The 70,874-nt window shown below is 40.5% G+C and overlaps 5 protein-coding genes across 7 annotated transcripts in view; 1 reads left to right on the top strand and 4 right to left on the bottom strand.

Annotated features, from left to right (window-relative positions):
- crtac1a (cartilage acidic protein 1a) overlaps positions 1-1,232 on the bottom strand; it is a 6,176-nt gene extending 4,944 nt beyond the window's left edge. Inside the window, exons 1-3 of one of the 2 annotated variants that reach the window (XM_036134849.1) lie at positions 1,087-1,232; positions 249-454; positions 1-148 (exon numbers count right to left, since the gene is read on the bottom strand). The exon at positions 1-148 is cut by the window's left edge and continues 49 nt beyond it. In XM_036134849.1, the coding sequence (XP_035990742.1) occupies positions 1-148; positions 249-445 (345 nt within the window). In that variant the 5' untranslated portion in view covers positions 446-454; positions 1,087-1,232. The remainder of the gene's footprint in view (positions 149-248; positions 455-1,086) is intronic. The other variant, XM_036134848.1, reaches the window with a different exon arrangement.
- A 2,856-nt stretch (positions 1,233-4,088) lies between these two features.
- On the top strand, positions 4,089-9,452 carry r3hcc1l (R3H domain and coiled-coil containing 1-like). The gene is made up of 7 exons (XM_036134841.1): positions 4,089-4,198; positions 4,511-4,964; positions 6,633-6,820; positions 7,396-7,466; positions 7,955-8,050; positions 8,454-8,594; positions 9,366-9,452. The coding sequence occupies exons 2-7, from the start codon at positions 4,527-4,529 to the stop codon at positions 9,416-9,418; spliced, it is 987 nt and encodes a 328-aa protein (XP_035990734.1). The 5' UTR covers positions 4,089-4,198; positions 4,511-4,526; the 3' UTR covers positions 9,419-9,452.
- A 10,582-nt stretch (positions 9,453-20,034) lies between these two features.
- On the bottom strand, positions 20,035-50,632 carry LOC105920058 (lysyl oxidase homolog 4). Its single transcript, XM_036134828.1, has 15 exons — positions 50,528-50,632; positions 49,396-49,668; positions 46,283-46,953; positions 45,368-45,579; positions 36,085-36,123; positions 35,777-35,984; positions 33,554-33,734; positions 30,545-30,699; positions 30,283-30,450; positions 29,595-29,757; positions 27,250-27,493; positions 24,986-25,101; positions 23,854-23,990; positions 20,447-20,558; positions 20,035-20,330 (listed from the first exon to the last, which is right to left on the bottom strand). The coding sequence occupies exons 2-15, from the start codon at positions 49,661-49,663 to the stop codon at positions 20,260-20,262; spliced, it is 2,745 nt and encodes a 914-aa protein (XP_035990721.1). The 5' UTR covers positions 49,664-49,668; positions 50,528-50,632; the 3' UTR covers positions 20,035-20,259.
- Positions 50,633-52,061: 1,429 nt separating this feature from the next.
- tekt4 (tektin 4) lies at positions 52,062-55,790 on the bottom strand. Its single transcript, XM_012855573.3, is given in 8 exon segments — positions 52,062-53,224; positions 53,304-53,458; positions 53,530-53,665; positions 53,749-53,835; positions 53,910-53,953; positions 53,955-54,054; positions 54,162-54,232; positions 55,025-55,790. Coding segments are annotated over 8 exon segments (1,335 nt in total). The 5' UTR covers positions 55,553-55,790; the 3' UTR covers positions 52,062-53,010.
- A 7,053-nt stretch (positions 55,791-62,843) lies between these two features.
- Positions 62,844-65,481, bottom strand: LOC118562445 (CMRF35-like molecule 8). 2 transcript variants are annotated; one of them, XR_004930621.1, is made up of 5 exons: positions 65,388-65,481; positions 64,774-65,242; positions 63,795-63,896; positions 63,656-63,720; positions 62,844-63,572 (listed from the first exon to the last, which is right to left on the bottom strand). XR_004930621.1 is itself a non-coding variant. In XM_036134861.1 (2 exons), the coding sequence occupies exons 1-2, from the start codon at positions 65,470-65,472 to the stop codon at positions 64,920-64,922; spliced, it is 408 nt and encodes a 135-aa protein (XP_035990754.1). In that variant the 5' UTR covers positions 65,473-65,475; the 3' UTR covers positions 64,620-64,919. The 2 variants fall into 2 exon arrangements, 1 of the variants encoding a protein (XP_035990754.1); XM_036134861.1 differs by lacking the exons at positions 62,844-63,572; positions 63,656-63,720; positions 63,795-63,896 and having other exon boundaries at positions 64,620-65,242; positions 65,388-65,475.
- Positions 65,482-70,874: the final 5,393 nt, after the last annotated feature.

Genomic DNA, 70,874 nt, shown 5'->3' with positions numbered 1-70,874 from the left:
TCCGTCCACATCACAGGCAGTCACTCCAATAGCATTCCCTGCCCTGTCCCTAAGGGCATAGTATGGGGAGTTTCTGTCGTCGATGGCGATGTTTACCAACTTACTTTGGGTGCGGTCATACTTCAGCACCAGATTCGGACCGTTGTATCTGAGAGAGAGAGAACATATCGGGTGTTTTTTTTTTTTTTTTAACCTACACATGTCATCCTCCCATCCGCACGTCAATCTTAACAAATATTACCACTCACCCTGCAACCACCACTTCTAGGTCACCATCACCGTCCACGTCGGTCACAGCCATGCCGTAGTTGAGCTGTGTGGGATTGTGCACACTGTCGGGTGGCAGCATGGTCTGTGTTACGACCTGGAGCATAGGCTCAGAGTTCTGGCCATCGGACCGATGCCACAGTGTGACCAGGATGAGCAGCAATCCTGAACCCAACATGACCAAAACCTGTTGGGAAGAAAGAACAAAGGTGGTTCATGCTGCTCATGAGGATGCTTTTATCATTGGGATAAATTAAAGCACAGTTATCTTATGAAGTGCCCTGTAAACGTATTCACACACAACTGACGTTTAGCACATTTTGCCATGTCACTATGTCTTATCTACTTTAGCTGTATTTTATGTGATATGTACAAAATAAAAAGTACAAATTGTAAAAGAACGAAAAGCATCAAAGAAATTAAATAAAAATGTTTTGCACATAGTAAATCCAAAAAGTGTATTGTGCATTTCCATTCAGCCCCCTTAATGCTGATCTCCTTTATATTAAATCCAGCGCAACCATTATACTTTTGCAAAACACTGCACTTCTCATATGTTTACAACATTCCAGAAAAAAATTGACATGCATCTAAAAAAAAAAAACAGCAACAGCATGTTTGCAACTTCCGCATGAGTGTTATAGGGTGACATTAAGGCCTGGTTACACATACCATGTTGTGCGTTTCTGTTCATTTCTAAAGCAATTGCAATAATATCAGAAATTCTGTTCTAAATTGTGCTCTAAATTCACGTTTCTTCAAGAGGAATACGTTCCCACAGTCGCCAGCAAATACTCCACATCCACAATACTCTCTTACCGTGTCAGCAGAAGCTCTGAAGCGACCCCCTGCAGTGCACAGACCAGTGTTTTGTGCAATGAGCTCAGCGTTGTATCTTATACAATTCGTGCATTAAGCATTTATGAAACAGCTTGTGTAATGTTTGGAAATTTGACCAATGAGCAAGCGCGTTTGTTAATCATGAAGATTTTGTCCAATCGCTAGTCCCGTATTTACGTGGGCGCGTCGCTGAGTCCCTGGGTGCGTTCCATAACAGTCAGCCGGGGGATTGTCTGGTTGTAAGCGACGACGAAGCGGGGTGAAAGGATTGGCACGCATGCGCTCGTCGGCTACTTTATTAGGCACACATTTTCTATAGCTTTTTAAAAAAACAACAACACAAACAGCATATTCTCCAATGTCTTTGGAGCAACTAGATGCATCCAGCCATCTAGATATGATAAAGACGACTTGCTGAAGTTCAAAGCGAGTATAGAGCATAAATGTCTTGAAGTTTTCAATGGTCAGGAGAAATTAAGCAGACCTCCCTTGGCAAAAAGTAGCTTACTTGTAGTTAATTTTATTAATAATACCTAAGTATAAATATCAGTTTAAGTCTTAGAATTCATGTAGGCCTCCTCTAAGACTATAGTCTTAGACTTCTGTTTATACTTTTCAGTATAAGTCAAGTATACTTTAACTATACTATTGTTAAATATATGAAATATAGTTTATAAAAAGTAAACATCAAGTACACTGCCTAATTTTAAGTATGAAATAAGTATACTCATAGTCGTAGAACACTTTTTGCTAAGGGCTGTTACAGATGATAAAAGGCAACAGTAGCTCAAACAGGTAATCTTTGCTATCAAGGTTTGCACACAGTACCACCTCTGAATACCACACAACACATTAAACCTTGACGTAGATGGGGTACATCAGAAGATCACATCAAGTAACATTCCTGTCAGCTAAAAACAGGAAAGTGTGGCTACAATTCACAAGGGCTTGCTAAGATTTCGACAAAAAAAGATTAGAAAAATATTAATGCATAGATCCGTCCTGCATGTATCAATGTTTCAGGCTTGCATGTGGTGGTGTAACAGTGTGAGGATATTTATTTGGCCCAGTTTGGGATCTTTAAGGCCAAAGGAGCATTGTTGAAATGCCACAGCCTTTCTGAGTAGCGTTGCTGAGCATGCTCATGACCAGACCGCTTTTCTGATCGCTACTTCTTGCAGGATACTGCCCCAGGTCACGGAACCCAAATCATGTCAAACTGGTTTTTTGAACATGGCAATGAGTTCAGTGTACTGCGGTGAATTCAGCGGAGACCACGGGAAGAAAGGTTCTGGCTCTTTAAAGTGTCTAAACAAAGAAAAAGAACTGGAATCCTGCTAAAAAGCCCCCGGTGAAGTGCCTGGTAGAACGCCCAGTACTGAAGCTGTAAACATCCCTCTGCCTTTTAGATTAAATATGTTAAAATATAGTTTTGTTTTCAAGAGTCTTTTCAGGCTGTCAGACTTGGCCTCCACCTGTCCAGCACCATCACACTCAGTAAAGGCTCCCCACAAGGATGTGTTCTGAGTCCCCTCCTTTCACGCTCTACACATCCGACTGCGCTCAGACCCATCTCTCAAACACCATCATAAAGTTTGTGGAAGACACCACCGTGGTCAGACTGATCTCAGGGGGGATGAGTCTGATTGTAGAGATGAGGTGCACAGACTGACAGTGTGGTGTTCAGTTAACAACCTTCGACTGAACACCACAAAAACAAAATAACTCATTCTGGACTTCAGGAGGGACAGAACAGACCTGGGCCCACTCTACATCCGTGGGGACTGTGCCCAAAGGATCCACTTCATGAGATTCCTGGGCGTGCAGATATCTGATGACCTCTCCTGGACTGCATATACCACGGCAGCTGAAGAAGGCTCAGCTGCATCTCCACTTCCTGAGAGTGCTCAGGAGGAAGAGCCTGCAGAGGAGGGTGCTGGTGACCTTCTACAGAGCCACAAAAGAGAGCATCCTGGGGTACTGCATCACAGCGTGGCACACAGGGTGCTCAGCAGGAGACATGAGAGTGTTGGAGAGGGTTATGAGCGCAGCCCAGAAGATCACTGGACGCTCTCTGCCCAGCCTGGAGGACATTGCTAACTCAGCAGAGCTGGAAATATCATCAAGGACTCCTCCCACTGCAGTAACCACCTGTTTAACCTGTTACCGTTGAGCCGACAGTACAGACCACATAAAACCAGGACAAATAGACTCAGGGACAGCTTCCTTCTGAGAGCTATCACTGTAGCAAATAAACACAGAGTAAAATTAACCTGTTTTTTCTGAATTCATACATATCTTGATCATATTGATATTGTGAAATAAATTAAGCAATTTCGGTGCAATTAACCAAATACACAAATTAACTGCTTCATATCATGTTTACAATCTTGACTGCACCTGAAACTCACTCATGTTGCTACTGTGTATATGTTATTGTTTCTTTTCCTTTTTGTTTTTTGCCTTTTTTTTGGTCTTTTATATGATGCTATATTGCTTTTTTTATGCTTGTTTCAATTTGCATCAAAGGGAGTTGTGCTCAAATGTCGTTGTACCCTGTACAATGACAATAAAGGCAATTCTGTTCTCCTTAAAACATTTTTTTGCTTGGAATGCAAAAAATAAATAAATAAATAAATAAAATAAAAATAAAAACAAGCAAACACACAAAAAAGACAACGATATATAATCATTTTCCTCAGACAGATGCTTTTTGAACAGTGTGACTGAAAAAAAATAAACAAACCCATAACAGAATATCTGGGGTATTCTCTTGTATAGTTTGAAATGTGTGTATCCTACCACGTTTGTTTCAGCTGTGATTTTTTTATATAAATATAAATTTTGTTTTTAGGGGTTAATATTACCAAAGACATTGTCCTGTTAAGACAGTTTTCTGATAAGCTAACCCGTGTTGTACCAAAGCTACTCCCCTTTAATATTGCTCCCATACTTTAAGGTTGGTTTAGGTCAAGGCATAATGCGTATGGGTGAAGGGACGTGAGAACTACCTCTCCCATGATGCCTTGCGCTCAATGGTGTTGTCGTAATAGAACGCGACAAAATCTATTGCTAAACAAACCAAACACGGGTAAGCTTAATGCGCAAATGTATTTCTAGTTTGAATGATTTGAAGCCGGTTTATAAATATTGATAGTTGTTAAAAAACGTTTTAGCTGTGCTGTTAATAAATAGGTTTAAATTGCTTAGCGAAGGGATATGTTCACTTAGCGAGATTAGCTAAATGTCTCGACTAAGGTGTCCGAAGCTTGTCTTAGACGGTGTTTTGTTTTAAATGACACATATTTAAACACTAATAACTGTTTTACGGTTATTTTTTAAATCAATTTGTATTGAATTGGTTGCCGCAAAGGTGTAACTCTCCGTTTCCTGCCGTATCAAGGTGATTTAATTTAAACATGGAGGTGGAAAAGCCAAAAGAAGAGGAGCCAAAGGAAGACTGCGCTCCAACCCAGCCGACATCTGCAGCTCCCTGTCCGTCTAAGAAGCCGGGCCAGGCTCTGTACGTCCCCAAACAGCGCCGCCAGGCCGCTAAAGACAAAACTCAGACTCAAGGTGAGGATAAACCAAAACCCAAACCTCGATATACAGACAAGGCACGAAAGAACGCCAAAAACAGGAAGGACAAGGCCAACAGCAGCACCCCTGTTGGAGATGGAGACGTGAAGGAGGAGAGGCTACAGGAGCCGGAGCTGGAGGTCAATGGCCAGGGAGAGGCTGAAGCTTCCTCCCAGCAGGAAGCTGCATCCGCTCAGGATGAGAAAGAGGAAGAAGAGAGCTGGGAAACTTTGTTCAACGATGAGGGAGACTGTTTAGATCCACATCTGCTGGAGGAGGTGAGAGACTTGTGTGTCTTTTAGCGTATTTGAATCCTAATCAGCATTCTTGAACTGAGCATTTTCAGGATGGAATGACATACAGAATCCATTATTTATAAAGAAACAAGCGGGTGATCATTGCTGAAATTATCTTAGTATTTCTCTATTCAGAACAGGGTCAGAATTACACATACAGCCCCAAAGATGTACTTGCACACGCCTAATGTTTAGGTAAGTGTTCCTTAAAGAGTTGCACCTCGACCAGATAATGATCTTTTTGCTTGATATTCCACCACTGTTCCTGTGAGAAATAAATGTTCAATAGGGTTGAACTCATCGCAAAACCAAATTTGAAACTTGGTTAAACAGTTCAGAAAATACTCAGTTCAGAAAAGGCTCACGTCCGTTACACCCCGGAAACTACTAGTACGCCGGGGCCAATATCCACAGTGAAACCAGTTTAACATCAGGTTGGACTGATGGGGTGCAAACTAAGAGAGAAAGAACCTCGTGCTCCATTGTTGACAAGGTCAAGCTCTACGGAAATAAGCTGCTGCCCGCAATGACAAGCCGAAACTGGGTTTGTTCCTTGTATGGACTAACTAGCAACGGACGTAACAAAGGCAACCACAACGTTAGTATTCTTGTTAACTAGCTTAATATGATGTGTTGGGATGTCTTAACTGGTCACCATTTGGGTAACATCGCCTTGCAACTTACATGGTTTGTTTGCTGGTTTGCTGAACATGTTTCTGACACACACCACCACGTCTCCCTTTAGTGATCCACCGCATGCAGGTGCTTTCATGTGTACGTTCATGGTGCGTTTAGTGACTGCTCTGGAGAACACACTACCACGTATGTTAACAGATTAAACGTAATGGCTGGAAAAACGTGTGGAGAGGACACAGGGACTGTTACGCTCGGGGCGACGGGAGCAATAAGTGTGTTTGTGGAACTCAGGGTGAGGCCTTCAAGAGCACGCTTATCAACTGTTGAGCATGGTGGTGAATGCATCACGCTGAGGGTATTTTTTTAAGTCCAGAGGTGCTGCTGCATTCTACAGTGAGGGTCAAATAAGGAAATGGATTATACTTAAATTCTTTAGCTTCATGTCAGATCAGCAGCTAGGTTGTTGAAACTCAACTGGCACAGCGATCCCAAACACACATCTAAACAGGCTTTAGAGTAAATAAGCCTGACACAAGTTAAGCTACTGGACTGGGCTTTTGTAGACTGCTTGAAAGACACGTCAAGGATAGGAAACCAACTCGACTTCACTCTACCATTACTAACAAGAGAGGTCAACCAACCAGTTAGTCGTGGGCTACAAGCATATAGTTTATATGTGCCTGGGGAGGCACGTTTATTATTTCTGGAGGTGTATGTGTATATTCGATCCTGCATACAAATGTATGTGTATATATATATATATATATATATATATATATATATATATATATATATATATATATATATATGCTGTTGTGCAATCATTACTTACTGAAAAACCAACAGTTTAAATAAATCGTCAGAGGCCTCAATCCTGTTTGATGAAAACTACAAACGTAAACTAAGTTTTCTTCAGAGCTTTACGTGTTCAGCTGAACTTCAGCGTCACACACGAGATGCACAACCCAACTTTCTCCTTTCATTCATGTCTTTCTCCGTCTCTCGGTGCTCCAGCTGAGTGTGGCGGAGGGCAGAAAGAAGAAGTCCATACAGGAACGTAGATTCGATTACTACAACATGGAGATGGACGACGATGAAGAGATTGACCTCACAGACGACGAACTTTCTCATATTGTGGAAATCTACGACTTCCCCCCAGAGTTTAAGACGGAAGACCTTCTCAAGTTATTTCAGTGCTACCAGTATGTATGCATCCGTCTGATCTGTCCAGCTTTTATGGAACAATCGGTTAATGATTTGATATCTGCTCTCTGTTTAAATCAAATAAATTATTCTGTTGTCCTGATTTTCCTTAATTCATTTTTGATGCTGTACTTGAATCTGGTTAAGTTTCACAAAGGTGCCACGGCAAAAAGTTTTGTGCTTTTATCCAATGTTAATTTAAGGAATCTCATTCAGTAAACTTTTTCATTTACTTTAGACTTTATTTAAGCTAATCTTAGGTACTTTGGGGTTATTTTTGCTGTTAACTGCTTTGGAAAGTCAAACTTCTGAGGGAGCAAGTTACCTAGCCAGTGAAATTACTCCAAACCTTTGGCTTGTTATTGCTACTATAAGTTGGCAACATTGCAGTCGAAAAGTGTTGATACATTCTTCAAGTATGAACCATGCCCAAAACATCTAACCTGATCTAATTGGACTTAAACTGCCTCCAGAGTAGAAATGGCTAGAGTGAGAACCCTCTTTTATTGACTGTCGTTATGTTTTATGAAATAATCAGTACTGGATTCATGCAGTTGTTGGCTGTACTTTTCAGACAGAGAGGATTTGACATCAAGTGGATCGACGACGCACATGCCCTGGCTCTCTTCTCCAGCCCAATAGCAGGTCAGTGGAGCGCTGCCTCACTTTTAGCTCAGTTACTGGATGGTAGCCGGTCATTTCCTTCCTACCACATTAGTTTTGGCCATTTAACGCCCAACGTTTTGGGTGCAAAGCAAGAGTCATCTGCCACTGGATGTTTTGCACCAACCATGCATCAATCTATGCTGTTCTTGGAGACGTGTCATACCAATGATTTAAAGTTATCTACTATTATTTACTTATAGTCTGCTAGAAATATGTTAATATTGGTCCAAGCTTAAGTGCACATACACACAAAATGGTTTGTTTGGGGCTACAAAGAAAGGGAGGTTGGGAGAAAACAGTCATGGGTGGCATTAACACACCAACAACACACCAGTAAGTGTATCAATAATATAGTTGAAGCACATTTCCTATTTCCAGTGTTTTAAGTTGATCTTTTTAAAAAAAAAATTTAAACAAGTCTGTGTGTTGTTTTCTTACCAAATGTATTTAATTTTTTTGTCTTTTAGCCCGAGAAGCTCTAAGATCCAAAAACCCACTAATGAAGTTGAGACCGCTTTCCAAATCCTCCAACGCCACAAAGGCTAAGGCCCGCAACTGCTCAGGTACATGACTCCCTCTGTAGTATTTTGAGACCAGTGATGAATTTTATCCAGTAAAATTACAATCTCTAATTCATTTTTATTAATAAAACAAAAAACCCTTAAAGAAAAACACAGCATTTAGGTCAATAAACACAGATTTGAATGAGTTTGTGTAACGTTATGTCAAGTGGAGTTGACATTTATCAAATAGATTGTGCTAAAGACACGTTAAGGTGACGTGCACCCTTCCTCCAGAAAATGTAGTTTTTCTTTTTTTTTTTTTAAGCTTGAGGAAAATAAAACTGACGAGTCTCTGCCAGAGCTGAGAATCACAAAGGAAACATTTCCATCCAAACGGCTTTTTATCAACATATAAGTCCCGAGTACCTAAAACGTTTTCACACATTGTTCTTGTTATTTTCAGACTACCTCCTTCCTGCTAAAGAGCGGCCTCAAACTAGTGCAGCGCTGGCTCGGAAGCTCGTTATCGGCGCCCTCGGTGTGAAAAGCAACATAACGAAGGAGCAGCGAGAGGCAGAGAGGCAGAAACTCCAGCAGGCAAAAGGTACACAGACTCAGTTTATCTTTCTATTATTGTGTTGAGGTTTGCAATCAAATCTTTTATTTCTACTAGTATCCTAAATATACATCTTAAAGCTCCTGTTTCTGGCAAAATGTGTTTTGCGACATGTATTTAGGCAGAAGGTCCATTTAAGGCTTGAAATAAGAATTTGATTTAAGCACGGAGCTGCAAGGTGTATGTGCCTGCACTGGAGGGTGTCTGCCACAAGAGGGAGCTGTTTGCACATCTTAACAGAGCAAGGGGGAAAGTTGCAAACTGATGCCAAGACAAATCCATCAGTTTGCCGTGCACATCACTGCTGGTCTATAATCAGCACAGCAGCCATTTTCCTTCATGGAGGGAACATAAGTATATAGGCACAGAAAACCACAACTGCAGCCCAACCAGCAGTCAGTCCAGGAAGCAGAGGTCCGGGCTGCAGCAAACTAAAAAAAGCCTCTTTGTTCTCAGCATAGGCACACCGCCATGCTTTTTTATTTAAGATCTGTAAATGCACAGTAAATGTGAGGACAGAACTGCATCATGTGTTAAACAGTATGTTCTGGGAAGTGATGCCACATATAAAAAAAAACAACAAAAAAACCCCAGCTCACAGCTGGTTCCTCAGCCTGCCGCTGCTCCTCACACCCGTACTTTTGGTTAAACACTGTTATAAATTTAGATCAATGAATCACCTCCAGGGAGTTTTTATTTTCTATAGATGTATCCACGTCTTCTTGTGTGAAACATGTCCGTGTGTGATCTACCTTTCAGAACAAAAGCGTCTGGCAGCCAAACAAAAGGAAGACGCTTGGGAGGGAAATTGAATCAACGTAGATTTTAAAAAAGAATAAAAAAAAATCCTTTTGAAAACTACTTGAACTTGAACTTCGGCTCAGTTTTTTTTTTATTTTTAATTTTTTTTTTTAAACCCGTCATGATTGAGGCAACCAACAGGACTCGCATTCATCTGAATCCCTGGGACGCATGAAACTGTCAGAAATGTTTTCTGTTCTGATCCAAAGCTTTAATGTTTGGCTTTAAAAGCATTCATTTTAATGGTTTAAAGACATTAACTGTTCATTTGATGAAGACAACATCAAACTTTATACCAGCTAAGTGGGTAAAGTACTCGCTTTCACTCTAAATTATAACTGTTCACCAGTAACGGCTTACATTTTTAATCTCATACAAGTCTTAGATCAATCACTGCCAAACACAAGCGTCACTGTTAAAACCTTGAGTTAAAGCATCATGTGTCGTGTATAATTTTTATTTGTGCTGTTCTAGTTTTGTAAAGAGGCTGTCCTGTTTGTTTAAGCCCAACTTACTGTTTAAATTCATTTATAAATTTTATTCCAAGTATTAAACATGTGTTGTGTAGATTGTCTATGTATAAAGATCAGTATGGGGAAATACGAGACTTAATAATCCCATTGCCCTTCTCTGTAAACTTGAATAAATGATTTTTTTTTCATGTTTATTCTGACAGAAGTGTTTTTAGTAGTATGAGTTGTTGCTTAAACAAGTGATAATAAAGCACAGTCCCTGCTCAGGTCTTTTTTGGATGTTTTATTTCTTTCTGGCTGAGAAAATTTACCTTTTTTAAAAGTAAAACATGTGGAATGGGAGAAGGAAAGGATACATGCTTTTCAACATTTCTTTCACAAATCAAAACCTGAGTGATGTGGTTTGTAATAAGATTCAGCCCCGTTGAGTCAATATTTTGTTGAATCTCGTTTCTTTGCAATTATAGCTGCCAATATTTTGAGGGAATGTCTCTACCATTTTTCCACATTTAGAGGCTGACATTTTTACCTTTTATTCTTTTTGATTGGATGGAGAGTCTTGGTGGACATCAGTTTTAAAGTCTTGTCACAGTTTCCCAAAATAGATTTAATTCTGGATTTTGACATTAAGGACTTTGATCTAAACCATTGCACTGTACCTCTGGTTGTATGTTTAAGGTTGTTTTCCTGCTGGAAGGCAAACCTCTGCCCCGGTCTAACTTCTATTATAGCCTCCAACAGGTTTTCTTCCAGTATTACCATATTTAGCTCAAAGCATTCCCACAGCATGCTGCTGCCACCACAACGTTTCAGCAAAGGGATATAGTGTGTTCAGAGGGCGATGTGCAGTGTCCTCCAGAATTACCAAGGACCTCATGGCTACTTCGATTAACGCGCTCCTCTCCTTGCCTATCTGTTTGATGCTGTTTGTTCACAAATGTTCCGTAACAAATCTCTGAGGCCTTCAGAGAAGAACTAGATTCATACTGAGATGTAACTTCATGCAGGTGGACTGTGTTGACTAATAAGGGAACATCTGAAGGGAGTTGGTTGCACTGGATTTTATTTATGGGCAGCGTATAAATGGACCTGTCTCATTTTAGATTACAATTACTACTTCCTGTTTTTCTATCGTATTAAATCCCATAAAACACACTGATGTTGTGGTTACAGTGTGACAGAATATGCAAACATTAAAAGGGGTTTAGATACTTTTGTAAAGGACTATGTAGCTCCTTATTTATTCCTGGAAAGTTTTGGTCTAGACATCTCTTTCTCGAAAGAGTCAGACCTTATCTAACACGACATTCACAGATTCAGCCCTCTAATTCAGGCTTAGCTCTCTTAAGTAGGCTTCCGCTTGCGTACACACACACACACACGTACCTCATGTACAGGAGCGTGTCCAGCAGCTGCAGACAGACACCTCCTCTGCGGCTTCACCCAGCTGACCACAGACCATGTGACACTGCAGCTCACTCACTTCCAGCGCCAGAAATCACGCCATGTTTGACCAGCAGACGTGTATTAAGAGCTGCAGATTTGTCGTTTAATATCAGGACATATATATATATATATATATATAATTTTTATTTATTTTTTCCCCGGTACCGCTGGGCTGTATTTTACAGTTAGCTGACAGGAAAGGGGGTTGAAAGAGAGAGGAAAGACATGCGGGAATGTCCACGGGCCACGACTCGGACACAGGACGGCCACATCGAGGAGTGTACCCTGCCACGCCGCCACACCCCTCATGGTGCCATTAAACCATTGAAACTATATTTAAAGTTAACTTCAGCTGACCCTTAGTGGGAATTTTCTTTATGGAACAGTGGCAAGAATTATTATTATTATTTTTTTTAATAAAAAGCCATAAGAAGTCATGTTTCCAGTTTCTCACAATTTTAAACAGTGAACAAAATGCAGGGAGTGAACAGAAGATCTAGATAAAGACGTTCGATGTGACCAGCATTAGCCTTCAAGACAGCATCAATTCATCCAGGTAGACTTGCACACATTTTTCAAGGAACTCAGCTGACGGATTGTTCCAAATATCTTGGAGAACTAACCACAGCTCTTCTGAGGATGTAGGCTTCCTCACATCCTCCTGTCTCTTCATGTGATATTGACATCAGGGCTCTGTAGGGGCCATGCCATCACTTCCAGGACTACTTCTTTACGTTGAAGAAGGCTCTTTATGACCTTGGTTGTTTGGGGCCCAATCATTTACCGCCCAGATGGTATTGAATGGTATCTGCCTGTATTTTTCAGCGTTGAAGACATCATTGATTCTGACCAAATCTTCAATTGCATTTGCAGAAAGGCAGCCTCAGACTTGCACCTCCGCCATTCTTCACCGTCTCCTGCAGAAACTTATCATTGCACCTGTTTCTGGCCCTTCAGTAAACAAACTGCCTTCTGCTACAACCAATGATGTAAAGTTTTGACTCCTCATTCCGTAGCACCTGCAGCCATTTTGCTGCACCCCGTTCCCATGTTTTCGTGCATAGTTGAGTCACTTGGTCTAGTTTCTAAGCCGTTGTGGGAGATGTTTGACTGTATCGTGCCCAAAAAGTGCCCATCAAGCCCATAAAACTTGTGGGAAGAGCTTCAGGAAGCATGGGGAGGGACATTTCCTCAGGCCACCTCAACAAGCTGAACTAGACTGCCAAAGATGTACAAGGATGTAATCGCTGCAAATCGAAGATTCTTTGATGAAAGCAAAGTTTGAAGGACAAAATAAATGTATAATTACTATTTACTACTATTGAGCAGTAGTGTATATTATGTAAAGTAGAAAACTAACACTGTGAGTACACTATCTACCATGGTGAAACATTGTGGTGGAGGGATCATGTTGTGGTTATGTTTTTCTTCTGCAGATACAGGACGAGAAGGTGAGGAGTGATGTGAAAATAAATTTAAAACCTGTCAGAGGCTGCAAATGGCTTGAGTGGGAAAGATATACAGTATCTCTAAAATGGCAACTACAATTGAATACAAATACCTTTATTGTCCCACAATGGGGAAAGTCAGGCATGACATTTGCAAAATCACATAGACAGAAGACACCAGATTTACACGCTAGATTAAATAATATGTATAGAAAGCTAATTTAAAGTTAAGCTGTAAAGCAGAAGAGAAATAACTTATCAAAATGGGGGAAAATACTTTGCAATTATTAATGGGTAATACAATGTATTCAGGTAAAAATTAAATGTTCAAGTTGAAATACAGTAGAAGGTCAGCAGCCAATTTACAGAACAATGTGAGCAAACTGTGAATTGTGTGTGATTGTACAAAGAAACGCTCCCAGAGAAGCTAAAAAGTGTTGCTCAGATGCTACTGTCCATGTGAACAGTGTAAATGATTCTTGATCAGATCAAGAACCTGTGAAACCATTAGCATGTGGTAAACTTTGAGTTTGTTGGGAGCAGCAGTATTATGAAGTATCCTCCTACCTATAACTATACTAAATATACAGTCAGCTATAATAGCATGGTCTATATCACAGCATTACCATATTTTACACCTGGCCTAAACCTGAAACCAACTGAAAATCTGTCAAGACTTAAAACCTAATGTTTACCAATGCTCTCCCTCCAGTCTGACTGACTGTTTGCTATATACTTAGAAAAATAGCCATAAATAAAACTTATTTTTTGTTTAAATCTACTAGAAATATACTCCGAAACACTTGCAACTATAAGCGCCTTACAATGAGGGTTCTTCAAATATTAACACAGGGGGCTGAATATAAACCTACACCTCACACCGTTCACACTTTTTTGTAAATTCTGTGACAGTGACATTTGTGATTTTGTGATAAAATGTGAAAACGTTCAGGGAAGATGAATCCATTTGGAAAGGGCTGTGACTGGAACCACATCAGCTGAACATGTGGTGATAAACCGAACCTTTGTTGGTCTCAGTGGACGCAATGCCCTCTCATTTATAACATGTCTAACCCTCCAGTGGGAACTTTTTTTGTTATGTTTATGTATTTGGCATATACCTTTATCCAAAGTCACTTACGAATGAGAATGTAACAGTGCATTTAATATCAAAGATAACAATAAGCTATTTAAAGGAAATAGACCTGAATTAACCTTTGTCTGGTTAAGAAAAATACTTTTTTTTTACCCAATGTATTATGTGTAAAAGACATGATTTGATAATAATTGACTGATTGTGCAACCGAGTGAGTCCAGGCTTTTTTCATAGGAACAAGCAGCAAACTGGGGACGGCCCGGGACGACTTTTCTCTGTCAGTGGCACAACGAGGTGCGGAGCTGTTGCTAAGCAGCAGCTCCTCCAGTGCGTGCCGTGCTGTTCTGTATATAAACAGAACAGCACGGCACGCATGTAAGTGTTGATTATTCAAATAAGAAAATATAATTTAACCAAGACTTGCCATTCATGGCAAAGAAAACAAAGAAAAGTACCTCGACGAAGCCTAGTGTCCTCCGGAGGATTGTGGACGACCCGGAGGCCTGTGTTTGGTCTTGTGCATGTTGAAGGTTTCTCATTGGGGAAGAAAGCAGTTGAGGGCGGGGCTTATAGTCCAAACTAAACTGTTCTCCTCACTTGTGGTTTGAATTTGTTCTTAAGCAACTGTACCAGGTTCTGTCAGAGGTGACGGTGTAGAACTCTTTGGGCACATAGCGGGAAGTGCACAAAGAGATGATGTGGCAGGGAAGTACAGGGTAGGCGTTAGCTGGGCCCAGCTCTTCGGAGAGCATCTCCTACCCTAGGACGGGTTAATGAAGACAGACAGGGTTCTGAGAGTGGTAGGTATGTCATTCTGCCATTACAGAACCACACATGAAAAATGTCTGGATCGTCTTGAGCGCGGTGTGGAATTTGCTTAATTTCTGCGCAGATTTTCAGTCGACCTCTGTTTGTTGTCCCTGTGGCTTAGCGACATACATAGAGCATGTAGCTGTTTTTTTTTTGTGTGTGTTTCAGCTATCATCGTGTGAGATCCGAGCCCTGCCCACAATGTCATGCTTTTTATTGCGGCTTCACAAGGAGGTGATGTACCACAGAGCGGCGGGCTGGGAGACTCATACACAATCATTAGATTAACAACACAAACCACTACTGAGCAAGTGGTGGGCACAAGTGAAAGCTCTGCTCTATGCATAGAAACGTGTTTCACAAAGCAAATGAAACGAGACAGGGTCTAAATAAAGGAGTAATCTCATGTGCCAGCACAGTAAATGACCCCCAGAAGAAGGGTAATGTTGTGTAACCTAGCAGCAAACACTCAGAAAGTATACCTTACGTCATCTGACTTGCTTTTTAACATTTTAATCCAGTAGAACAGTGGAGCATTACATCTACAATCATGGAAGAACCCACAGAAGGTGTGGACAAAAATCATGTCTTTTGGGAAAAAAAAAAGTTGTCTGGACAGATGAGTCTACAACTGGTTTATCTGGCCATCAGGACCGATGCCGTGTTTGACGTGAACCAGGCACAATATTAAAGGAAAAGAAACCTAAGTTCAATTGTTGCCCTAAGATATACACAGAAACTGACTTTGAATATATCTGTCAACAGAACTTTGTGTTTGCACAGATGTAAACTAACTTCATATTACTTTAAATTGAACTGATAATATTTTAATTAGTTAACAACCTGTTATCTTGAGATTGTCCAAAATGAAATAACCATAAAGTTGTTCGAGTTGTTCCTTATGTAAGTTTTTTTGATTGCTAAGGTTAAATTTCCCAGTAGAGCACAAATTTCCCTTTGCTGGGAACCTCTAAGTGCAGTTCTCGGACCTTGAATCTAAACTTTATTCTCATTATGAATTGTTCTGTAGGTCTCAGAGGTTTGTTAAGATAACAACAAAACTGTGTGACACAACACCAAGTGGTGACAACTAATGCTGCTCGTTCTGTGATTTCCTTCAGGAAAAGGACAACGTTTATTGACTACTCCGTATTAAGTCTAGCATGTTATAAATTTAACCTGAGTCTCGCAAGCTGTATATCGCTCCGCCTAGCTTCACTCACATACATCTGGGACCTCTCCATAGGAATTGCCTTTATTGAAGGCTGGGCCTTATCAAAAATCCTTGCATATGATTGGATAAGCCACTTGTCTGTCATCTTTATCGACGTGCTATTTCAACCACTCACACCGAAGCCATAGCCTCGTGAGACCATCCTGATCTCGCAAGCTTTCAAGGTTTCACTCGCAGATCAGTCTGGCTACTCTCCGTTAAAGAAAATTTGGAGCCGTTCACCAAACGAACGTCCAATCAGCGTTGGCTTTGAGGCGGGTTGAGGTGTGACGCAACGAGAAGATCGACAGTTCAGTCTAAAGAACATGGCGGCTTCAGCCGATGAAACTAGCGTTAGCGTGGCTATCGAGCAAGTTTTATCGGAATTACAGAGTATTTCTTTGCTGAGCTAACGAGCCTTTACCTGCAGCAGCAAGAGTAGCTTGGCTTGTGGTTGTGTTTTCGTCGTCGCTCTGTTACGAGCGACGATGAAGTATGTTGACGAGTACGTCATATGCTTCGTTGATCTGATTGGTTTATTTGGCCCGTCTATCACCAACATAGGCCAATCAGCTAACCAGTATTTTCGCCCCTTCCCAAAATTACTTCAACGGAAGGTTTCCAGATGGATATGCGAAGCAAATCTATCTGGCGGCGTCAGGTTACCGAAGCCAACACGTGATGCTGTGAGAGCGACACGTTTTATTGACAGTGAGCTGACAGGAAGAGGGGGGAAGACATGCGGCAAAGCGCGGCAGGTCGGAGTCGATCCCGGGCCGACCGCGTTGAGGACTAAAGGCCTCCTAATATGGTTTGCGCTAACCGCTCAAAACAAAACTTGCCAAATCCGGTCGGTGAAGGGGGAAAACTTCGTTTCCACCAACAAAAGCCTTCAGAGCTGTTCTCTGATGTTTTTTTAATGAAACAATATTAGGTAGATTGGACAACACGGAAGAAATAGCAGCATCAATGTTAACGCTTGCTTCCTCGATGCGAGCCGCCATTGCTGTTGGAATCTCACGGTCGCTTCTCCACTACGTCACATCTATGAAACTCCAGCCCTGCGTCCTGATTGGCTAGACAATAAAATTGGTTGGAGAAATCACTTTCTATGGGAGATGTATGTGAGTAAAGCTAGGCGGAGCGACATACATCTGGCGAGAGTCAGGTTATTATAAATTACCTGTCTCCTGGAAAGGAAAAGGTTTTAAAAAGATGTAAGAATCTTCTTTTTCCGAACAACTATCTAATGTAGAGACGTGGCAAAAACTCTGACTTGCTTGTGCTGCTGAGAGCTGAGTTAGTGACGACAAAATAAATTGAGAGAGAAATGAGACAAACCCCAGTCAATCACCTCTGACTTCTGGTTGCTTTGTTCATTATTCTTGTTCTTTAATCTTTTAGCAAGATACATTTTTTGATTTGTCTCCTAATTTCAAAGTGATTAGCTGCCTCCAACTCTTTTGCTCAGGTGAAAACAGTGCCTCCCTGCAGAGACAACCTGGATGCTCAGGATCCCCAGAGGTTTGATCATTTATTTTAGCTCCCTGGGGGTCCTGCAGTCTGTTTAGGTTCTGCGCTATAGTATCCCTCATCATTTGATCCTCGTTTTTGTCATCTATCTGGTTAGCTATGTTTTTTATTATCTTAGCAGTTCTGTTAGATGTTTTTTTTTTCTGCTTGTATTTCTCTAGCTTAGTTCTGTTCAGTGTTTATGTTGTTAGTTCATTCTTTTACTGTTAGATTCAGCTCCTGTTTTGAAAGCTTCTGTTCCTTATTAGTTCTTTAGTTCTGTTAGATCTGTTCCTTTTTAGTTTATTTAGACATTTCCCCCATGCCTGGCCATTTTCCCTGTTAGACATAGTTCTCCCTCTGCCCCTGCCAGTCCTCTGCCATCCTTTCTTTCTTTTAATTCAATCTCACTTTCCTTACCTGTGGAATTAGCACAACCTGCCACTGCTCCCATTTCAAACATTTAGGTTAAATATTTCTCAGGTATAGAAAACCTGAACCTTCCTTTTTCAACCCTTTATTAATTATCATTAAGTAGTTAGAATCCGTAGTTCTTTGGTAATAAATTAATCATCATGTTAGTGTGATTACTAATCATTTATTTGTTTGCGATAAGATACAATATAATCACTCACTTTAAATCATAAGTTTTGATATTGTGATCCTAACAATAAATATATTTTCAGATCAGCAAACAGATTTAAATTGGAGGCAACCGGACTTTTGCTCAGTTCATTTTGAGCGCAATCCTCAGATTTAAGCCTGTTGCTGATGTGATGACCCGGATAACTGAAACTTTGCACAGGCATGTTTTCATAACATTTTCCTTTAATTCCTTTCATGAAATTAAGGCTCCCTGAAAAACAACACACTAACTATTAGGAAGGAAGCTAAACCAGTCGGAATGATTTTAGTAACATGTATTTTGAAGAGACAGTTACACTCAAGCTTAATCAGTCATGTTAAATGGATGGTAGCCTCATATAACTAGAACATTTGCTATGTCACAGAACACAGAACCCAACCAATGCTGTTTTTTTTTTTTTTTTTTTACTAATTTGTAAATCATTGTACCACCGTCACTTTTTAAGAGACCAGTTTGTTTGTTTACAGTAAAAGTTAGTCATGGATGGATGCATAGATGGTTGGATGGTTAGATGGATAAATTTAACCATGGATGTAAACCATGTGTTGAACAAGGTTCAAGGAGTTCCTCCTGAAGACATCCCAAGCATGTTAAGTAATGAAGGAATGTCGTTTTCTGATGTCTAAGTCTTCAGTGGCAGGAGTTGGTCCTGCAACCGATGAGTTGCCAGATCGACTCTCACACTCCGGCCGTTGCATTTGTGTGGTTGGACAATTCAATTCAATTTTATTTATATAGCGCCAATTCATGAAACATGTCATCTCAAGGCACTTTACAAAGTCAAAATCAATCATATTATACAGATTGGTCAAAAACGTCCTATATAAAGGATCCAGTTGATTGCTTCAAAGTCCCGACAAGCAGCATTCACTCCTGGAGAAGCGTAGAGCCACAGGGAGAGTCGTCTGCATTGTCCATGGCTTTGCAGCAATCCCTCATACTGAGCAAGCAACAAGACAATGGACATTTGCCGATTATATGGCAGCCCCACTTCTGTAAGTCTGCCCCAGGAAAGCTCTGGCTACAGATGTAGCTCACCACTGTCAGCGTGTGAATGACTGAATGTAATGTGAAGCGCTTTGGGGTACTCAGACTGTATAAAGTACTACACAAGTATAGGCCATTTACAATGCAGGACTGGTTAGTTGGATAAATGGTTGTTTAAATAGGTGGATGGAGATGTTAAATGTATCTGAAAAAAGAAACCTGTTCTAAAAGTAATGTAGATTAAAAAAGAAAAGCGAGCAGTTTTATGGTTAATGGTTCTGACTGATTTTAAATCGAGCTCAATGTTAAGGTCTGACGAGAACAACTCTTCTGAGGCCCAATTTAAAAAAAAAATCTTTTGGCCGACAGTCACAGGTTCTGTCCATAAATAACCAGTGCTGAAATGATCAGACATTTTGTAAATCTGACTTTTATTCTTTCACTACTGTTACCAAGTACTCTGAAGTGCGACGCGATGGTACAACCAGGTCTCATGTTGTTCCCTTGTGTTTAACAAAGAAAGATCAAACAAAATGGAAGTATTTGTCATAATAAAATTAACAATACAAACAAGTTTCAACTTTAAAGTACATTAAAATTCTGCATAAATTAAAGACCTGAAGAACAATAGTTGAGAGAGGTAATATACGACTGTACATGACAATACATTTGCAATACATTACAGTATTTATTTAAAACAGAAGCAAAATAGCACCATGAGATGAAATAAAATCTAAGTGAAAATGAAAATACAGAGAAACACACAGCTCTGATAGTAAATCCTGGATGTTGTCCTGTGGACAGTGAATGTACTCGATGCACAACAAAGGTTCTCCTCATGTGCCTTCATGTCTTTACTTTTAACTGTGGTTATGATTTTTTTTAAAAAAGGCATCAACATTTGTTAAAACAAGAGATGTTTTTAAAGTTGTAAACTGTTTTTTTTTTATCACAAATCATGGTCCAGCTTTTGTCTCCTTTTTCGTTTCCTTTCTCTTTCTACATTTGTTCTTTATTCCTATTTAATTTTCAAACAAATACAAAACCTTCTCACAACGTTCTACCACAGGATCCTAAAAAGCAATTTCTGTCCTTTCCTTCCTCTCACTTTCTCCACTCTGCCTCTGCTCTTTTTTTATTTACTGTCGTTCACTCTTCATCGCCTGACATCTGAGGGCCGGAGAAGAGTCGTACAGTTGTTAAATCTACGCGCTCCCTAGTTCACAAGTTGTTGTTGGAAAGTTGACGCTGGTGGTCGAATAAGTCCTCCTCTTCGGCGCTGTAGGCATCAGCTGGTGAGAAAATAATGAAATAAGGGTTGTAAGAGGAAACAAAGGCATCAAAAGATCGCTGCACATTTTCTGACGGTCGAGGTTTTTTTTTTTTTACGTGTGACCTGCTGCATTACCTGCATGGCAGCGGAAGAGGTAAACTCGTGCTCCGTCGTACTTGCACCTGCAGCGCATCACATTGTTTTGGAAATCAGACTCGGTCATATCCATGGTCGGGTTCACCTCAACCTGCGCATGAGAAAGAGAGAGAAACAAGATGCCGGATGATGGATAAATATCACGGCTGCGGTCATGACGCATTATGACCGCTGGATGTATCTGAGTAGAAAATACATCCAAAATAATTGCAAAATAATTCATAAGCTCTTGAACTGTTGTCTGATAAACCAACATAAAGTGGTGCATGATTGTGAAGTGGAAAGAGACTGACACTTGGTTTTCAAAGTGTTTTTACTCATGAGCATTTAAAGAGCGTGGTATCTATATGTATTCAGCGCCCTGAGTCAGCACGTTGTAGCCGCCCCTGTTTCATTTACAGCTGCAAGTCTTTTTGGGAATGTCCCTACCAGCTTTCTAGAAACTGAAGACACTGGACACATCAGTTTTTCTGTGAACATCAGTTTTCAAGTCTTCATATTCTCATATGACCGTAGGTCTGGACGTCATTCAGGACTGCGTTGTTTTAGCTCCATATGGCTTCCCATCAACTCTGACCCGCGTCCCTGTCCCTGCTGAAGAAGATCCACATCGTGATGCTGCTGTTATTGTGCTTCCCAGTGAGGGTGGTGTGTTCAGGCTGATTTACAATGTTGGTTTTCCACCGCACAGAGTGTTCAACACAATTACAATTTTAAAGATTAGACCCGTCAGACCCATAAAGGAACCTTTATCCACAGGTTTGCTGTATCCCTCACATTGCCTGGGACAACTTTTCCTTCCTGCTTGTCGCTTCTCCAGAAATGACACATTAGTTGAGTAATAGTTGTTTTTAGAGCAGCTTAGTCTAAACCGCTGGACAACCAGAGCAGCAACCAGATGCTCCTCCAGAGTTACCCCCTCTGCCTCTTGGCTGCTTCTCTAATTAATGCTGTCCTTCCCAGTTTAGGTGGACTGCCAAGTTTTGGCTTATTTGTAGTTTTTCTACTCTATTCATTGTCAGATGATGTCTCTGTGATGTTTAAAGCTTAGGATATTGTTTTAAACTTGTTCACAACTTTCTGGCTGACCTGTCAGCGCTTTTTTCCTTGGTCGCCATGATGCTTCATATCGTCCTCTAACAAACCATTGAGGCTTTTATAGAACAGCGGGATTAAATGAAAATTAAATCACAGACAAATGAAATCTACTAATTAGGTGATTTCATTCATGTGTATCAGAATAAAGGGCAAACAAGTCACAGTTTTAAGACCTGGTTTTACACATCACAAACTTCCACTAATTTGTGTTGATCTAAAACATAAAAGCACACTAAAAGACTTTAAAGTTTATGTTTGTTATGTGAAAAAAAAAGAAATTTTTTTGCATGGCACTGCAGATTGCTGGTGAAGCCTGGGGACCGTGCGGTTGATGGCTGTGTGAAACTATCTCTGTTCTGGCATCAGGGGTTTCCTCAAGGCTCCCCTGGTCACATGGAAAAACATTTAATCCCTTAGACCAAAAAAAAAAAAAAAAGCTGTACATGATGTCCTTTTTTACAAACCGAAGGAAAAGATTTTGGAAAGAGCTCTCTACCACAGGATTATTGTTTTCTGCTTTTCTATATGGCATCTGATGTATAAACTCAGACGATGAATGACATCACTTTCCACTGTTATCTCACAGAGGAAAAAAAGTTGAAAAAAATAAAAGCACCCGAGATGCAGATGACGGTTTAGACTTTGCAGCCTATCATTAGACTGCAGCCACGGTTGGTTGCCATGGCGGCTTGTTTTCCACCCTGTCTGTCTGCCTCCCATATATAAGAAAAGCGCACAAATGAATTTTCCTGATGCACACATCAAACAGATAATCTGACCACATATTCATTAAAGCGGCCCTGTTTTATTTTTATATATATTTTTTTTTACGTAGCGTTAAAACTGTGCGGTTTTATTTATATTTGGTGCCTCAGATTCAGGGTTAAACATATTCCTAACTGCTGTTCTTTATGAACCTTTAGGCGACATCTCGGGTCATGAACTTCGATCTATGTGCATATGCTGCAAGCTGAGACCGGCGAGTGATATCATACTTTATAGCCTCTGCGTAAAACACATCGACTTTGTGGCAGCTTCTTAAAAGGCTCTTGTAATAATGCGAAACAAAGGGCCCACTAGCCGTTTTACGGGATGATGAAAGGCCCGTCACCGTTGTGTAAAAGACCGCGAGGTTATACCGCTGATCCTTTTGGATTCGGGCGCAATCAGAGGCGGCGGAGCTGAGGTGGACGTGACTCATCAGCGTAAATGTATGGTGCTTAAAGTGGCTCCCTGGTAAAGACACAGAAACACCCAGCTGCATGACAGACGAGCCGGGGCCCAGGCCCTCTCTCACGTCTCTCACGTCTCGCAAAATTACGAGGAGCTTATCTACAGCCAGGCCGCAATCACCGCCACGGCAACGTCGCCGGGTCACGACGCTGTGGCAAACTCTGCGATATACCGTACATCTCACAGACGCCCTGGAACTACATGTACAAACCTGATGTAAACACTTTGATTTCAATGCAAGCAGCCAGAATAAAAGGGAGGGGGGACTGTAAACACCGTCCTGCTGATGCTGTCGGGAATAAATAGAATAAATGATAGAGATGCGAGAGGGATGACTAGGTCACCGCAGCAGATTGGATGTCTCGGTATAGAGAGGGAAGAAGATGTGGACGAGCTCAGGTTTCAACCTGTAATGTGCTGACTCTGCTTTTAGGCTGCCAGTAGGTTTGTACTCTCTATAAAGGGTGGACTAACAGCAGGTCTGCTTTCTATATAAATCTAGACTAAATTTACTTTCCTCAAACACGCACACACCCTCGGAGCTGCATCGCCGGCGTACACCTGAATGACTGGAAGCCCGGCCAAGAGCCACTTAGCTAAAATTATAGCCTTTTATCGCAGCTTTTATCTCCTGTGTGCCTTAAGATGTTGAAACACAAACTCCCCACTTTGCTTTTTTCGCTTGCCGACTTTCTCGCCCCGAATGTAGGAGCTCGCCAACAAAACCATTGAGGGTTTTACAGCAGAAAGATTAAATGAGGATTTGAAGTTTAATTCAACACTCTCGTTCTTTTTGCCCTTTTTAGTGTATAAACACACAAATGAACTGCCAGTTGATGGATACTTTCATAGTGGTGAGGAGAAGCTGTAAATGGCGAGAGTGGATGGATGAATTTTTAGTGAAACAGATGAGAAATAAAGGAAAATACAGATTTTCTCCACGCATTTTCTCTTTCCTGTTTATAAGACCTGCAGAAGTCCTATTTTAATTCCAAAATTTGCCAAGTTGATATTCTCCAGAATGTTATTTTATACATTTTTCTAAACGGACTGACCTGAAAGATGTATTCACCAGGTCGGACATCTGTGATATCGACCCACTGACAGTCGATGTCATGGCGGTACGTGTCCCAGCAGCCGACAGAGATGCCCTGCTGGCCCCAGTTGTAGCAAGCGTATCGTTTATGGATACCTGGAGGCATAAAATACGCATAGATAGGACATGCTGAGTTATATCTGTGTGGTGCAGCTATACTGGTCAGTGTGGATTAAACATGTTGTAGCATTTAAAAGAATATTAAGGCTCTAAAGTCAAGCAAAGGTGTATTTAATGCGTGTAAAGTTGTTTTCCCTTTGTAATAATTCGGCTTTTACTGCATGATTGATTCAAAAAAAGCCATCTCTTATTTCTTTATCTTTCAAAGTAGCACCACTTTCCTTATAAAGGGGTCTTTTTTTCTCCGACAGCTTGTTTATTATGTTGATAACAAATCTTTCTCCATAACCCCTGGCCAGTGCTAGAGGAAAGTTTTTTTTTTTGTTTGTTTAACTCTGGCCTGTAATTATTTCACACATAAAGGGCTTTTGAAACTCAAGACAAAACAGTGTTTTGTCAACAAATACCAGACAACTTTACAAGGAACCGTTTTTGACTCAGACTTTTAGTTACTTTGCTATGATCCATTTGCCACAAAAGGCATACTTTCTTTCCCTTTCTATCTAAATATATTTGTCATATTTAGACAGCTGCAGATTTGACGGATAGAGGAAAAAAAAATTTTTTTAGCCCCGACAAGGTGATTCCATAGAGCTCTTTGCTGAAAACCCATCATAAAGAGGAGGATCAGCTGAGTGATGAAGCAGCACCTCAGATCTTCGCTGGATTTTTTTCCTGTTTCTAAAATACCTGACTCTCATACACTGTTTATCTGCTCTACAACGTTTTTTTTTTAATACTGACTTTAATAATCACTTTTTTTTACTTGACCTCTTTAATTGCAAAATGTGTTGGACAGAAAGTGAATGAAAGAGTAGCACCCAAAATATCTTAAAGCTTTAGAAAGCCCAAATAACCCCTAATCAGAACCACTATAATTATTATATATAATTATTTCTAATCAACGTCTGAACCAGAGTATTTATAAACGGGCTTATTTAATATGCTCTTTGTGTCTGGTGTCGTCTCACCATCGGGGCAGTAAGTGTCCTCAAGGCAGAAACTGGCTTTGTGACCTTCAGCCACTTTCGTCCCGTTGAGGGTCAGCAGATCGTAGTGGGTGAACACCTCGATACTGTGGTAGTGTCTAAAAACAATTCATGGAAAAAGCAACAAAAACAAAAAGGTTACATAAAGGCATGAACATAGAGAAACCTTCATTCCATCTTCTGTTCTCTCTCAAGCTTTGATTTAGTTTCGGTATGAAATATGATGACCATAAATGCTGTTATGTTCCCTAGAGATGTCAAAAAGGGCATGATGAACAGCTGGGAAAGCTCGTGAAAAAAAAGGAAGATTTCAGTTTGGGGTTGCTTTTCCTTGCCTCACAGAGCAATTCCCAAAACAAACGTTACCAAAACTGCAAGTCAAACCCTGTGTTTGCTGGTGGACTAGGTAGTGATTGGGTTGTGGTTGCGCTTCTTGTTCTAGGACACAGAACCACAGCTGGAGTGATAAGGAACCATTCGACTGCAACACGAGTCCTGGCTGCGGCTGTAACAACAGGGTTAACCAGAGTGGAGGATGCTCAGTGTAAACTTTATCTGTGTTTATCGTGTTAAATAACAGGCGTTTAAAGGATTTAGACTATTTATAGGCAGAATCTATTCTATGCTGTACTCAGGGATCTCATTTCACGTTCTAAATTTTATGTTGCCATTCATGTGAGACAGCAGGGATTTAATTTACAGCATCTAGAATCTGTCTGGATTTATATTTGTCTTGTAAAACCTCAGACCAGCCCAGTTGTGCAGAGAACAGGGCTTATTATCCATCATTCCAGCTTATCCGTGCAGGGTTGTGGTGGGGGGTGGGGGTGGGGGGCAGTGCCTATCTCCAGCAGTCACTGGTGCATCCCGAACAGGTCGGCAGTCTATTATGCCAGGTTAAAACACCAAACCTCAATGTATTTAATTGGGATTGTATGTGTTTGGGTGTGAAGGGGAAAGAATGTTTTTTTTTAAATTATTTTATAAATAAAACTTTTAAATGTGTGATATGCATTTGTATTCATCCCCGCTGAGTCATTACTTTGTATAAGAGTCATTTTCAGGTTTTCCACAGATTCTAACTTGGGTTAAGGCCTGGACATTTTGAAATGCTGTGATGGTGTGTCTGCAGAGCTAGTTTTCAGACAGATCTTGTGTTTTTAGGCCACAAAAGTAACAGTTAGGTCTCATCTGACCAAAGCGCCTTGTCCGCTGTTTGGCTTGTGGAAAGCTAAAAACAGGATTGATTTCAGAGTTAACCTACCAGGTTACCCTTCTGGGTCCAGTGCCTGGTCCAGTGCGAGTACTGTGTCCCTTTTTGTTTTCCTCTCTTGTAAGAGTGTTTGTATGTGGGGCACTAGGGTGGGAACGAGTGAATGTGTACGTAGCTTTCTGTTTGTTTATTTGTCAGGTTGGGTTTGTACTGCGCCCTCTCCCGGGACATGTCAAGTCACCACTAAGTGGTGGAGACCTTGCTCCCCTCCGCTGACTGGCGCCTTGGCCCGCTGGTGCATTGGTGGTCCTCGGTGTCCAGGGCTGGGTGCTGGGGTGGGCACGGCTCGCTCCTGGTGGCTGTTTCGCGGGGCCTGGCCTCCGCGGGGGGGGGGGGGGAAGCGCCCCTGGGGCCTCGGATCCCTGGGGCCTCGGATCCCTGGGGACCATGGCTGGATCTGCTACAGCATAGCAGGCTGATGGCGGAGCCCTACAGAGTTACCAACAACTACTTGGCTGCTTCTCTGACTAAGGCTCTCCTTACTCAGCTTGTTAGTTTAAGTGGACGGGAATGTCTCGGTAGGTTTTCAGTTGTGCCATACTCATTGTATTCACATACGAAGGATTAAACAATGTCTTTGTACGATCTCCACAGCTTGGGATGATGATTTATAACCAAAACCTACTTCAGAAATCTCAACCATAGCGCTGACCTGCCGGTTGTGTTCTTTGGTCTTCATGATGCTTTTTTTTTTATATAGATCTTCTTTTGAAAAGAGGCTCAGATGCCTTCAAGGAGCACTCAAAGTTATACTGATCAAATAAAAAATAAGATGACTTATTTAGTATTAAAATAAATTCTGAAGGCGGTTGGTTGTAATGTTTTTTTTTTTGTTTTGTTTTTTGGGAAAATGTGGCTGAATGTAAAGACGTGCTAACTGGACCCTTTTAAATGAAAAACTCACAATTTTGCTAAGAATTAGAGCAGATCCAGGGGATCTTAGTCAAACGTGAGCTTGGGGGCCTCCTCTTACCTGTGACACTGATGCCAGACCCAGCTCTCCCTGGTGGCTCGTGGTCTGAAGTCAGCCATGCCCATGTTCATAATGCGGGAGGAGAAGCGTAGCAGTCTGCGGTGTCCGTAGGGCCAGTTCATCCTGGCCGCAGAGGAAGAAAGGCAGTTCTCCTCGTTAGCACAAGTCAGCAGGTGAAGAGGTCGGTCCTCCAGGTAGGCCGTCTCCTGGACGAGCTGGGCATCCACAACCAGGTCAGGAGCAGCTGCAGGAATCATAGAGGTAGAAAAAAATAAGACACATCCATACAACTTGTGTTTAACGGCTTTAAAATCCTTCTGGAAAAGGTTTATTTACACAATCCTCAATTGTAACATTTAAAATGTGGTCAAAAGATTAATAAATAGTTATGAAGCAGGAAGCACGTACTCTTGTCTTAAGCACAGATTAAATTGGCTTCAAAATAACTAGTTTCCCAACCCATAATTTTATTGTATCTTTTGTTTTCCCCTCACTAATGCATACCACCAGTAGACACAGTCCATCAAACTTGATGCTCCTTCAAGAGGTCTATCCATCGGTTGAAAGATCTAGCTTTGATTCTGTCCGTCAATTCTCATAATTTTGAGGAATCAACATTGGATAAAAAGGTTAGATATTTATCATCCTGTTGTCAATATGATTTCTACCTGTTGGATCTACTTGGAATAAATCTCACTGCCTTTAAAAAAAAAAATTAGCTGGTAACAGGAGCCGGACAGTTTTCAGCCAGATGGACCCTAACCAGTCAACAGTGGGTTGGAAACTCAAAAATTTCATCTTTTCTCTATCAGTAAATGCACCATAGTAAGGCTGCCAAGCTGTGGTGACATCAGCACTCAAAGTCTGCGCTGTTGCCGATGGAGGTAAACAAAGTTGGCTGTTTTCAGTATTGCTAGGCCGTTTAAAATGAAGTCGTAGAAAGCACAGGGCAGTTGTTTTAAAGTTAAAAATGTTTGCAGTTCATTCAGACTCCCAGAGAGCAAGACTTTCAGAAGATAACAGAAAGGATTTAAAAGACGACAGAGTGTGGCCATCCATGCGTCTTCGTCTCTACATTTAGAGAGGTTTCAGGCTTTTCTAAACACTCTTTTCCTAAAGCGCAATTATGGACTTTTTCTCGTGTTATTGGAGACATTTAAAGGCTGAGACATGAAAAGCATCTTTCTTACAATTCTCGCAATATACTCAGCTCCGGTCCTCATAGAGGTGTGTGTTTGTGCGTGCGATTGGGTGAATGTGGCACTAGTGTCAAGTGTGTCGATTGCTCAGCATGACTAGAAAATTGCGCTATATAAATTCAGTCCATTTACCATTCAGTCTATTTACTGCAAGAAGACGACTCAGTTTGCAATTTTGGATATCACTGAGCTGCTGATGAAGCCAAAGGAAGCACAGACAAGTAAGAAGCTATTTAATAGGAAACTGTTCTCTAAGAGAAATTGGCTGAAAAGTGAACCAGGGCAGTTTTCCACATCATGTTAACATTTCACTTTCAGTTAACACAGAAAAAAGTATTTGTTGGGTTAAAAAACAAACAATGATGTAATGTTTAGTAGACAAAATACATTTAACCCCACAAAGTCATATAACTGGAAATTAAATGTTAACATAACGTGGACAACTGGCCTGGTTCACCACCAGACTTTCAGCAGATAACAGGAAGAGCGGACGGAGTACAGAGCTGTAGCTGTGTGTTGTCCTTTTAATCCTTCATCTTCTTTTGTGTTGTGGAACATACTGGACCTAGAAATATTGGGAGCCTTTTGGAAATTCAAGAGCTAGGTGGTTAATTAAGATGCTTAGGAGAGTTTAAAATGTCAGTCCTATAATAATTTTATCTTTATTTTAAAATATGAATGAATCTCTGTTTTACGTTTGCAGCTTCCTCACACATATATGGCTACGTCACCTCAGATCCTGATATAAGCAATTATTGACCAATCATAGAAGGGCTAGAGTAAAGCATGTTCAATATTGTTCTTATTTCTTCATATGTTGTAGCTCTTTAAGTGAAATAAGAACGTATCTGCAGGTCAAAGTTTTACAAAAACTAGAGATCGGAAATCAGCCGAAGTCTGATCAGTGCATCCCTTTTCAAGATCAAAGAATCTGGAAAGTGCTAGACTTATGGGATCGGTTTATAGTGTGGTTTTAAATAAACACTTTACCAGCTTGTGGAGGCAAACAGCTGCAAAGCAGAAATGCCAGCTTCACATAATACTAGTTTCCCACAAGCCTGTAAATAAACTCTGCAGTATGGCATTTGCTGGAGTTTCCTTTAACAATCTCTTTGCTACAAATTAAGTCACTGCTTTTGGACTCACTCTCCACACATGTCACTCCTGCAGCTCTGCCGTCTCCTCCTCGGGGACAGTAGACATGACCGTTCTTGCGACACTGCTGGATGGACATCTCCGTGCCCACGCAGTGAGTCCCGCTGAGCACCACCTCCCTGGCATCGGGGGATCCCTGCCAGAACCAGGTCTCCTGCGAAGATGCAACAGTAGGACACGTTCAAGCACCAAAATAATTTGACCATACTTTAAAGCTCTTTGGGAAGGACATTGAGCTACAATTATGCAGAATGGTGGTGCTTAGGGCACACAGTAGGCTCTTCTATAAACACTAGAACACATTTTTTATAGGCCCAATCAGTACACATTATCACATTTTCCACTCTTATTCACAATTTTAAAAACGGCTTGTTAAATGTTCCCAGCAGCCCCCCTCAAAACGCACTTGGCCAGCCGTTTCCATGCACAGTTCTATTTTCAGTTTGTTTGCTCTGTGAATTCCCCCCCTCCGATCTCTCTTCGCCTCACTTTCCCTCTTTTATTTTCGGCACACTGGAAGTGGACGTTTGAGAGGCCTGTAATTACTTCAGGCCTCAGTAATAACACAGCACAGTCATACAGACAGAGAGAGAGAGAGAGAGAGAGAGAGGCATAGGAGAACACAATGAACAAAAGTTCACGGATGGATAAAGAGAACTGCAGGATGACTAGAATTCACCTCATGAGCTCTGGAGGCAAATCCCAAGCCGAGCTGCCGGCAGACCACCATGGCTTCATTGAGGCCAAAGTTCTCGCTGCAAACTGAGCCCCACCGCATTGTTCCTCCGACCTCTATCAGCACCTCCACGCGGCCCTCTCCACGGTCTCTCCCCCCTACCAGACGCACCTGAATGCACAGGGAGGAACGAGTGTTAGACTCTCAGGGCAGAAGTGAACCTGTACTTTACACATAGAAAAGTGTCTTTGTGTGCTCATCTCACGCTTGTTTGAATGCCACTGTCGGGCACATTGCAGCGGACCGCTACATCCTGAGTATGTTTGCAGGTGTAAAGTGGTACAGGTTTATACGCGCAATCCATGATCGACTTCTCCCTGCCTGTGCACTGGACACTGTTCATGTGGATCGGACCAGTACCTGAGGAGGGAATGGCAGAGGGACAGGTAAAGTCCACATGCAAAGGCTATGAGACACTCGTACAAGCACACAGTTTGCCCAATCCGTAAGAAACTACACAGCTGATTGGGATATATATTTATATATATATATATATATATATATATATATATATATATATATATATATATATATATATATATATATATATATATATATATATAATTTAAAAAGTAGAACCTGTGGTGATTTTTTGAAAAACAATCCAGTCTCCAATCTAATCTCTGAGGAGGGGGAAATGGACAGTTGAAAAAAAAAAACTAAACTAAAATAATGTGTCTGCATAAGTGTGTGCATCTTTAAGCTAATATTTGTGGCATGTTTAGCTGTTTGCTGCTCGTTTGCGCATGTCGGCCACCGTAGCATCCAGTTAAATCACTGCCATCATCGGAACAGCCAGGATCATCTTCTCTAAGAATTTAAAACAAAATACTTGTAACATTTTAAAAATGTTAAAAAGGCACCCTTCCTCCTAAGTGTTGGACCGTTGGTTGTGAACTCAGTTAATGTAATAAGTTGTGCTGACTTTATATAAAATGCAAAACTCACAATTGATCAAACATAATGTAAATGGTCTCCAAATCAAACTCTCTCAACAAAACTCCGCCCCTGACCGGCTCTCCAAGCCCACACATAAAAGACTCCGAAGTTTCTTTGCAAACACAAATGTTTGAGCAGGTGTTGGTGGACCAGGTAGAAACTCTTTAAAGCCTGATGCAAGACATGAATTAGAGTTTTAAAAACTGAACTATTTGATGGATGATGCATTCAAAACAAAACACAGTTTTTGAAACATCACCTGTCATTCACTTATCATAAGCAAAATGATACATTTGGTACACATAAAAAAAAGACATAGCACACTATTAGAGCCTTTATCAGTTGTAACTAGTGTTGCGCCGATGCCATTTTTTGACTCCAATACCGATACCCGATACCTGGCTGTGCAGTATCGGCCGATACCGATACCATACCGATACCATTACTTTGAAATTTATGTGTGTGTGTATAGTAAGAACTGCATACTACTTGGATGTAAAATAATTGGTATCATGGCTTTGTCAAGCTGCTACCTTATTAAAGCAGGAAAAAGACGAATACAAAGTGAATCCAGTAGAACTACTGAGTGTCGGGAGAGAGAAGGCTGCGTTCAAGTGACATACAAACATAAAAATGATATCTGTGACCTATTTGTTGGTACTTGCCGATACCGATACCACCATTTAAGTGCGGTATCGGCGCCCCGGCCGATACTGGTATTGGTATCGGTGCAACACTAGTTGTAACATTTTAAAAACTATATTATGGAGAGTTTTATGGAGAATGGATAAAATATATTTAGAAACCAATTCGATAACTAGAGTGGGTTTTGAAGAAAGTAATAGTTTTGTCAAAAAGATAAGGTCTCGTAAATAGTCGTATCAAAAATTATGTTTGATGTTAAGGTTAACTGAATACATTTAGTTCAATGTCAGCTTATTTCATTTATTGTAAGATGTAATAATGATTAGCTGAGATGCACGACCCACAAAAGATCAAACAATGATGAAAGAGAGGGAATATCATTGAAGATGTGCTGATAAGTGGTAGTTAAAAAAGCTCCCCAAGTCAAACTCTCTTTGGAGCCCCAGAAAACCTTGGACCTGGCCTGCACTGAGCATTCGTAAATGCTATGCAAACACTAATCTCCATTAAAAGCCCAGATATGTTCTGGACCTCTCTCTGCTTCTTAGAACCAAAATAGATCCCAAAATACAAAAAGGAGCAAAATCTGTTTGCACAACTCTGTTTGTGTAGGTGTGTGAGGCCCAGGCAGGAGCCCTTTTAAAGCCCTATAATTGTGCTTTAAAAAGCCAATGATGTCATCAACTGTATAGCGTCAGGTTGTCTCTGCTGACTGCACAACCCGTCTTTACATTAAGTCTTGTTTTTTACCAAAAAAAAAAAAAAGCTTTATTGCATTTAAAGCTTCGTTCGGACACCCTGACAATTTCACCCAGTTTATTATAGCACCTAAAGCAGCATGCAGATGCTTTCCATGAATTATTTCATTAAGCAAAGCAGAGAGGGAGAGAGAAAAATGCACCCACACCATTAAAGGACATGCTAAGTGCTCATTTGGGCAGAAGGATAATGGGAGGAAATGAATGTGATTACAGCTTGACTGCTGAGGTATGGCAAGAAGAACCACTATAAGCGACTGTGAGAAAGAGGGGTCTCGCAGCAGAAAAATACATTTTACTCTACAATTGCCAGCTCGGGGGGGCGGGATGCATTTTCCCACCCACAACAAAAGCTCAATCCAAAACAATTACATCTGAATGTTTGCTCCTGCTGGCCACTGATTGCCTGATGTTCTTGTTTCAAAGCCAAGCAAACTTTTTCTCAACCAACAAGTTTATTTTGACAACAATACATGCCGTTCTTTTTGCTCGCCTCACCCTTCTAGCTTAGTTTACATGTTAAATAATTGGTCATGGGGAGAGTTCCTCAACAATCAGCAGACTTTGGGCTGTAATCATCCTCCCTGCGTTTATTTGTCTGCGAAAGTGCATGGAGATGGAGTGGCGACTTCAGGAACAGGCAAGCTAAACCGTGTGATGTTTTGTCTTAATCACTCAGTTATTCTATCGCTGCTATAAATGCAGAAGGAATGTGGGTACGTTTTGCTATTTAAGAGATAACTGAGCCACAGCTTTTTCTATCTCAGGGAACAAAAGGTAAAGAGCCAAAAGCTTTAGTCTCTGATCTCACCAGAAATACCTGAAATAGCATTTTGTAATATACAGATAGAGGCCTATTTGTGCTTTCTTACCCTGTCCAAGTTGAGCCCCGATGAGCGCCTCTTTAGCCGAGCCAAAACCCAGCTCTCTGCAGACCACGTTGGCTGCGTTCAGGTCCCACAGGTGGTCGCACACTGTGCCCCACTTTCCCTCTTTCATGACCTCGACACGGCCCTCTCCCAGACGGGGCCCGGCCTTCAGGCGGACGACAGGCTGCGAGGAATCATTTTGAAATGATTAGACTAAATAACAAACTAGTTTTCAGCGCGTGTTTTTATAAGCTAATATGGTATTTTCTTTATCACGCTTCAGCTTGCTTTAACAGGATAAGTCGTAATTTTTTTTAAACTGGAGTTCTGTTGAAACGGTGCGAGCAGTAAACATGTAACCTGCAGAAAATACCTAGGGGCCAATGGCAACAGCTAGACCGAGAGAGGCTAAGACAAAGGCGGGCTTTTACCGTCTTCAAACAGCTCCTGCCTCTAAATCAGCTGTTTATGCAAACGCTACTTTTGAACCTTTAAGTTATGTTTGTGTTTGTTTTGCTTTGAGCAGTTAATTAAAAGGAAACCAATGATTTTATGGAATTCAAATTGGAAGAAGGAGGCGGTATGTCAACAATGGGCTACTCTTCCTTTGTGAAACACATCTTGAGAGAGGAGCCATGTAAAGTATTGGCTTTCAGAATCACTGCCTGCTTAAAACATGTGACGCAATAGGAAATAAAGAAGTAGCTTTGTAGCTATAAACTGTGGCGATATTTTCAATTTTCATTACAGGAAAACGACAACAAATGACGTTTATATGTTCCACTATGGTAAAATGTACACGATGAAAAAAAAGTTTAATTTAGGAAAATCTCCACATGTGAAATCCTTTTGGAAAACATTTCACATGCAGATTTCTGCCTCATGTCATTGCTCTGATATAAGATGGCCGGTCCTGATTGGCAGGAGTTGTCCTCTGGTAATCTGCAAGTTGTGACTTTGGATTCCAGCATCTCCCTTCATGTATCAAAGTGTATTTGGTCAAGGCTGCCTACTAGTCAGTGTATATGTGAGTATTTCATTGTAGGCGCACCACCTCCTTCTTCCGTTTCCCGTGTTAATAATGATTAGCTTCCCTGTGATTGTTAACAGCTGCTCGATACAAGTGTAACCTTGATTCATTTATACAGTCAGTATTGCTTTCTTTAATTTTTTTTTAAAGCAAGTATTTTGATAGTCAACAACATTTTGGGACTTTTAGTGTAGTTTGAATAAGGGTTTATTAGTAGTGCAACACCTTGTGATTTTTGGCTCCCACCTCGCCCCGTTTACAGAGGGAGCAGTTCAAGTGTGGAAGAGGTTGAGAGAAATCTCCGTGTGCTGAGCTTCTATGTATGCTGCGCTGCCATTCAGATAAAATAAAGAAGTTACAATAAGTACAACTTTAGCTCGCCTTTCCATGCAACTCGAAGGGGCTGGAGAAGCTTCCAAGCAACGAGTGAGAGTTGCAGAATCATCACAACGGTGTACAGGTTCAGAAAATAGTGTTTGCAAATTCTGCTATGATCTTCTTCTGATCAAAGTTGCTTTAAGGTGCTAAAAGTCTAACTGAGTCTAAATTAGGCATTTGCTTCTCTCTCCTGGAAGAATTGGTCTGGATTTATACGAAATGGGGACACCGAGAGAGAGTTATCCACAGCAGCTTCAATAATGACTGTTTATAACTTTTTAACAGAACATTATCATTCATTATCATTTTAACAACTCCAGGTATGCAGTTTGTTAAAACAGCTGCACAAGGTTAGCGTACCTTAGCACGGGATAGAGTTGGTAAAAAAGTTAACTCAGCCCATATAAATGTGTAAAATGTGTTGAATTTTGATATGTTTAAAGAGAAAGATCTGTAAAGACCATGAATAAGCAAAGTTTAGACGTTACTGATGGATTTAGTTTAAAGGGAAGCTCATTCACCTGGTTAAGCTAAGTTAAGAATCGATGCACCCATAGTAGGCGGTGAAAGATATCTTTGAAATGATCAGTGTAGGGTTTTTCTAAGCTAAATCTGAGAAGAAATGAATACTGCTCCTTACTTAATCTTAAAAACTTTGAAAAACAAAATAATTTAAAAACATTACTTAAAACTTTAAATACTGCACTCAAACCAAATGTACTTGCTTCCAAATGTTTGTCAAACTGATGAGCTTTGCAGAAGGCAAAAAAAGTTTAAGTTCACGGCTTCATATATTTGTTATAGTTTTCCACACTAACCGTGACAGGAGGGGGAGCAGGAGCTCTGCCGTTACGCGCGAACTGATATCCTGGGACACAGCGGACCACGGCGTGCATGCCCCCCCTGCATGGAACATCACTCCTGGGGAGGGACAGCTGAGCAGGACACTGCGCTAAGGACACCTCCACACCCTGACACTGCACCTTCTCCACCCAGTAAGCCTTCTTACTGATCTGGGTTCTCAGCCTGGTAAAGATATGAAACTCATCAACAACTGGATTTAGGGTAAATCTTTAGATTGATGTGAGGTTTAATCATTTTAAAGGAGATCATTTTTATTTTTTACCTTGATGAAGGATCCGCTAACTTAGAGTTCCAAAGTTTCCTGAAAGACAGAGAAAATAATTTTCACTAGTTGGAGCAAGAACCATGTAGCTTTACATTAAACAGACTAAACAATCCCACAGTGCTTTACATTCCCACAGTCTCTATTTTTCAGTCATCCTTGTCTCCAAGTACTACTCTGAGGTTTGGTCCATTAAACTTTAAATAAACAAAGGGAAATTGCAAACAAGAAGAAGGCCAAGCTCGATGAAGAAGCACCTCTGGAACAACCTTCTGTTAGAAACGTTAAGGACGATTTATAATATCATTAAACCATTTCTTTCCTTTCATGTCTCTTTATTCCTTTTCATTTTGTTGGACTTGCTTGCTTTGCATTTATTCATACTCCTGTTTCACTCTTTGTCTATATGTCGTTGAATTTCGGGGTTTCAGGCAAAAACGTAAAACAAATTGAAGTTATGAATAGAGTAAAATGGGTAGCCAACAGGGACTAATAAAATTGTCTGACTCCGACCGCCGTATGCCAGTTTCTGCCAAGGTTTTGCTGATGCCTGCCAAATCTAACAGGATTCTCTAAACAGTGTCTAGTTTCATTTGAATCCCCTTCAACAGGAGTCTCATCCTGCAGGGGAAGCAGTGTGAATAAACAAAACGAGGCCCCGTAAGTCTGGATATGCTCCCGTGCACAGAAACATCGCAGCCGACCACTTGGATCAGCCGCCGTGACCACAGGCAGGTGCCGTGGGGGCTGACGTTCTTTATGAATTAACAAAGTCACTCAGAGAAATAAATTTAGAATTCACCGGACAACCAGATTTGTGATGCAATTATATATATTCAGCAGCCTAAAAAAGGGACATTTCCTTCCCAGGAAAACCGAAGCACCCCAGTGTTTCCCTGGTTATTTTGCTTATGTCTGAGTCTGGATGGTTTCATGAAGAAAACCGATTGAGAATAAGAAACCAAAGAAACTTCTGTTTTTGAAAGGTTCATTTTCTGTGGTTCGCATCTCAATAATTTTTTTTTTGCCAATGTGATTGCCCCATTGTTAAACACTCAAGTAAACCCATTAATTATTTGCACAAAAATGTAGAACCATAAAATCAAAATTGCTACAGAAAAAAACATAATCTATTATGCTATAATAAAACATCAATACACCATGGCGACAGGCTTAAACATGCACACAGTGGAGGTGAAGGTGTATAGGTGGATTAAGACCTAAACTACAGCGCTCTAGTAATCTTTTTAAACAAACTTAGAAATTCTGTCCGCATGGCCATGGGCTCTAAAATCCCAACAATAATACTCATGCAACACGTATAGATGACAATAAATCTACATTAATCACCCACCAAAAATCAGTGAACAAGCATCAACAAGGTTGGAGTAGAAAACTATTGCTTACTTAACATGTCTAATGAACATGGAGGAAATGCCCCCTTGTGTTGTGCACATTGTAGGCACTGTAGAAAAATGTGGCGATACTTGGTAGGGGGCTAACAACACACATGTTAATGTCTAATTCATATGTTTCAGTGTATTTTAAGACATCTTCAAAGCATCGTGATCATCTTTAGTTCAATTTCTGAAATACCTAAACTGGGCACTGAACAGAGATTGTTTAAAACAGAATAATAAGGCCTTCAATCTATTTGGGGAAACACAAAATACAGCTTTTTCAAGGGTTTTAGGGATTGGGGCCAAATTAATCCACACTAAAAACATTCTGTAAAACAGTTTTGATTTACAAAACGTTTTTTAATGTCAAATAAACTGCATAACTTGTGTAACAACAAACGTGATTGTTAGCCCCATGCTATGGTGCTTAAGCTTGGCTCAGTCGGAGCCAAGATAAGATAGTTTTACTGCAATTTACCCCAGTGTGGGGGGCAGGGAGCTGGCGTGGGGCGTCTTGGAGTGTCATAAAATGAGCTGAGTCAAACCTATGTGCAAGCTGTGTGTTTCAGCATCTGCTAGCAAGCGATTACGTGAGTGAGCCATATCTGTGTGTGTGTATGCGCGCGTGTGTCTTTGTGTGTTTGCACTATTTAAAACCTTACACAACACAGCCGTAAATCAAAATGAGAGAGACAGACTGTGTGGGGGTGTTGGTTCATGGTTTGGAGGCAGGGGAAGAGGGGTGAGAGTGCTACCCATATAATTGCCTGCTCCGCTTGGCAGTGTCTGCCTTGTGGTCCAGCAGTAGCATGTTGGTTCACACACAGCAGACAGGGAAATATGCACGTACATATCTACTCCCCTTGACTTCTCTCCTTGTAAACAGAGCCCTTTAAAGCCGATGCCGTTACCAAACGCTATGAGAGCATGTTGGGAAACAAAGCGCGAGGGTTGTGAGATCGATGTCTCCAGTTTTTATTAGAATGGTCCATCTTGGTAGGAAAGGGAGAAGTATGTTCCTTTGGTCTCTAGATGTATTTTCAGCTTCTGAGAACTAAACAATTTTTGGACGCTCTGTGATGGGTTGGGAGCAGATTGAAATGGACTTGATCCTGCTGTCTTAATAAGTTAGTTTGTGGGGAACACAATAAAGAGCCGTACAAAGATTGGGAACACAGAAGATTCTCTTATTTCATAGGATCTTCAGCTCGCTTGGGGTTTTACTGCAATTCTAGCAACACAATACGAGAAGCCACACAGTGGAAAGAGAGGCTGACTCTCAGGAAGCTGAAGATAACCTGTTATTACAAACCTCAGCACGAATTCAGAGATGCTTTGCCGGGACAATCGGCTCCATCGCCTCAAAAGAGATTTTCCATTCTCACTCCACAACACCCCCTCATATTCTCCCACCACCCTCTCTAGAATAACAAAAAACTCAAAGGGGTCCCAATGATGCTCTTTCCATCAGAAGATGGTTTTGGTAAAAGTACCGCAAAAGGCATTAGACACGGGTTGGAAATAGGGTGAAATGAGGAAGTTACTGTCAGCTTCAAAGAGACTGCGAATGTTATGAAACAATGGAGCTGGGGAATGAATTTAGTGCTCGCTTTTTTCTTGCGTGCACAGCAAAAAGAGGAGGCGTGAAACATCTGTAAAAATGAGGAAATGTAACAAACACAAAGAGATCCATTACAAAAAAACAAAAAAGGAAGGAGAGGGGGTTGCTCACTGGACAGAGTATATGCAACAGATTCATCTTACAGAATCAAAGCTGTTCATACTTCACACTGAGCACTTTGTTGTCACTATGACCTGGCTGGGCTTTCATTGTGATGATATTTACGTCTTGCCTTATTAGTTTATGCTTTCTGTTCAGTTTCTTTTTTTATTTTGAGTTCTTTGTTCATTGTAGCATTACTACAATTGATCTCTGTTCCCCTTAGTTGATAGATTCTTTGTGTTCCTGCTCAGCTCAGTCTCCTGATTCATCCTTCCCTCTCAGCTGCTCCACATGTCCCCTGATTGACACACCTCTAGTCGTCATTAACCACATTATATAGGCCCAACCAGTTTTCTTAGTTCTTTGCTGGTTTCTTTCATTGACTTCATGGTCTCTGTTGCTCTGCCTGTTATGGATACCAGCATTCTGAGTTCTCTGAGTTGTCTTATTAAAACCTGATCATTTCTTCGCTCTGCATTTGGGTCCTTCCTAACCGAATTACCACACACTTGGCTCAAGGAAGACGCAGTGATGTGCACCGATCTCAAACAGGCGTATTTCAAATGAACTGGTTCTGCGTTTCATGTATTGTTTCGTGTTTTGTTAATACACAGAAACATTATTCTCTTAACTGCATCACAGTCTGTGACTGCAGATCAAATAAAGGGTGTAAAAACAAAAATGCCAACTGGTTCCCTGCATTTTGAAAACCACATTTGGTTAATAACTGTTCATCTAACCCAAGCCGTCACCATAAATTATAATTGGTTTTAAGTTCCTTGTCCTGACTTGTAACGACTCCTTACAAGAGAGATCATATTCACATTTTGTCTGGATCAAACCACCAACTTTTATGTATTCTATTCCAATTCAATGTGGCAGACAAACACTAAATTGTGCAAAATTATAAAGCTGAAGGAAAAGGAAGAATGCATTTGAAATTAGTTTACTGATAAAAAACCTGAAAGGTGTGGCATGCATTCGTATTTGCCCTCCTGAGTGAAACACATTTCACTGTATCTAAAACGGTGAATCGTTTGCGGTCTGGCCTTTTTAACATTGCACATCTAGAGATGGAGGATTTCTAGAGATGGAGGATTTCACCCATTAATTAATAAATAGCTCAAGCTCAGCCAGGTTTGGTGGAGAACATCCGTCAACATCAGTTTTCAAGTCTTGCCACAGATTCTCAGTTGAACTGACTAGCAGATCTCCTGTTACAAGACTCTCCCATCTAATCTATGGATCTCGGCAGCTCCTCCAGAGTTACCACAGGCCTCTTGGATGCTTCTCTAATTAATACTCTTGTTGCCTGACCTATCTGTTTAAGGGAGCAGCCATGCCATGGTAGATCTGCATCTGTGCCACACCCTCTCATCTTTTCAGATGACGAATTGAACATTGCTCTGTGAGATATTTAAAGTTTAGCATATTGTTTTGTAACCTAAACCTCACACCTTTCTCCCTGACAGTGCAGCGCTCCTTGGTCTTTGGGGGGCTGTTTCTTCACCAAAGTTCTCTAACAAACCTCTAAGGCCTTCAGAGAGCAGCTGCAATCATACTAAATGCATCTTTGTGAACACTGAGGGCAATTATTAAATTAGATGTTTAATGCTTTGTCTGAGCATCTTATCCAGGGTGACTCCTGTTCCACCAGGAGCAGTTAAAAGTGCTCAATCATGTACTTTCTGTGTGTGATGGAGGCTTCCCTAGAAAGATGATAACATTTCTGGTTTCGACTGCATATGGTCTGCACAGAGAGATTTCAGTCTAGAAATCCAGGTCAGTTCCAGACTGAAACAAGATCTCTGTACATCCAGCACAGCAAAGCAGTTAGCTTTTCAGATTTCAGTCATATATGATGACATTTGGGTCTGCTTTCACCTAAAAGAGTTGTATTTATGGTCAACAATCGGCAAGCAAACAGGAATCATTTCAGGCTGGATGACAGAGAGCAACCAGTCTGCTCTTACGGCCAGCCCATGTATCTGATCAACCTGATGCTTCTGATCTTACTCCAGTTAAGCAAAAGTCGTCTTAACCCCACTCATATGTTTACTGATAGGAAAAAAATATTTGCTTCAGTCATTTCCCAGTCGGGGTGGAGGTTGGCAAAAAAACAAACGATTCACGGACCTGCTCAGCTTTTATACACGCTGCTAGATTGGTTTCCGGCAGAAGTCCGTGATGTCTCAGGAAATTCTCGAGAATTTCAAGAGGCTGCTGTTGTTTATGGAACCAAATCTGAATAAAGTAAACATATTCCTTCTCATAACACCCCATCCTACCTCCTCATCTGTTTGTTTGCTAATTTTTTTTTACATTTTTTAACCACAAAGGATTCCACATGTCGTCCATCAGCGCATCCTGATCAGGATGGCAGCACAGACACAAACGGCTTTGTGAGACACTTTAAGGTATTTTTTATGGGGCAGCTGAGGAGAAGCAGCTTGTTTTCTGCTCCTCAGGACACAAGGGGTAATTATTGGCCTCTCACATGAAGAGACAGATGGTACTTTGCAGACTGGCGGTCAGCGCAGTCCTCCTGTTAGCCGAGCCCTAAAAAGCCCTCTGTGGGCAGACGGACTCATGGAGGGCTGTGTTTGCTTCCGCGCGATTTTGTGTGTGTTTACATGCAAATCTGTGAGCGTTCAAGGACGCGGTGTCGGAAATAGTTGGGGATGCATTAATATGTGGCCGTAAGCGAGGGTGTCGGGGTTTTTGATGGCATGCTTTTAAGGGCTTTGAAAGTTTGTGTAGGTGCATCAGTGGGTCTTCATGCTCGAAAAGCAGACAGATTAAAAAGAGTTAAACACATAAAAAATATTGACATACGGACTGTGTGATATTAGTGGAGCAAATGACTGGTTTGACAGATGTCGGAGGAGTTGGGAGCAGAAAAATCTCATCTCTTCTTGGTTCTCAGCTTGCCATCATGGTTTTAGAATTTTGAATGACTGAATGTCTGCAGGAAACTTAGGAATAGATGATTTATACATGTTGTGGTGTGAGCAACCACACCCCTGCTACATCTTTTCCTTTAGGAACAAAGGAAGCAAGAATGGGCTTTTGATTAGCTGTTAAGGTGATAAATTTCACCTTCTGTATAGAAATGCATATCAAAAAACAAAACATGACCTGGATTTGTAGATTGGGTCATCCATAACTAATACAAAACATATCAGTTTAATGTTAAAATTCATATAAAAATTGTAAACATCCATTTTCTAATGTGAGTTAAACTTCCTTTACTTTGTAAAACATTTCAAAACTTGTCTGAATCAGCCAAGTTGTGTAAAGATTCAAGGTGATCAGGTCCTGTTGTCATGTCTTAAGTATTAAAATGCTTGGAGCTTTCTCCCATTTTGTCATGTTTCAACCACAAACATCAGCGTGTTTTATTATGTTATTTTTTAAACCAAAGTAGTGCATGATGGCGAAGTAGAAGGAAACGGGTACAAAATTTTAAATGGAAATCTAAAAACCTGTCGTATAGATTTGAATCCAACGAACCAACTTTTGGCCGTCCTCCATTGCAAAGTGGGCCGTCCTCATCAGTTTGGCTGCGGAGCATCTATGGATATGAATTTTCAAAACTTTCCACAAATAATCAACTGAAATAAGGCTTGGACTTTAACTAGGCCATTCCAACTGAAGCAAAAACTGTGATCTAAACCATTCTGCTCTGACTCTATGTTTAGGATCGTTGTCCTTCTAAAATTGAACCTCTGCCCAAGTCTCAATCCTTTTGCTGCCTCTAGGTTTTTTTTTTTTTTACCAGCATCACCCTGTATTTAGCTCTATCCATCTTCCGTGTTCAGGGTGATGTGCCGTGCTAGTTTTCAACCACACATAGAGCTTCGCATGCAGCCCACAAGGTTAAATTTGGGTCCCGTCTGATCAGAGTACCTCATGTAGGCTTATGACTTAGAGAAAAGGGGATGTTTACAGTGGATGAGTAATTGCTGCCCTGTCAACAGATTTTCCTCACCTGAGCTGAAGCACTGTGCAGCTCCCCCAGAATTATTATGGCACTCTTGGCCGCTTCTTTAATAATACTGTTGGTTCATAGCCAATACTTTCAGATTGATGGCCACGTCCCAGTAGGCTTGCAGTTGCTCCACTCTGTCATACTCTTTCCATTTCCAGATGATTGTTGAACAGGATTTTTTCAGATTGTTCTACAGCCTACCTCTGCTTCAAACTTCTCTGTGATTTTATGCCTTACCTGTCTGCTGTGATCCCTGGTCTTCATGATGCTGTTTGTTCACTAATGTTCCTCAACAAACCTTCCCAGAACAGCTGTTTTCATGGTAAGGGTTGAATCACACAGAGATGGACTATGTTTGTCAATTAGGTGACCCCTGAAGGCAGCTGGGTTCACAGGATTTTATTTAGTGCTATCCGATTTAAAGGAACATATGGAGACCACATCTGTCACACTGTTATTTTTAAAATTTTAGAACCATGCTGCCACTTCAGAATCATTCACTACTTTGTGTTGATCTAGCACAAACAATTTCAATAAAATGCATTTAAGTTTGTGGTTGTAATGTGACGCAAAGGGTGAGGGGTTAGGAAAATATTGTCCTGTACTTTCAAATAATTTTTTTTTTTTTTAGTTCTTGCCATACATTGTATATGCTTCCTTACAATTTATATGGTTTCTAATGCAAAGTTGTTTGTGATTTTGTTTGGATTCCCGTTTGTGTCCACCCCAAAAAGTGAACCTGCACAGTTAGCCACTTTATGTTAACATTTCCTTTCCAGTTAACACACAAAAAATGTGTTTGTAGGGTTAAAAACAACAACAATTTAACCAAACCTTTTACATGTTAATTGGAAATGAAACATAAAGTGGACAACTGCCCTGGTTCACTTTTTTTGATCCACGTAATTTTGTTGTAACAATAACAACAAAAAGGTGATTTCTTAAAGATTTCTTCTGTTTTTTTGTTTGTTTCACACTTAAATATTTTAAATGTTCAAGCTAATTTTGATATCAAAGCTAACCTGAGAAAATAGAAAGTGCAGTTTTGAAGTGTAACTTCCCCCGTTAAATCATGAATTAACTGTGATTAACCAGATTTTTCTTAAAGCTGACTTCAGTTTTACCAGCAATACCCAGAGATCTTAACTGCCTAACTTGTAAAATCACAAAAGCATTTGTCACCTTCTGGATATTCACATTCTGTGATGGTCTGGAGCTGCTTTGCTTCTGCAGGACTTAGTTGACTTGTCATAGTTTATAGAACAATTAATTCTGTTTTCTAGCAAAAAAACTCCTAAAGCTGATTGTCTGACCATCAGTTTGTGAACTGAATGTTACACACGCTTGCATTATGTAGCAGCAGAAAAAAACTACAAGTTCAGTTATGAACATGTTAGGAACAAAACACAATGGTTTTAAAGTGGGCCACTTCAAAACAAGGCCACTTCAATTGTCCTAGTTAAAGTCCACACTGTGGTATGACCTTAAATAGGCCCCAAACACTACATTATATCTGAATAAAAACAATTTGACAAAGAACAGGTCTAAATTTGTCCACGGTGATGCAAAAGACTCATTGTCAGCTATCAGAGATCCTTAGTGGATAGCCATTGCTGCTCAGGGTTGCTCAACCAGCAAGCAGGTTTGGGAAGAAATTAGTCTTTCATATAGAGCCAGGTTGGTTCGGATAAAAGTTATTTTACTTAATAAATGAAATCCTGGTTCAGCTCATTGGATTAGTTTAATTGGAAACATCCAAGCGCAAAATTAAAAGCTAAACCTTTTTCACAGTACTGCATATACTATGAAGACCCACATCATGCGAAGGAGGATAATTTTGCTGTCTGACTCAAATTAAATATATGCTTTGAAGGACTATTTTTAAGGTCTGAGATGGGGCCCACTCAGTTGATGAGGGAGGCAGACCTGGTGGACAGCTGGGCCAGAGTAATGTCACATTGTGTGGTTGTGCTAATGGCAGCTGTTTTGGTTAACCTTTACTACAGGGGGGATGAACCAGCAAACCAGACCTGGACTATAACCAGAAAATGTATGTAAACCCTCCTATTCACTTTTTATATCCTTTTCAGGAAACAAAAGGTTTCTCCCAATGCTTTCTTTCCATGACCTCCTCCCTCCTCTGTCCTCTTCTCCCTCTGAAATACTTACCTGTAAGCATTTTGGTCAAACGGCTCTGCTGCCGGAAACCCCAACATGCCACACACGACACGGCTGTTTCTCAGGTCCCATCCCTGGTCGCACACATGACGCCACTTCCCAGCATGCTTCACTTGCAGGACTCCCTCTGTCACGAGACCACCTCGGTTGCTGGACAGCACGGGCTGAATACGAACCTCCTCCAGGTTAATCCTTCCAGATCCCTGTGTGTTTTTAAACAGATAATGTTTTATTACATAACTAAACTTTGCCTATATATATATATATATATATATATATATATATATATATATATATATATATATATATATATATATATATATATATTTTTTTTTTTATTTGGACTTTGGCCTCAACTCCCTATAAAATGGCTTTTGGTGATGCACCAGGATCAGGGACTTCCACTCTCATGCAAACAGTTGTTGCTTTGTTTGAATAAATCACAGCAGAAGGCACGCAATTGAGACAAAAACATCAAAAGGATAACACGCCTTAATCATCATGCTCTGTAATCATGCACATACCGTGCTCTGAGCAGCAGGAAGGAAACTAACAGTAAAGACACAGTCCGTTTAATGTGTCAGGATGCTTACAAACTAGCAAGAAAATGTCTTGTCTGCAAGTGGGGAAAAAAACAAAAGAAAAAAAAAACGGAATCATGAGTGACAAATGGTTCAATTTCCTCTGATCTGTGATGTTTCCTTCAGACGACGAGCCACCGGTGGTTAGGCTAAACTTCAGAACATCTCTGTGTCCAAGAAGTGGATCTGGAGAAGCTTGAGGTTTTAGGTACGTCTCTAATTACATATAAACTTGCTAGCCAGTGGCACCACAAATGACATTTCAGTTCAAATTGGTACCAAAGCAGACTGGGTGTGTTGCGTGGTTCTGAGTGTGTGTTTTCACCTGTGTGTATTGTGCATCATTCTCCAGATCTGCGTCTGGAAAAACTGGGTCTGGTTCCACATGGTTTCCGCTGAGCTGCTGATGCGTGTTGCTCCTTCTCTCAGAGTGGATCTGGGCAGGAGGCTGAGGTTGGGGCTCCCTGTCCACTTGCACATCAGGCTCCTGCCTCTCAGTCTGTGGCCTTCTCCTTGCCGTTTCCAGCCTCTGCCTGTAGGCGTCGCTGTTCACCAAGCGTGAGGGCAGCTGGTGACCTTGGGGCAATGCCGGGTTGGCCTGTTGGCTCGGTGTTGAACCACCTCGATTTCGCCTAGAAATCTGGATCTCATGGCCATTTTCCCTTGGGGAAACGCCTCCGCGACGTGAAGAGGAGGTGCTGCGATGAAGGGCGATCTCGTGGCCTCTTGCTGAGTACGAGGGAATGTTGGCTTGAGCCGCAGGCTGTGCCGGGGTTGACGGTTGGTTTCTTTGTCTTTGCTGTCTCGGCTGTTGACCTGAAGATGAAGGTGCCTCCTCCAAAGTGGCAGGGGGGAAGCCAGGTCTTCTTTCTGGGCTGCAGATGACACCCAGATCCTCAGCATGGGTGCAGTCGTTGATTCCCCAACCGCTGAACTGGCACTGTGCAACAGAAGCCTCCGAGCCCTGACAGTGAACATTGTCTAACCAGATCGGACCTATAAAATAAAGCCCAGTAAGTTATCATTAATTAAAAAAAAACTGTCATACCCATGGAAAATTAATACATTTTCTTGGGATATTATGTGATTTACATAAACTGCATGAAAAACAACTTGTGGTTTCCAGAACCTTTAATTTGAGTTTAGATAGGCTTTCTATTACTATCTCGTCCCACTCTCAGTGAAGGTGGACACTTTTCTTTCTCCTCTACTTTCCCATCTCCCTCTCGCATATCTTCCCTGCTTCTGCTTCTGTCAATCTTTATGGAGCCTCTTTTTACATGTCCTCCAAATTGTAAACTATGGATCTGGTCAGCTGGACTCTCAACACAATTGATCAAATGTTCTCAATGAGGAGACTGTATGAAGGATAGCCCCTGTGCCCTGGCGGGACATTTGCTGCTGGACACACGGTGAACTCCTGGGGGGAGGATCATGTGTCTGTCCATTTTGTTGGTCGAGGATGTGGAAAATACATAAAAAATTGTATTTATGGTAACAGGATTTCTGCTTGTTGGAGCTGGTGGTTACTTGGAGTATCAAGAAATTTGTAAAACATCGGCCCAAAGCTGCGTGACCTTTGTGAGGGATGTGCTCGCTTCCAACACTCTGACTGAAATGCTGTACAAGCAGAACTGCGGGCCAGCTGCGGTTCCTGAACTTGCTGGCAGGATGAAAATGATCTTGGAGAAAGTTGGAAGCTGGGCCTTGACAGAATGACCACTAATTTGACTGTTTTGGAATCACCAAAGGCACACAAAAAAAAAAACAAAAAAAACAAAGAACAAGGGTCTGCTTGCTCGAAAATAAATGCTATTATCAGAATCTGGCCTCCCCGTGTCGGCCTTGAAAAGCAAACAATCTTAATTTTTCCTGGAGGCAAACAAGACGCTCTGTGACATCTGTGACCTGGAACAGAGCACTACTGAACTGCCTGATAACATCATCACTATCAAACATTATCAGGCTATCTGCCACAGTTCACAGACTAACACACACACACACACACACACACACACACACACACACACACACACACACACACAATTGATTACACTAAACCACAGGCACACACATCGCCCGTTGCTGTACTCCCCCCCCCCCCTGCAGTTGCTTGCCTCCTATTTTAGCTGTAGTTCAGAAAGGTCAGATCAGAGGCCTTAAGTTGTGGCTTTAAGGATTCTGTTAATGTATGAATAGAAATAATTAAGCTTTGAATTTTAGCTTGTTCCAGTGAAACTAAAGAAGTCTAGTCAAGGATTTACTTAGCTTAATGTAATGTTTTTATTTTGGTAATATGTGAATATAAACAATTAAGCTTTAAAATGTTAGTGATGAAGCTTGTTCCAGTGAAACAATGATACAAACGATGTCATTTTACTTGTAGCTTTAGAAAAGTTGGACAAAATTACTTTAGATTAGAAACCCCCAAGTATATACCTTAACTTATTTCTTATTATGAATAGAAACAATTAAGTACTGTGATTTTATGCTTTCTATATGTTTCTTCAAAGATTTACTTATTCCTTTGTTACTGTAATGTTTTTCTTTTCCTATGTAATATTTCCCTCTGTAATGCTTTTCTGTTCATGCACAGCTCTTTGAATTATCTTGTTACTGAAAAGTGCTTTATAAATAGACTTCATTTATGCCTATCTAAATTGACAGGCCAGGAAAAGAGAGCATTAATCAGAGAAGCAGCTAAAAGGCTCATGGCTCTGGAGGAGCAGCAAAGATCCAATGATCGGGTGGGAGAATCTGTTGACAAGACAAGTTCTGGGGAGAAGTCATTGATGAATGAAGGAAATCCTGAATAGAGTTCACCACAAGCCATGAAGGGGACACAGGAAATATGCAGAAGATGGTGCTCTGTTAGGTTGAGACCAAAATTGAACGTCTTGGCTTACAAGCTAAAAGCTGTGTGGGGGAAATCCGGTGCACACCATCATGAAAAAAGCCTCTGTCCTTTGAAACAGGGTGGTGGCAAAATCATAATGTGATAATATGAGAGGGATGTTTTCTTCAGTGGATACATATGGAAGTCAGAAATGCAAAATAACTTAGAGTAGACCAGGGTTTAGATCAAAGCGTGTTTGTGTTTTAGAATGGCCAAGTCAAAGTAAAGAATTAAATCCAATTGGGAATCTGAGGTAAGCCTTTGATGCTCACACAAAAGTGGACAAGTGTTTCTCGCATGAATGGTGACGGCACAAAAAGCTTGCTGTGAAAGGTGGTGGCTGAATCCAAATACGTGCCACACGTTTCAGATTCACACTTGTAAAAATCCTGAAGACCATGCGTCGTTTTTCCATCTACCTCACAAATTTGCCTCACTTTGCCTTGTACAAATTAATAAAACTCATTTAAATATGTGCTTATTAAGTGAAAAACATAAAAAGGTTATTTACAAAGGAGCAATCTATTTGCCAGTATCCCTACCTTGTCCTTGACCAAACTTGGCACTGTGTGCCCAGGTGAAGCTGCGCTGGAAGCCCAGCTGCCTGCACAGCACATTGGCAAGCTTGATATCCACCTCATCGTCGCACACCGTGCCCCACGCTCCATTGTAGAACACCTCCACACGTCCCTCGTTTGCATTTCGTCGACCTTCCCCTGCAAGACGTATCTGCACATCCTGTGCAGACAGCTGTGGGGGGTGGAGGAGAAGCAGGACGAGGAGGATGGACAGGGTGCTGAGGGACAGCATGCTTGCTGTAGAGACAGAGCGGCAGAATGAGGAGTGAAGGAGGGGTGATGGAAATGTTGTATGAAAAGCTGAAGAACCCAAATAAATATGTATATGTTACCACAAAAATCATACGCAGACATGGAGCTCACATTCCACACCCTTCAAACGTATAATTAGAAACTTTTCTTAAAATGTTAATGGGATACTCCCCAGTAAGTTGAAAGATTTATGGATTGTGCATTTGAAATGTTTTTTTTTTTAAGATTGGTCATTTAAAGGACAATAAGAGGCTTTAGAGGCAGCGTGAATCAGTCAGGGTCTAGGGTGTAATAACCAAAGCTAAAAGTAGTCTCTTCATCCAGCCAGCGGAAACTCTGGCTTCCCACAAACCCTCAAGTTTAGCTGCTTGCATTTAGCCAACAGACACAAAAGCAAATAAACGTGGTCATAAAAATTTTTCTCACACATAAAAATAACGTTTGGATTGCAGAGAAATGCTTTGGTCAATTAAAAATGATGAGTTAGATTATCATCTACCTCTAATCCCTTCAACTAAGAGGAAAACTGAAAAAAAAAGGATTAGTGACACACTAAAACACAGCTGATTAAATCCATCCCTTTAATTGTAAATTATATATTGCTTTGCATGATTTTTCCCAACACTACGGGTAAAAACTGCTCAAATAAGGTTTGATATGAAGTTGGTAAGATGAAGGGCAAGTTCAATTAACAGCCATTATAAGCTATTGCACCAGAACTGGTGGAAATTAGTAAAGCTATAAAAATATTACAAGAGTTGTTGAAATAAATTACCCTAAAAATAAATTCTGAGAGAAGGAGAGGAAAATAAAATAAAGAGCAAAGTGCTAAGGTGGAACTCACCTATCTGTTGATCTCACCCTGGAGTCTCTGGGAGAAAGAAGGGAGAGGAAACTGGGACTTTGGTCCTGCTTGTCTCTCTGTTCTTCTCTTTTCCCTCCCTCTTACTTTTTCTGTCACTCCCTCAGATCTTGCAACTTCATCCATCCCTCCCATTTTTATTCATTTAAGCAGTTCTGTCCCTCTCATCTTGGTGCTGTGGTCACGTTTCTTCTTTCTGTAGCAGACTGCCCTTTAAATGAAATTCTGGGAAAAGGAAATCAACCATAGAATCTATAAAATACAAGACCTACAAATAAAATAAACTGGTTTGTGTTATTTTTATATACATGATTGTACAATAATTAGAGCATCCCAGCGACATCTTATTTGCATATGCATGAAGCTTTGCACCAACCACCTGCAGGCCGGTCACATGTTGGAGATGTACAACATGTGAGCCAAAATGAATTATAAAACACTGACGATTTTGCATTTTATTCATTTATTTGCATAATTCAACATTGTCATCAAGCCATACTTAGTCAGAGTAAAACTTCTTTAATCACTTACAAACCAACACACACATCTATGGCAATTCATTGTGCTCACAGTTGGAGGGTGTCGTAAGATGTGCTTAGCAGAAACCCGATGACAACTCCATGTGCGCATGGAGCTGGGTTTCATAACATCCTCAGTCGTGGCACATCCTAACTTGCAGGCAGCAAAATCTTCCTAATAGAGACAAATGACTCCGACCTCTTGGAAAAAAGAAGATCCTACTTCAGATCCAGATCCAGTATGTTAATGAGTTGAATATTACGGGGCAGACTTAAATTTCTTATTTTTGATATTTTGCAGCACCAACTGCAGATCAGCAAAATTAAGTAGCAGTCAATGCACTGATTAATACCATAATGTGTGTGTAAAACACACACATCATTGTGGTCAGATATTTATAAAATTTTGTGTCGCATCTTACAGTGATATTTACCTTTAAATTTAGATGGTACTTCATACTTTAATGCTGCTTCTGGAAATCAAAATAAGCTGGAGTCTAGGAAGAGCAGACACATTGAAGCTAGAGAGCTCCCTCTAGTGGAGTGCAAGATTTGCCAAACAGTTTTCATAAGGTTTTCTGGAGCTGGGATTTATTGATAGTGGAAGTTGTATCAAAAGCATATAGTTCCTTAAACATTTGACCCAGTTGTCGCTTTTATATTCAATATCTGTTTATGTTGTGGACCAAGATAAGTTCCACATTTGAATCAGAATCAGCTTTGTGCACAAACACAAGAAATTTAACTTTAGTTCCACTTTGCTTTCAATGAAGACAATTTAAGTACTGTCTAAATATATAAGTAGAAATAAAAGATAATTCTTGTAAAGATGTATGTGTGTGTGTATATATACATACATACACACACACATATATATATATATATATATATATATATATATATATATATATATATATATATATATATATATATATATATATATGTGTGTGTGTGTGTGTGTTTTTACAAAAGAGGAAGACATGGTTGGATTGGTCAAATACACATTTTATCAATATGGATACTTTAACAGGCAAGTGTTCATCAGAGTGACTGCCTGGGGGGAGAAACTGTCTCTGTGGTGGCCATGGCGCTCTGTAGCACAGATCAGAAAGCTAAAGTCTAAAAAGTTTGCGTACAGGATGTGTGGGGTCTGCAGGGACGTTAGTTGCTCTCCTAGACGGAGCCCTGAGGGTCTAATTGGTTGCTGCAGTCTGTACAATGGCAGTGTAGCAGCACCTATGAAGACATGTGGACTGTACTGCAATAAGTTAAGGCGGTCACTCTACACTGAAGAGAATTACACACATGAAATGAAGTCTCAAAAAGAAAAATCAGCTAGAATCCATATCCAGCCGCCTGTAGCATTCAGCGAGCCTAGAATGCAGCATAGCATTTGATTTATGACAACACACCGTTACTGGATCGGTGGGAGCCCGTCTGAAGAGAGTGCTGTGTTGCACATTTTGGTGCATTCAGGTAAAATCATGTACCTACTTCAAAGTGAATGAAACAGTTTTTATTCTCTGCATAGTTTTATAAGAAGAATTCCTAAACAAAAACAGTTCCTGATTATTCAAGTGGTTTTGGTGTAATACAGTTGCCTATATCTCCAGTCATTTCTTTCCTGCCAACCGTTCTTTTTAATACTAGGAATTAAAGTATTTTTGACAAATCTAACACAATTCGCTGCTGAATAAAAACAAAATGTACCGTTTTATTTATTAATGTTGATTGAAACATGCTAAATTAACCCAACGGTGCTTTGATTAAGACTTCTTGTGTTATTTCAGCAGCTCATTAAACACAGAGTTGAAGCAAGAACAGTAAAAGGATGATTCATGTGAAGGAAAACATCTCTTCTGGAGGACTGAATGTTGTTCTTCACTCCTATGATCACAGCAACACGCGGCAAAAAGCACAACAATCCCAATTTGAACACAGAATTGTTCAGTATCCTGACAGCACTGAGATAGTTGGGTATCGTTTACGCTGAGTCATGCACTTTTCCCTGTCAATGAACAGCGAGTGGGTTTTACAGTTTATGTCTTTCTGAAGAGCCATCCGTGACTCCTCCAGATGGGACAGGGAGCTTCTGGCTTCGCTTAGCTTCTGCTTCAGAGACTCCAAGGTGGCGTCAATCTGCCTCACCTCTCGTTCCAAACTGCAGACACAGACCATAAATGAAAGCATGGAGACAGAGGAAAGAGATACAGACGTTTTTGCTGTTTGTCTGGTTCTACCTGAGCTGGGGCTGATCCCTGCAGAGCTCCATGTTTGGTCTGAGAGAGCGAAGGTAAAGTCTGGATTGAACCACTCTCAGTGGAGCCTCTTTGTCGTGGATGGCCTGCTCGAGAGCCTCAATGTTCCTCTCCTGGGACCCAATTTGCTCCAAAGTCTGCAAGAACAATAAGCCAGTGAGTCACAGTTCATCAGTCGGGCTGTCTGTCTGTGGGTCAGCATGTCTACCTGAGCTAGCTTCATCTCCAGCTGGGTCTTGGCCTCAATGAGGTCTTCACAATGCAGGCTGAAGGCCTGGTCCACGTTGGAGCATTGGACTCTCAGGTCCTCAGTTGTGTCCTCCAACATTTGCTCCACAAGCATCCTGACACACACAAACACAGCCACTATGTTTCCACCAGTCGGTGGTTAATCTCTGGGAGAGATATGAACCAGTGTGGCTCTGACCTGAGGCTGTTGGTGGCATGTTCCTCCTGCAGGGCCTTGGACAGGTTATCTTGGGTAAACTTTGTCCAAGATGAGGGGGTAGAAACCCTGCAGTAGACCAGAATGAACCTTGTGGGTAAAAGATGGAGACAGCTTTGATATTTCCACAGAGTCAGACTCACTGCTCCTGCATTGTGGCGGAGCTGGGGTGCTGCTGTGTATCTAGGACTCCTGTTACTGTGTCTTCCACTGGTGTCATCAAAGCCGTAGGCCTGACACTTATCAGACCAGTCCATCTCCAGCGATTGCTGGGCATCTCTGTTCCTCCTGAGACACAGAAACCATAAATCCATGAGCACGTGCTCCCCTAAAGTGAGAAGCTTTAAACAGGCGAGGGTTGTTCGTGAGGGAGCCAGTTGCCAGTTTTCACTCACTTGATCTGAGCGACAACCTGAGCTGCAGTTTTCTTCAGAAGAGCCTGGACGCTAACGATCAAATCCACCTCCTGCAAAACAGACAGAGCTACAGCATGTTCAGCCTGCTCTGGTTGGCTTATGGTTAGATTCATCATGTGAAGATTTGCAACCTAATTATACTCACTCTAAATTGTTAAAAAGTAGAAAATGTGAAGAACACAGTAATTTATATTATTCCTATCATTCAAAAAAGAAAGTGATATTGGACTTTTGTAACTCGGTACTAGTCTTAGCAGACCATAAAGTCTATTTTGCACACTTTACACACTTTAACACACTTTAAGCTTCCCAAGGGGTATGTTCGGCCAGTGCAATCAACCAAATCAATATATATGTATATATATATATATATATATATATATATATATATATACAGTATATGTATGTAGGCCTCTATTTGATAGGGATGAGGCAACGGTCCACAGGCCGGGACTAAAACCCGGGGCGGCCACATCGACTGGACTGAGGTCTCCAAACATACTCTACACCTGCGCCACCCTGTACTATTAAAATATAATAAGAATAAAGAAATAACTAAGTTATATTAAAACGCTTTCAGTATTTTTATGAAAAGTAGAAATTATTTATTTAAGAAAGAAAACAATAGATACCTTTTCACATTTCCATGCTGCATGAGTTACAGCTAATGTTGCTCTTAGTGTAGGTTCAATCTGAGTTATATAGCTTTAAAACTTATATATCATATAAAATTTAATATATTCATTTCATAATTCTGAACTGCATAAACTGATCAAATGTTGGCTCTTTAAACAAAGACAAATCCAAGCTGCTGTGCAGCAACGTAGGACTACAGCGCTGACCTTCAGCAGCTCCTCCTCCACAGTGTCTCTGACCAGCTCTCCCACCAGCCTTCTTCCTCTGCAGGTCAAATTATCGGTGGCGATGGCATAAGGAGTCTCACTGGCATCCAGCGCTTTCTCCAGACGCTTCCTCAGCATCAGCAGCAACTCTGTGTCGGCCTGAAGGTGCTCGATGTGCCGCTGCAGCTCAGACTTCATGTAATGGATGTCTTGGAGTCTCTCTCCCAGAAGACGTGTTCCCTCTGCCTGGGTCTTTAAAGCAGCAGCCTCTGTGTCCTGGTTCAAAGTTCTGGACTCCCGCTGTATGTTCTGGGCTTCGTGGCGGTTGGTACCGGCTTGCTCAAGGATGTTGTGGTAGTTGGAGAACCATTCACCTGGGGTATATTTGGCAGAGCGGTAACCGGCGGTGGCTGAGCCTGAAGACGGCTGTGGGACATCCTGCTCCAGCAGAGGACTTTTCTTCTGGACTCCCTGAGCTGCAGCTCTGGTGTCATAATACGGCCGAGACACAATAATTTCTGAGCTCATTTTCTGACGGTTCAGTTAGATGAAAGTCGACCAACAGGACAATTTGAGCAGCTTTAGGCAGAACAACAACTCTCCTTTGGAGTCATCCAGCCGGTTTGTTTGCTGTTGCCTGGTTACGCATGTCTGCAGGAGCAGCTCGGGTGACTGAGATGAGGGGCGTAGATGGCAGCTTCCCTCTTTAAACACAGCGGACATTACAAAACATCACCAGTTAAAGAGTTTAAACCTTTGGGGAAAGGTTACATTGAAGTATTGCGTATGATTTCAGCGTTTTAATCCTCTATTTTTCTGACGTCAAACTCTGCACCGTAAAAGGAGTTCTATAATTTTCAGTGAGGTTTTTCGGTGAGTGGTAAATTTGCAGGATTAGCGGCCATCGTGAGAAAATAATTAACCATTAAGTTAAGACAGAAAGGCTAAAAAAAAGTGTAGAAATCTAAACTCTGGTCTGATTGTCTCTGAGGTTTTTCAGAATACAATACGTGGCTCTGTTTCAACAAAGGATCCAGCGTAACTCTGATCTTTCTCTTTCAATAATCTGAGATAGTGGTGTTGTAGGTCAATATAATTAGTTTGAAATATTTGTACCAAATACTAAAATATTATTGTGCTTTGCATTAGACTTCAGTTCAGTTATACTGTATTTGCCACTAAGAACTACTGGAGTTCCAAATTATATCTTACATTTCTCTTCATTTGTTTGTTTTTCTCAACTGTGGGATTGTTGTGCAATTAAATGATAGGTTATTTATTATCAAATAACCTAACAGGGCAATACGTTATATTGTTATATTGGGCTTATATTGTAATAATAATAATATTGGCCCAATTTGGCTTTCTGGGCTCTCTTCTGGGAAGAGGTTCCGCAGCATTCGCTGCAGGTCCACCAGGTTCTGTAAAAACGTTTTCCCTGCTGCCATCAGACTGTTGAACTGCTGAAGCTAAAACTGGACTCTGTACCACATGAGTCCTGCATTGTTTACATTTCAATTGCTGTAATGTGAAATCACTGCTGCACTTTATCCTGAAACTATCCTGAAAAGTTACTTTATTCTGAAATCCACTGCAATTCACTGAAATTCTAAAGCTGTATGCAAACAAAACTTTGTTCTGTATGCACTCTGTGCATACAAAATAACAATAAAGTTTGTCTAAGTCTAAGTCTAATGATATTAGGACAATAGATGAAAGAGGTGTCGAGCTCTGGCATTCCCAAACAGCAAACTCTGCACATATATGTAATACATTTGTGGCAACTTCTCTAGAAATGAAAAAAAAGTGAAAATGAATAATTTAAGTTGAACATATTTCAATGAACAACTCTTTAACTAGGCTGACGAAACTTAACTAAAACTATCAAAAAAAAAATTAAGATCAAAGAAACTAAGAAACTATGTACAAGAGAACAAAAAGTCAAACAAAAATGGTTGAAGACCATTTCTATAAAATATTAAACGATTTTTTTAACAGATATAGTCTAAATTCTTATAAATAATACATTTATGTACATTTTATTCTTCTTTTGTAACAAAACAAAATTAAAGACAAACGTTTAATTGCAAACAGTGTTTCATAAAGTGCTCATAAAACTAGTGTTTATTCCCTGTTGTAGCTGTTCTTTAAGTAGATCCAACGGGGGTTTGTCGTTGTTTTGCAAGGGGATGGCTATTTTGTTGGCCAGGATTTCCTTTGAAGTCACTTTAAACTCATGTGAAATAAGAAGAAACTAATGTTAATCAAAAACAAAAAACTAATTTTGCCACATAAACCACTCTGACATAATAAAGAACGATCCGCCACATAATGTGAGGCCTTGACTTCTGTCCCGCTGATGTTATCCGATGACTGGCACTCGCGACAGCAAACTGGTTTGACACTTTGTGTTGGATAGTTGTACTCACATTTCTACTGCTGTTACTGTGCTTAAATCAGTGTTGGCAAGGTTCTGTCATCGCACCTGATGGCAGTAACGACGCAAGGGATGTAAAAAGTCTACACATCCCTGGTAAAATGTAATGCTGTACATTAAAACAAGAAAAGGTTAAAAAAAGTTAAAAACATACAAAACATGAGAAGATTATTCTGTTCTTTATCTGTCAGAGTATCTAACAGAGTGGATTTGCAAGCCTTGGGTTGGAGCTGCGGGTCGGGGCAGGGGTGAGGCCAGTGTTGGGGGGCGGGTTTGGGACTAAATCTTGTGATCTCTCTGCATTACCTCTCAACTCCCAAGTTGAACACCTCTGCTTAATAGTATTATTTTAAAAAGCCAACTAAACTCAAATTTCATTATTCTGGATTAAAGGTAAGAGTGCAATTTTTTGGATGAATGTAAGTAAGAAAATTCCATTTCTCTTTTTGAGTAACAGCGAATTCGCAGGACCATGTTACCTTCTCTTTCGATCCTCAGGGGAATCGCGTGAAAAAAATCTCACATATCCACTCTGGTCTTATTTCTTTCTTCTGAGGCCTTCCTCTTCTTCTCATAAACTTGTAAGAGAGTTTGCTTCTTGCGACTCCTAACCGTTTTCAAAGTATACGGTGAGAGCAACGGAGCTACAATGAACGGCCAACACCGAGGCTAACTGGATACAATAAACACTAGAAGTGTGCATGTGAAGCCTGCAAGCTGAAACTGGCCAGGAATGTGCACGCACATTGGCATTAAGAGAGCACGTCACAATAATTGGCATGTGGGACAAACAATAGATAAAGTGATACCCCTGGATCTTGAGGGACAGAAATGGGGTTGTGGTCAGGACCAATCCTCTGAGTTTTATAGGTCTGTTCCTTTTTAAGTCTCTTATCTGGATAAATAATGTATTGACTCCTCTCAGGATGGAAGGACCATTTACCTAGTATAACAAAAAGTGTTTCTGAACAAAATTACCTACTATAGCTTACTTTTCTGGCCTCTTGTAATGCAAACCTGCTGATGACATCATAATAGGAAATCTGCTCTGCATTACCATCACTGATAGATAGATAGATAGATAGATAGATAGATAGATAGATAGATAGATAGATAGATAGATAGATAGATAGATAGATAGATAGATAGATAGATAGATAAAGTGATGCTGATTAAGTGATGCTGGTTAAGTGGGGTCCCATAACACAACAGTATCAACCCAGGGTCCAGACTAAATCAGTTGACTTTAACTAAGCGCAGACTTAGCTATATTATTATTATTATTATTATTATTGTTGTTGTTGTACATCCCAAACACAGCATGTAAGCTAAGGTGAATCTGTATTAGCCCATTTACACCATGAGTAAAAATTGCTTTAGTTAAAAGAAGTCAGCAGTTTAAACAATCCAAGTCTCCCCCACACCCCATTCTTCTTCATCCATGACTATTTTTGATTTGCTGGAAACAGCTTGTGAAAAGTATCTGGACAACACACGGGGGCGCCAGCTCCCTGTTACCTGGACAAGTACACGAGTAGCATAAAACTTATTTTCTTTTATTTTATTTTTCACAGGTTATACTGCTCTGATTAATGACACCTAGGGTAGTGTGACATATCCACTATATAAAAAAGTGGTACCACAATTAATGTGTGAAAAAAACAAGAAATCTTTCCAAGCCACAGGTTCGGTTCTTACGTCGTTAGGAAAACAAACAGTATTGTTCTTTTTTCTTTCTTTGGTTTGTGTTCAGGTATTCTGTGCAAAATATACCTTGCTTACGCTTTCATTTCTTTTCAGAAATCATCAAAATGACTACTGGTAGGATCCACAGCTGAACCAGAGCAACACGAAGAATGTAAAACAAGGTTGTGTCCGAAAATAAGGAACTTAGTAGGTTTTAATAATAAATTTCCTGGAAACAAACAGAATGACAGCATGTTTGTAACACATTTCAAAATAATCAGCACCAAACATCCAGACTACACTGATCTTCCTGTATTGTTTTATATGAGTATTAGAACACATATATCCTTCACCAGGTATTAAGATCAAATTTAAATGAACTGATCACTGACAATGTAACTGAGAGTGGGTAGAACTAGCATCCAGAGATTCATGTGACCAGTCATTATAGATCTAAGAACACTACTGAGAGGATCCAGTTTTTATCTGAGCAAAATATGCATAGCTTTTATCAGAAATCAATCAGTCTACAACACATTATCAGGCTGGTGTTTGAAGAGCTGTGAGGCTGGTTGAAGACTTTAGACATTTTAGTTCTTTAAAATATGCATTCAAACTTCAGGAAGCCACTTTGTTCAGAGGAGCTTTGTATCTATGCAGCCAGGGTTGGACTGGTTATGGAGCATACCTGTAGGGCCAGCTCACTTTTGGTGCATTTTTCTAACTGTTAACTGGCCGATCCATAAACGTCTCATTCCATGGTTTTCTGACATTGAGTTCTCCCTATCACATCTCTTAAACCCCCTTCTTAAATACCCCAATTACTGGGGTATTCTAACTCATCAAACTCATTTACTGAACATCTACTGAACAAACTGTTACATTAAATAGTTACTTTCTGTTTTTTATCAGTTTGGCACACTTGGTGTTCTTTATTTGTTTTTCGCTAACATAATGAAATGCAGCCACAGTTGGCAGCGACAATTTAGATACTTTGGTCATTGATGTGCAACTAATTTCACTTTGCTTCCTCTTTTTAATCAATTTCTACTACATGTTGCAACCTAAACAAGCAGGTTTTTATGTGAAGCATGAATGTCCAATTTAAAAACAGGACATTCATAAATTGTAAGTTGTTCCAAATATTTAAAGCTAGACACTGTTTATATTAAACAAGAATAAGGAAGATCTTAAAAGGAGCTCGCCATTTCTTTTATCGTTCCCTTCCTGCTGTATGTCTTCTTCTTTTCTGCTTCCTGTATGAATTCTAAGGTTGAGCAACTTTGCTGTCAGAAAGCTGCCCTTCCTGGTTTAAACTCGATTGTTAAGTTCATGCTGGGTCCATTGTGCTGAGTGGAGGCGGGGAGAGTAACATTACTTCTTCATATTTTTACTCAAGTAGAAATCGTTTAGAAATAGTTCGAACAAATTCAGGATGGAGAAACCTAATTCTCCATTCAAAGTTTATCACAGCAGAAAGCTTTTGATCCAAATACTTGTTACAGCAGTGTTACGGCCTGGCTCAAATGGCCGCAGCAAAAACAGGGAGGACACGGCAACCAGAAACGTTTTTAGCCCTTCAGAGGCATTTATTAAAACAGGGGATAACGAGTGGCAGCCCAACATGTGCTCCCTCCACCTGGTCTTCTCTCGGTTGGGTCCTGGCCTCGGCTTGTCCCCTGGATCAACCCTGGTCCTCTGCGGTAATCTCTGGAGCTATGGAAACCTCTGGGTCCCCTGGTGCTCTGAGCATCGGACACACCTGGCACTTCAATGACACCTGGTACCACGTTGACAAACACCCTCATGGGTGGAACGGCGCTCCTTAAATCCTATCCAGGTGGCCACGTAATCAGAAGCACCTCCCACAATCAATTACCTGCATTGGCAAAAAAATTACCGGCCACTTTGCCACACAGCAGGACCGTCACATCAGTATACATGATGTATACAGGTTAGAAGCGTTCAAAAGTACTTCAGATGACAATATATTCAGTTTACTGTACAGTAATCTTCTACATTCACTATGGTGGCAATGGTACATTTATTTATGTCATGGTCACTGATCTCTATTTATTCATTGGATATCCGATTGGCCGTTGGTAGTACACGTTGCTATGAAGTCACCAGCCGCCATATTGGTAATCCTTAGTTACGACCAGTCGGAGTGTAAACAATACGTGCGTTACAGCATTGAACAACCATGTTTTTCTCATTTTCAGTGGGGCTTAAGACTTTTAAAATAAAGATAAATTCATCACTTTGACACACACTTGCTGTTTCAATAGATTATTGTAATTTATGGTATAAAAAAATAGGCACATCACATTGCATATTCAGTATGATGTCTATGAAGTCTATAAATCATGTAATACAACAAATACAAATTGTGTCAGGGTTTAGTTTTGATCTGGCTTTATTTACTGTTAGTTTTCAGTTTCTCCTCCTCTTTTCACTCAGCTTACCCTTCACTCCCTCCGCAGTCAGTCACACCTGTTGGTCATTAATTAGTCAGACTCACTTCACCTACCAGCCTCCCTACATAAGCCTCCCTCTGTCTTCATTTCCCTGCCGGTCCGTCATCAGACTACACTCTATCCTCGCCTGTCTACCTGGTTTGCTCCTGATAGCCGTTTTTACCCTGCCTTGGTTCATCTTTGTTTGTCTCTGCCCGTTGCTGGAAGTAACCTGTCTCACCTCTGAACTTCTAGTGGGGCTACTGGTTCTGCTGTTGCTCTGGCCTGCAAGTACTCACTCTGCCGTGCTGGTGGTCCTGCTTGCAAGTTCCTGTCTCCGCTCAGCTCCAACCAGAACTCTCTCCGGGCCGTCAGCTCCTGCCTTCACCTACACCTCTGTTCCAGTCCTGGCCTGTCTCTCCGTTTTCATCATCCACCTTCCTTTCAATAAACTCTCAATTTTAGTCCCGTGTGTGTGGTGTAATCTCTGGGTTCATCCATAAACAAATCATGACATATTGATTACATTGTTATGGTAATTACATATTACATATAATTTCAATGTTTTACATCAAGACTGAATTACAAGTACATGTCTGTTGATGCTATAGTAGTTTTGTATTTACAAATTGTGCATGTATGATACCATATACTTTTATGCTTTGTCTGTGGATTAGCCTTTAAATCTTACATAGATTTACAAACAGCTAAATTAATGAACCAATTAAATCACTCCACAGAGCTTCAGTTTTGAAATTAGCAAAATCACACAAATTTGCAGAATAACAGGCACCGTCAAATTCATATTTTGCATTCTGCTCATAGTGACAACAAGAAATGCACTATTATACTTCAATGTCTAAAATACACATGAAAACACCCAATAATAAGAGAGCACTCATGGTTAATATATGTTCTCATTGTAGAAAATGCAAATGCTATAACAAGATTCATGTACTGCCATAAACACTCAAGTGTACATGTATATCTATACTTTACATACACAGCGTGTATATGCACACACACACAACATGTTATATTAGCCATCTAAGAGTGTTTAGTGTCTGCCTCCCTGCTTCCTGTACTTGCAGAAATTGTACCAGATGACCACATGAACTTTGAGGTTGAGAGGCTTTGCTATATATATATATATATATATATATATATATATATATATATATATATATATATATATATATATATATATATATATATATATATACTGCAGACAGATCAAGGAGGTTGAGTAGCAAGGGGGAAACCAATATCTGCTACCATCATCAGGTCATTTGGGACGACTTTTACCAGGACCTGTGTACAGACCTGAACTTAGGTAGATTGGAACCTAGTGGACATGAAGCTGTTGAAGAAAATAATAAAAAAATTACTTATTTCCCTAGACTCCTTATCCCTCCAGCCTGTGGCTCTCTAGCCAGAGAGCCATATTACCCATATCAAACACTGTTGCTGACAGAGAGAGTTTACACTTTTAGGATACAGTAAAAGGTGCAGACAGTGGCGCAAGAGTTGGGGAATTTGTCCTGTAAACAGCTGGTTGCCGGTTAGACCGTTTCAGTCCTTGGGCAAGACACTTCACCTGCATTGCCTGCCGGCGGAGGTCAGAGGTGGCGCCAATGTATGGCAGCCTCGCTTCTGTCAGTCTGCCCCAGAGCAGCTATGGCTACAAATACAGCTCACCACCATCAGGGTATGGCGTAGCTTAACATGGTTTAACACACTTCGTCACATTTGATATGGAAACTAAAATATTGTAAACTTGTCTAAATAAAAATAGAGAAGCATTTGGCTGATTTAATAAGCTGTTAAACACTAGTCACATGTTTCCTTATTGCACCAGGTCTCCACTCCTGTACAGGGTGTTGTTGTAGATATCATTGTCCTCATGACTCAACATGGTTGGTGGACTGGAACAGTTCATGTAAACCTGATCCTCGTGTAAATCATAAATCTAAAGAAAATAGTAAAAAATAATATAAGTTTTTCTGTGCAGCAAACAGGAAGTATTTTAGAGGTGAACTCATGTTAACTTACATCATTAATCGTCATCTCCACAGCATCATCATCAGAGCTAGATGCATTAACTTTGACTCCATCAACTGAAAACACAAAGTAAACATGATGTTCTTTCAATGGGGGCTTCTGTGTGAGCGCATAATCTGTGTAACTGTACCTGGTTTTCTGCTTTGTTTGTACTTTAAAATCATTAAAAGTACAAATGTCAGGACCAACAGCAGAGCAAAGACTGTAGGCAGAATGTAAAATAAAGTCACATCTGAAAAACAAGGAAACAGAGAAGTTAGCTGGTACACAGAATCCTTCCCTGAAACAACACCACATAATGACAACATGGGTTTCATATTTTAAATATAGCACAAAAGCTGTGAACACTGAATGTCAGACTTGATACCCATGTTCCTGTTTTCTGGCTCCCCCACATTTACATTAGATTAATAAACTCTCATTTCCTAACTTAATAAATCCAAACCAACTAATTTTCAGTTCTATTTAAGCCATTTTATCTTCAATTCAAAGCTCAGTTCAAAGATCAGTAGCACAATTTTATTTAATGAAAGAGGTACCTGAATGTTTTCTCGTGTTGGGCAAAAAACGCGTCACAGTTGACTACAAACACTCCGGAGTATTATTGTGCTCTGAATGTGTGAATGTTTTATTGGTCAGGCTGATTAGGTGTGGACTGTTGTGTAAAAACACTAGAATAGATAAATAATACAAGTCCATTCACCAGAGACAGAGGGCTTGATCTATACAAGTAAGGCCAAGTAATATATCTGTAAATCTGTATAATATGATTGAATTTGACTTTGTAAAGTGCCTTGAGATGACATGTTTCACGAATTGGTGCTATATAAATAAAATTGAATTGAATTAATTTAATGAGAGCTAGCTTTGGTTTATATTTACTGTAAACAAATGCAAAAAGTAACTACAAAACTGAAATCTTACATCAAGGAACTAAAAAAAAAGAGATATTCTGTTTAATATTGCAGAAACAAAAAAGTATTGTAGAAATACAAGAGCAGCTCTGGACAGTTAGACAACGATATCTGGAGATTTGGAGTGACTAGTTTGGGAAGAGTTAGAAAACAACAGGAGTAGTTAACAGACAAAACCAAATGTAACAAGTTTACCAGGAACACGTGTTGATGGTGGCTGTGATGTGACTTGTTCAGCAGTGCTGATCGAAGCCACAGAGCTGATTTGATGTGGAGAGACTGTCAGAGGCAAAAATGAAACGTGCTGTGGTAAAAAGCCTTGGCCTAGATTTTCAGGTGCTTTATATTAATTTATTTACCACTTTGCGGATCTCACCTACTGTCAGCTTTATTTTTGTGTAGCTCAGCTGAGCGTCTGAGCCGCAGAAGTATGTTCCTGCATCAGCTGCTTCCAATTCTGTGATGGTCATAGAGAAACAGATGGAGGAAACATTGTGCAGCATGAACTTCATTTGGTTCTCCATCATATCTGTGCAGTTGTTGTGTTGCTCTCCTTTACAGAGGAACTTCTTTCTGTCTCGCTGTTCTGGTGGATTAGGACACCGCAGAGTCACTGCATGTCCCACAAGGCCGCTGATGTCGTATGACTTCAGACAGAGCAATTCTGTCAGAGACGGAAAAGTTAAAAAATTTATTTTATTTATAAACTATTCCAAATGTATTAATGAATTAATAAAGTGTAAACATTTATATCCATTAGTTAAAAAAACTCCTATTCCTTTTAATAAGGCAGACATATGAGTTCTCACCTTTGACCTCCAGCTGAACAGCAGAGAAAACATCCATTCCTGAGTTTCTCTGGATGCCACAAAGATACGACCCAGAATCCTTCATGGTCAGATTAGATATTTTCACTGTGAATATTCTTGACTTTGTGTCATCAGTGAGTCTGAATCGTCCATTTTCTCTGTTGTTAGAGGTGATCACTGCCTGTTGTAGACATGTGGAGGGACGGTTTCCTCTGCAGATATACTTCAGCTTGTCGACAAACTTAGAGTCATATGGACAGCTGATGGACACTGAACCTTCTTCATCACCTTGGATTTTATTCACAGTGTCGCAGCATCTGTCTGATAGTAAGGTAAACATTAGGAAAAAGAAAAAAACAAGACAAATGTTTCACATAAAAGGAAGTTATACTTTATTGAGAGGTATTTGTATTTAACTATATGTATTTTCAAAACAGAATTAGATCTCCTGGACTTATTAGACATGTATTGCTTGGTAATTCAACTGTCTACTAAAAATTTAAAAATACATCTTTTTCTCCAGATGAAAAACTAAATTTCATACAGAATAATGGTTATAATTCCAGAAATTTTACTTGATAGAAACTGATACCAAATGTTACTTTAACTTATGTTAATGTGTGGTGAAATCTCCAGTGAAATGTAGAAACATCAACTTATCAATATTTACCTTGTTTTACTTCCAGCTTTACTTCATTGTAGATATCTTTAAACCACCTGCTGACTCCACACCAGTATTTCCCAGCAGCATTTGAAGGAAGATCAGAGATGGTCACTGTGATGGTTCTTTTCTTTTTGTCATCAGAGATGAAATATTTCTTCTTCTTTTTTTGTGTTGTATTAATAAGAACATCCATTTCGGTACAGTCATTTTTACAAAAGTATTTTTCATGTTGCTCGTATCCCCGATCATATGTGCATGAAATGTTCACATCTTGGCCCTCATATCCAAACACACGAATCAAACCTGCAGCACTGCTCAAGACACACAGAGCTGCTGGAAACAGAAAGTAACACCAGTTCAGTTTTTATGCTTTAATATGGAAACAATAACATTTATTATAAAACTGGGCTGTAAAGTCTTCATGCATTTGTTTCATGCTTGAAAAATATATTTGCATTTAATTAAAAAAATTTGTTATAAGATTAAAGCAAACTTCTGAAAATATTTTACTTGTCGATCAAATAAAATAACTTACAGTAAGCAATGAACAGCAGGTGTTGAAGGCGCCACATCTTTTCGTTCCTCAAGACAGCAGATAAACTGAAGCAGAAGTAATTTTAAACTGGTCTGAAAACGACAGAGGTGTTAAAGCTTCTAACACTGAGCTGGTTGTGGTAACAGCCTGTGAACGTGTCAAGTTAGCTCAGAGGGGTTAAATGACCCATTTCTGCATTGTTCAGACGATCATTGCAGCTGAGGTGTTGACAGAGATTACTGCAAAAACAAAAATAGGAAAAAGCACTTTGTCATAATAGGGTATGGTAGAGCGGTACACTCAGTTTTCCCTCAAATAAGTGGTTAGTCTAGTTTATATCTAAGCTGGGAAAAACGTTCTATGATAACTTTTTATGATCTTTACCTTGAATCTTTTTCTTCTGGTATTTTGCATATTTCTTAAAAACAAGCATGGTCAACATGCATAGCTAAGTTCAGTTTAAGTAGAAGTGTTTGCATGGAGGCTTTATTTGTGTCAGGCTTTGTGTCAGCTTTCAGGTAGACTGGTGTCCCCTGCCTCTTGTCTTGTAACCCCAGGGGACTAGTGCACAAAGGAACCATTTATTGAATGAACTGTTGACATTGATTAGTTGATTTCTGTGTTATCAGTTTGGTGTTCTATTATTGATTTTCTCAAACACAATGAAATGCAGCCACCGTTATCAACAAGATTTAGAGCTTGGACTGTGCTTTGGTTATTTATGTGCAGCTAATTTCACTTTGCTTCTTTGTAATCAGTTTCTACTACAGGTTGCAGCTTACAGAAGCAGGTTTTAATGTAATGGATGAATGTTTGATTTAAAAGCAGGACATCTACAAGTGCCACGAGAAAATATAAATTATAAGTTCTTGCAAATATTCAAAGTAAAACACTGCTTTTCATGGAACAAGGAAGATCTTAACGGGACCAAAACCTTTATTTTTTATCAGCCCTTTCCAGCTGTCTGACTTCTTATTTTCCACTTCCTGTATGAACTCTGAGGTTGAGCGACTTTCCTGTCAATTAGAAAGCTGCCATTCCTGGTTTGAATTTGAATGTTAAGATCATGCTTAGAACGTAGTGCTCAGTAGAAGTGGGGGAGAGAAACATTATTTTTATATTTTTACTTAAGTAGAAATAAAGTTGTAATTCAAAAAAATAATACTCAAGTTGAGTAAAAATTTATTTGGAAAAAAGGTGAATCAAGTACTAAGTAACTATTAGTACTTTTTTATCAGATGAGACAGCATTTAGAAATTAAAATGACTTACGGGTAACAACAGTATTGTGGTCGCCAACTTGAATTTTCTTTGGTAAAGTGCGCTGAGCAAATGAACATTGTCAGCAGTGCTTTGCTGTTACCATAATATGTCTGTTGAGGTGACATTCATCTGTTCGCTACTTCACTCATACAAGTAAACTATTCAAGCTTTACTGCTCTGTTTGTACGACTCTGTACGACATTTCTCATTTGAGAAATTACCTATTTTACACCTTGGTGAAGTTTGTTTTAGGATGGATATTGGAACAGACAGAGTGGCAGCTCCAGATCAGCCTGTGCAAAAATCCAATATCTAACCTAAAACTAACTTCACCGCGGTTCCACTTGGGGTTATAATTGTGTGGTACGTCCCCAAAAATTCACTTTAGCTACTCTGACTCTCATCCTTCGAGAGTAAGTGGAAACTTCTAACCGTTTTTGAGCACCCTCTGACATAACAGTTCCCCTTTTAAGTAACCATCCTCTGCTCAAGTGAAGCAGTCAGACATTCTAATGCGACTCCCGCCATTAAATCATCCGGCTGATGTATCAGCTCCCCAGCTGAGGAGGGAGGAAGATTGTTTGCGTGATGTGTGCTCTGATTGGAAAATATGAATTATGTAGAAAAATAACCTATGTAGAAAGATAAAGATAAGATGTTTTTTTATCTGAAATGTGTTGTCATGGCCCCTTTAAAGACCGGAACTTGGTTTACTCAAGTTTAGGGTTCTACATAAATGTCTCCATATGAACATGTTGTGGAGCTTGCATTTTAGAGAGCTTTGAACAAAACAATGTTGTTTATACATGATGAACATGAAGGGAGCAGAGCTCATCCTGAGATAATTTAATACTGCTGTATTTGGAGGTTTCTCACACATATTCACCAGTCATTTTTACCAAGTCTCAATTTTTTGACCCCAGTTAAGAGTCCAAGCCTCAAAAGTCTCCATCACTCCATCCATCCATCCATCCATCCATCCATCCATCCCATCCATCCATTCCATCCATCCATCCATCCATTTTCCAACCGCTTAATCCCTCATGGGGTCGCGGGGGTTGCTGGTGCCTATCTCCAGCTTCACTGGGCGAGAGGCGGGTACACCCTGGACAGGTCGCCAGTCTGTCGCCTCAAGTCTCTTACAACTGAAATAAAGACTATCTGATTAAATCCATGACATCTAGGTCACCTCTACCGCTGGATCGCTGATTTTGGAGATAGTGAGAGGAGTGGCTTGCCACACATTTCGTTCTGGTCAAAAGATACGGTCCAGAACTACTACGGTTCAGTATGTAGCCCGTGTTTACTTCCCTGGTTCCTGAGCCAATCATATGAGAGTTCCCAGGGTTCCCAAAACAGAGCGCAGCATTTGGTATTTTATTTTGGCAATAGAGCAACAGCCTGCAAACATGGAAACCAGTAAGATGAGCAGACAAGAAATACAGCATAATACATCATCATATACATATCCCATGGAAGTCTAAATTCAGTCCAACAACGAACCATTCAGTAAATCGGAGTTCTCTGTGAAATGCATTGTGTATGTGTTATTCCGATTTTACCCACTAGGTGTCCTTATTACTTATTGTTCCTTTAAGCAAAGTGCTTTTTTTGTTGTTCTACAGAGAAATCCCAGACCACAAGATCCTGGATGACTGTAGACTTCGCCCAGCATACTGTGGTGCTTTCATACAACCACACACACAACAATAAGTACATTGCTTTGAATGGGCCGGTGTTATAGATGATGTGAAGGAGATTATCTTGTTAGAATCTATGCGCAGCGTAGACGTGTCTAAAGGGCAGGTGTCTGTTTAAAAATACTTTTAACTGTGACAAAACCATTTAGAAGATGTTACAAATCCAGAGTATTGAATATATTTAAGATGCCACTGAGGAAGAATAAGTTTCAAATCTCTGATGATTCCAGAGCAGCTTTCAGTGGCAAATATCTTGCTTTAGGAACGCTGCCGCTGATCACAAGATCAACTTGTGACACATTATTGTGTCAGCCTTATGTGGTAGGACTCAGTAGGCCAGCTTCTCTCTTCGTCTGAAAAAAAACGATTAATCATTGTTTCCTTGTTTCCCAGGTCGTACCAGCTCTGGATCCCACTCCGGAGAACCTCCTCTTGATTATCTGGTCTCTGCTGAGCTGGCCAGCATTAGGTCCACTCTTGACTCCCTCGAAAGTAACAAATCATCCTCACAATCCCGGCGCCCTGTGCGCGCCGACCAGCTGCAGCCTCAAGCCGCCGCCACCGTCGCACGTACGACCGGACCCAGTTACTCCATCTGTCAGCCACCACCTCCACTCAGCAGCCGCTGACTCTCTCCCGGCAATCACCCACACAGCCGCTGCAAGCGTCTCACCATCAACTCCTCCTGGCCTTAGCATCGGTGTAACCTGCTCCTCTCTCCATTTCAGATCGCCACCTTCCTTGCTTCGCTCCCTGACGCCCGGTAGGCTCTCTGCGCGTTCTGTATCTAAATCCTTAACAAATCACTTTAAAACTTGGATCTCTGCTTCCTCAGTGTGTTCTGCATGTGGGTCAAGAAACTCGGTACCACGACAATTTTCCTCTTCAGTTCACTTCTAAGGATACCAGAAAACATAGCGGGGTTGGATAAATGGTTTTAATGGTCAGTATCTTCTTTCTGTCACCAGCATGTCTTGGGAAAATATTAATCGGCAGTTGTTTTACAATAACATATTCTATACAATAACAACACACACTCGCTTCCATACTCTGTCATGGAATCTAATATAATTTTGCAGAAACCCTGGACAGATACTAGATCCCAAATGTAAATTCCTGTTTTATTCACAAAGTTCCAATTAGTGTGGCTACATGTTAAGAGCACATGTGGCCTAATGAGTGCATTTGCCAGGGTTAGGGTTCTGTGGTGTGTGTTTTTCTTACCTTCTTCCTGGAGGGTGCGACAGGCAGATGCCAGCCACAGGTATTGTCCATCTATGCTGATTAATAGGAGTACTTTAGGAAGCTGGAGACAGATGGGGGGCA

The sequence above is a fragment of the Fundulus heteroclitus genome, unplaced genomic scaffold (genome assembly GCF_011125445.2).
Source record: "Fundulus heteroclitus isolate FHET01 unplaced genomic scaffold, MU-UCD_Fhet_4.1 scaffold_92, whole genome shotgun sequence".
Lineage (NCBI taxonomy): Eukaryota > Metazoa > Chordata > Actinopteri > Cyprinodontiformes > Fundulidae > Fundulus > Fundulus heteroclitus.
The sequence above is the reverse complement of the archived record's forward strand: the minus strand, read 5'-3'. Positions and strand labels throughout refer to the sequence as shown.

Excerpts from the sequence above, each read along its gene's own strand:
- r3hcc1l (XM_036134841.1), top strand. The coding sequence starts at position 4,527 with ATGGAGGTGGAAAAGCCAAAAGAAGAGGAGCCAAAGGAAGACTGCGCT. Across the intron at positions 4,965-6,632 it reads ATCCACATCTGCTGGAGGAG|CTGAGTGTGGCGGAGGGCAG; the intron begins GTGAGAGACTTG and ends TCGGTGCTCCAG. Across the intron at positions 7,467-7,954 it reads CTTCTCCAGCCCAATAGCAG|CCCGAGAAGCTCTAAGATCC; the intron begins GTCAGTGGAGCG and ends TTTGTCTTTTAG.
- LOC105920058 (XM_036134828.1), bottom strand. The coding sequence starts at position 49,663 with ATGCTGTCCCTCAGCACCCTGTCCATCCTCCTCGTCCTGCTTCTCCTC. Across the intron at positions 35,985-36,084 it reads TTAGCGGATCCTTCATCAAG|GCTGAGAACCCAGATCAGTA; the intron begins GTAAAAAATAAA and ends TATCTTTACCAG. Across the intron at positions 25,102-27,249 it reads GTCTGGCATCAGTGTCACAG|ACACTACCACAGTATCGAGG; the intron begins GTAAGAGGAGGC and ends AATTGTTTTTAG.
- LOC118562445 (XM_036134861.1), bottom strand. The coding sequence starts at position 65,472 with ATGAAGGATTCTGGGTCGTATCTTTGTGGCATCCAGAGAAACTCAGGA. Across the intron at positions 65,243-65,387 it reads TGTTCAGCTGGAGGTCAAAG|AATTGCTCTGTCTGAAGTCA; the intron begins GTGAGAACTCAT and ends CGTCTCTGACAG.